Consider the following 72089-nt stretch of genomic DNA (forward strand, 5'->3'; position numbering starts at 1 on the left):
TGCCGCTTTCTTTTGTCTTTTGAGATCTCCAATTTCCCTGAGGATCCTTTCGTTAGTTTCATCCTGCCGTTGCATACGATCCTTCATCTGGAAAATCAAAGTAAATACATCACTAGTACTGGGAATATAAGAATTCATAGCAGAAGGAGGTGGAGTTTTAGAATTAGTAGGAGTTTGTCTCTTCTCAGCATTCTTCTGGGATCCTGCCGGTGGTGGAGGCAGAATGTTCTGGGACGAGGTGACTGCAGACATTGCCGTGGACATGTTTTTCAATGATGAAGCCATGTAATTCTATGAAATGATTTCGAAAAAAAAAAGGTTTTCTTATGAATGAAGCACCAATTGCCCCACGGTGGGCGCCAAACTGTTTTGGTCAAAAATCACACAAGGATAATGTAACCAAACTTTATGTAAACGGGGTATGATGCTTGGTTAATTATAAAAGTAAAGGATCACTTTTATGAGAAATATGCAAAGACACAATGATTTATACGAGGAAAAAGCCCTTGATCAATATATGATCTCCGGCATAAAAAACCTCGGGTGATGGCAACTACCGATCACCAAACTTCAATATAAGAACAAAATGGTTACAACTTCGGATGATAATGAGCTGAGTACAAGGATCACTATTGTTTCGAGTGTCTAAGTGTGTGAGAGTTGCGTTGTATGTCGTGTGTTCTTCCTAATGAGGAAGAGTGGTATTTATACAAGTGTAGGTGACCTATTTTAGGTAAAAAGACTAATAATCAGCTCATTACCCCTTTAGAAATAAAAGACAATCTAGCCTAAATTGCCGCCCTTAAATCAAGCTAAGTTTCCATATCCTTTGCAACGTCCATCTTTGATTAAGCTCATGCTATAATTGTGAAGACGCGTCCCTTGATTATGATGCTAAGAGCGTATCCTGCTAGATGTTCCTGCAAAATAACATTGTTTCAAACGAAGGTAACTGTTAGCATGAGGATCCTTTGATGGTCCATGATCCTGATCCTGAAGTCCTGCTGAGGATCACTGTCTACCAAAGAAACAAGGATCACTGGTTAGGATCACGTATAAGGATCACGTATGATAAAAATCCAGCCCTAACAGCAGGATAGGGAGTCCATCACACAGAAACGTTGTATGGAGTTGACCCCTTCAACATATACTGGTAACTTTATCTCCCCTACGGTATTCCTAGCTTCCCCACTGAAGCCAACGAGCACGGTGGATTTCGAAGTAATGTCCATCGGAGATACATTCATCCTCTTCAATGTTTCCAGCTAAATTATGTTGATAGACCTGCCATTATCCACTAATATCATGCGTACAAAATGGTTAGCAACATATAATGTTATTACGAGCGCATCATGGTGAGGATCCTGCATAGTATCCCTGTCATCACTGTCGAAAGTGATCACTTTATCAGTCGTAAGGGTAGTCATCCTGGCTGGTTTGTCTCCCCTTTCAATCTTAGCCTCCTTTGCATGTCTTTTGGCCGCAGAATACGAAGTCCCACAAATGTCGGATCCTCCTGAGATAAAGTTAATTATTTTGGCATCTGTTGGGGGTGATGCTGCTCGTTCAGGATCCTTCTCAGGATCCTGCCCTTTATTCGTCTTTCTCCCCAGCAAATCCTTCAGATGCCCCTTGCTCAATAGGTAGCTTATTTCTTTCCTTAGAGCAATGCAATCCTCGGTCACATGTCCGAAATCTTCATGGAAGGCACACCATTTGGATTTATCCTTCCAATCAGCTTTTTGTTGATTCTTTCGAGGCCACCTAGCTTTGTCTCCTAAACCCTGCATAGCATACATTAACTCAGGTATGTTAACAGAAAAGCAGTATTCAGATAATTCAGGATATTCTTCAGGATCCTCGTCTTCAACAGCATTCACTTTCTTGTTGTCATTTCTGCCATATGGCTTAGAGCGATATGGTTTATACGAGGATTCTGATTTCCTGTTGGTTGATTCATAGGTTGAGGTAGAATTCATTCTCTCTTCTTTTTGTCATCTTCCAAGCGAATATATCTCAAGGCCCTATTACGAGCTTCGTCGAGATTCCTGCAGGGATTCATTACAAGATCCTGATAGAACTGAGAATCTTTTTGTAATCCCATCTTAAAAGCCTGCACAGCTGTTGCAACATCAAGATGCGGGATATCCAAAGATTCCCGACTAAACTTGTTCACGTAATCCCTCATGGATTCCTGAGGTCCTTGAGTTATCCTGTAAAGATCACTGGTTAGTTTCTCAAAACTCCGGCTGCAAGAAAACTGACTATTAAATAAACTAACCAAATGAGCAAATGAAGTAATTGAGTGAGGAGGAACATTTAACAGCCATTTTAAGGCTGATCCTGTCAGGGTAGATCCGAAACCCTTGCACAAGCATGCTTCCTTGAGCTCCAGAGGGATAGGGTTAATCTCCATTCTTTCCCTATACTGGGCAATATGCTCTTCAGGATCCGTAGTCCCATCATACAGCTTCATGTTGGGGGTTTGAAATCTCTTTGGGATTTCAGCATCACAGATAGGATATGCAAAGCGGGATATCCTGTGGCTGTCTTGGGATACTTCCGGAATTGGCTGGACCACTCCAGGTACACTGGATATCATGTCCTTCAATTTCTGAAGCTCCCTAGTAAATGTTGACGTCATACCTGCATCCTGCAAAGATTATTGTTAGTAGCAAGAGTATTATTATTTGACATGTTACCAGTCTGAGGATTCCGGCCATATCCTGAAGCATATCCTGAGCTCCTCACAGTTGACATCCTGACCGAGGAGGGTATCTCAGGAGTATGATTCTGAGAATGGTTTGGCACGATATTCCCCCGGTTATCTTCAGTGTAAACTGCAGAACTGAAGTTCAAAGCTCTATGCTGCAAAGGAGTGACAGTTTCTTCAGCAGGTCTACTTGGGCCGGATTTCAAGAGTTGTATCTCTCTCATCAGCATCCGATTAGTTTCCTGCTGCTGCCTCATCTGTTCCTGTATACTACCAAACAAATTCAGAATTTCATCATTAGAAGCCAAAACAGGACCAGATCCCTGGGTACTGGGAGCAGGGATAACATCCCGAGCCACATGACTTTCACTTCCGTGCGAAGAAGTTTGCATTCGTGGAGGGGGAGGTGGAAGCACCGAACTAATTGTTGCAGAGGTTGTAGCAGACATGGTGGAAGAGCTCATGTTTGATCTCGAGGCCATTGAAAACAATGTAGCAAAAAGTTTTGACAATAGAAAACCGAATAATGATTTTACTAAAGTTTTTAGCAAAAATAGCACCACTTGCCCCACGGTGGGCGCCAAATTGTTTTGGTCAAAAATTACCGAAGCAATTAAGTGATCAAATTAGTTAAGTGAGGTAGTGTGCTAGAAATGAGTGTCGAAAAAATGTTAACCAAATTAATTGCAAAAACAGTTTCAGGATACGGCTCAGGATATAGAGCTGTATCTGTGATCAAACAATGAGCAAAAAAGTAAAGGTTGATACGTGATGTACGAGGAAAGCCCTTGATCAATCTAGATCGCCGGCACAAAACCTCGGGAGCTGTCAATCGCAGCTGCCTTGTTCTTCTATTACTTCAAATGTCAGGATACAGTGCAGGATGTGATGCGGATCAACTAGGTGTTACAATGTAATTCGAGTACAAGTGTTTGTGTGCAGTGTTTGCTAGAAGCTAGAGAGCTAAAGTGTGCGAAAGAGTGTGAGTGTAAAGTTGTGTGCCTTAATCTGATCCGCCCCATCTATTTATAGTAAAAGAAATGTAACAAACTATCCTATTAAACCGGGATCCGGCGGATATTCCCCACTTGAACGTTGTAGACCTGGTCTTTCGGGTCCAACGTCTCTCAAATAACTGATTTGCCTGAGTCTCTAGGAGAAGAAGTCCATCTGACCGTTAGTGACCTACAGCTTCTTACCTCCACGTGGATTATTTAGTTAACACCAGGATATCGCCCAGGATGTTACCAATATCCCGATCCAGTATCCTGATCACAAGCAAACAATCAAAAGCAAGACATTAGTCAGGATATATACGCTCAGAAAATGGCCCATATCACTAGTGGCATCTATTGTACAATTATTTGAGCTCAGTTGGTAGAGCTCCGCTATTGCAATTGGGTCGTTGCGACTACGGGTTGGATGTCTAATTGTCCAGGCGGTAATGATAGTATCTTGTACCTGAATCGGTGGCTCACTTTTTCTAAGTAATGGGGAAGAGGACCGAAACATGCCACTGAAAGACTCTACTGAGACAAAGATAGGCTGTCAAGAACGTCAAGAACGTAGAGGAGGTAGGATGGGCAGTTGGTCAGATCTGGTATAGATCGTACATGGACGGTAGTTGGAGTCGGCGGCTCTCCTAGGTTTCCCTTATCGGGGATCCCTAGGGAAGAGGATCAAGTTGGCCCTTGCGAACAGCCTGATGCACTATCTCCCTTCAACCCTTTGAGCGAAATACAGCAAAAGGAAGGAATCTCCAACCGGTAGGAACTACGAGATTACCCCAAGGAGACCTTCGGCATCCAGGGGTCACAAACCTACCATAGAACCCTGTTCAATAAGTGGAACACATTAGCTGTCCGCTCCCAGGTTGGGCAGTAAGGGTCGGAGAAGGGAAATCACTCATTCTTAAAACCGGCGTACTTTAGGCCAATGAGTCGGCGGAAAAGGGGGGGTGGGGAAAGCTCTTCGTTCCTGGTTCTCCTGTAGCTGGATCCTCCGAAACCACAAGAATCCTTAGTTAGAATTAGAATGCGATTCCAACTCAGCACATTTTAAGTGAGATTTTGAGAAGAGTTGCTCTTTGGAAAGCACAGTACGATGAAAGTTGTAAGCTGTGTTCGGGGGGGGGGAGTTATTATCTATCGTTGGCTTCTATGGTAGAATAAGTCAGGGAACCTGAGAGGCGGTGGTTTACCCTACGGCGGATGTCAGCGGTTCGAGTCCGCTTATCTCCAACTCATGAACTTAGCCGGTACAAAGCTATATGAGAGCACCCAATTTTTCCGATTCGGCGGTTCGATCTATGTTTATCATTCATGGATGTGGATAAGATCCATCCATTTAGCAGCACCTTAGGATGGCATAGCCTTAAAATTAAAGGGCGAGGTTCAAACGAGGAAAGGCTTACGGTGGATACCTAGGCACCTAGAGACGAGGAAGGGCGTAGTAAGCGACGAATGCTTCGGGGAGTTGAAAATAAGCATAGATCCGGAGATTCCCGATGTAACTGATTGGAAGTTTCAGCCACACCATTACGTTCCACCATACCATTTTCGCTAATAAACAAGTTACCAAAGTATGTTCGACCGTTTCTTTTTCAATTCCACATCTCGGGCAGGTTATATCATGGATCGGCACCCCACGTTTGCTTAGTTCAACCTTTACTACAATCTTATTCCTTACGTCCCTCCAACAAAAATAGTTAACCTTCGGCGAAACCCAATTATTCTAGTATGGCCACTCTGCGTCCTCCAACAAAAATACATAAGGTTTCGTTATGACATCTCTAATTTTCGCCACTGTTAGATTTTCTTCAATGTTAGTTTTCCATCTCCACACATCTTGAATATCTTTTAACTTGAAATTGTAAAGATCATTCATCAAAACAGAGAGTTGAGCCCATTCCTCATTTCCATTCGGTCGAGTACTCCACTCCCATCCCCAACGTGTATCTAACCCACTACCACTCACACAACTAGCCACTATTGCCACTTTGAATTTTGATTTTGCAAATAATGTGGGGAATCTATCCTTGAGAGGTTGATTTCCAAGCCATATATCATACCAAAAAAGAGTCTGCTCTTTGTTTCCAACCAATGGCACCAAGTTTGATTTTAGAGATAAATTCATGTCTCAAGACTCCTTCTCAATTCCCATTATATCCTTCCAAATTCCAGGGTATCTTTTATTACAAGGTAAAGATTGATGCATTCTTTTCTTCACATGTATAGCGTTTATAACTTTCACCCACGTCGACGACAGTGCTCTTTAATCTTCCACCACCACTTGGCTAGGAAAGCCAAGTTTGCACTTCGAATGTCTCCAATACCTACACCTCCATATTTCTTTGAGATCACTAATTTTTTCCACGCTATCCACCTCATTTTGCAACTTCCGCCCTTCTTACCCCACACGAAATCTCGCCTGATTGCTTTGAGGTCATGTATAACCTTTTTAGGAGCTTTAAATAATGAAAAATAATAATTAGCAAGGGCCCCCAACACCGCTTTTGCTAATGTTACTCTTCCGACAAACGAAAGCCATTTTGCCTTCCAACTTGATAGCTTTGTATTGAACTTATCCACAATTGGCTTCCAATGCTTTACTTTCTTCATATTCGCACCAATCGGCAAACCAACTTTGCATTTCATCCAAGTTGCCAAGTTTGACACCCTTTGTTCATCAACCCCTATTCCCATCAATTTACTTTTTACGAAATTAATCTTTAAGCCAGAGCACAAGTAAAAACATCTAAGAATCTGATGAAGATTCTTAATGTTTTTTTCAGACCACACGCCCATAAATATGACGTCATCGGCATAGCATAGATGCGGTATAACCGGACCCCGTTTGTGATCGTAATACCACCTATGATCCCATTTTTAATTGCTTTTTGCATGACCACATCCAACGCTTCTAGAGCAAGAATGAATAAAAAAGAGGAAAGTGGGTCACCTTGCCTCAACCCTCTCGACGGTTGAAATTCCTTAGTTGGTGATCCGTTTACCAATATGGAAGATCGACCGGACTTAATACTTGCACTCACCCATTTCCTCCAAAGCAAAGGAAAGTTTATTGCCTTTAAGTTTAACAATAAAAATTTCCAATTCACCGGATCGTATGTCTTTTCGAAATCTACTTTAAAAATAAACATTTCCTTTTCATTTGTTTTCGCCCAAGAAATTATTTCGCTAACATAACGGACCATCCAAAATGGATCTTCCGTTAATGAAAGCGGATTGTGAAGGTCCCAGTAGTACACGACCATTCTACACACACTAGACATCATTAATTCTATGGATTAGAGCCGACCAAATATATGGGTAGTACTACTTGAGGAGTCTCGCACACACGGTGGCTCGACTCAGACACAAAAACCACTCCACCGATGTCTACGGACCGTATGCGTTATGTATTTTGGACAAATACAAGACTTATGTAGCAGAGTATATGTAGAATTCATGACAATAAAGAGTATGGGTTCAGTAGAATACCTTGTCGACTTGTTATTTACAACATGCTACTGACATTTGAAGCTTAATTCACATATGATGGGATACATTTATTTCCGGGCCCAGTAAGCAAAACACATGGACACACCAACATTATTGTTGTCGCAAAATATTTTTAAGTGTGTGTTCAGGTAGCCACTTTTGGATTGTATTAGAATGAATTGGATGAGATTAGGGAAGAGAAACTTAGGTTTGTGCTTGTGGATTTTTAGAGATTTGGTAGAGATTTACTCCGACTCTTGGACTTTTCATTCAGAGAATGCTTCGACAAATGCCAGTATGCCACGACGAATGCCATGATTCATCCCTTCAATTTATGTTGTAGTTTTATTATTTGTTATTTATTCAGTTCTTTAATTTTTTAATTGTATTGTATTCAGATTGGTAAATGTGAAGACATCAATAATATTATTTGTTACTTCTATTGTGCAAGTTTGCTATCAATGGTAAAACGTTCAACCCTTGGTCGGGGTGTGACAGATATCCATGTGCATGCTGAAAATCTTGACCAACAAGATCAGTTGATGAATTGAGTGAAAAATGTTAGAAATAACCCGTTGATGTGGCCTTACGGATCATTTGGTAACATTACCAATATGACATAACTAGTCCCCGACAATTACTTGATGGTAGTAATTGTAAATATTGATTAGTTCAAGGGGCAATTATGATTTCCCTTTAGGTACCATTAATAGAGAATACATAGAGTTTTTATAAAGGATCACTATTCATGACCATTATTCATTGATCCATTATATATTGATGATAAGTGGTGATCAAAGACTCAAGTAGAACATTGGTACAAAAATTCTCTCTAAGGTGATCCATCAATCCAAGGTACCATAACGGGAATCATGACCTTATCTTCGTCTTCAAAGATGACCACTCCCACAAGTAAGTGTTTCTAACTGGGTATCTATATTTACGTTATGATATGATTGAATGAACATGATTAGGTTCTATATTTTGACCCATGTTTATAGATATAATCAACATGTGGTATCAGAGCAATGTAGATTATATCAATCTAATTATCAAACTTGATTTGAGGTTTCTAGAAATTGGATTTTAAATAATTGATGAAAATTACAAAAACACGATCGAGTTCCTGTTGATTTTTGAAGATTTGTATTTTGGTTTTGAACCGAATTATATATTGAAATCACAAAAAAAAAAAAATAGTTTTGATATTTGTTAATTCGGTGGATAAGAACTTAAGGGACTATGAATATTTTAGTGCCATTGAAATTAATGCCTGACTTTTACAATTCTTAAAATTGATGCTCCGAAATGGTTAATAGAATTTATATGGATATGGAACCCAATTTTGTTTATTACGTGTTGCAATCCATTTTCTAGAACTTCATTTTATGTATTTAGATTTTAATAAATTATACTTTTATGTGGATTATAATTCCCAAAATTTACTAAACTTATAATGGATGTAGAAAATTGATCATTCACCAGGATGTACGCAATCAATTTTTATGCATAATTTTGATTTCCATAACACTGTCATTATATATGGATTTAGACCTTCCATAAATCCACTTAATTATTGTTAGAGACTAATAATTTATCATCAGGTTTTTATATTAGAGACAAATATTTATGTTGATGTTCTGTCTTATTCATGGTCATGAATTATATGTTAAGCTTCCGTATGTGATATTTTGTATAAATTATTTCTGCATAAATTTTCGCATAACGTTTGTACGAATTCGCATGCCTTATGTTAACTTTTGAAAGCGTTATTTATTTGGTTTCGTATGACCATAACTTGCGAATGACCCAACTTTAATTTATGACATTTTATGTTGTTATTTGTATTGTTGGATAATGAACCCAACAACTAATTGTTTGATGATACACATAATAAATTATTAGTATAATGTACATAAATATTTCATTTCTGGCCCAAAGGTGTTATGTTATATTTATGTGTTTTACCTTATTATTTATGTATGTTCATCATGATACATGAATTTTGGTCAAAGCCAAAGCGAAGCCAAAGTTCATGTAGAACATTGAGACAGTCTATATTTATGTGTGTTCATTATATATGAATTTTGGTCAAAGCCATAGCGAAGCAAGAGTTCATGTAGAACACTAAAGACGGTCTATTATTTATATCGTTCATTATGCCTGAAATTTGGTCAAAGCCAAAGTTCAGGCAGAACATTAAGTTGGCTTTTATTTACGTATGTTCATAATACATGAATTTTGGTCAAAGCCAAAGCGAAACCAAAGTTTATGTAAAACAATAAGTCTGTCTGTTATGTATGTTCATAATGCATAAGCTTTGGTCAAAGCCAAAGCGAAGCCAAATTTATGTAGAACATCAAGAAAATCTGTTATTTATGTATATTTACAATGTGTCAGAATTTTGGTCAAAGCCAAAGCGAAGCTAAAATTCAGGTAGAATCTTAAGTTAGTCTGTTATTTTGGTGTTATAGTAGACTATATCTTCAATATAATAATTTGTGTCTGTCTTACTTGATTACCCCATAATGTAAATCACTCTAAGCTTCTTCTTAAGTTTGTATCTCATCTATTTCATCCACTCTAATTTCAAAACCTAATTAAAATGTTTTGCTTACTAAAGAGTTTCTACAAAATTTGCACTTATTGGATTGTTGATTATCTCTTAAGATATGACAACCCTACTGCTCTTTTCTGATAAAAGTATTACAGAAGAAAATTAGAGCATGACTAGTGGGATAAGTCAAACATTATATCTCTTATGATAATCAAGAACTCACTTAATTATTGCTATCATGTGAGCTATTCTAGATTCTAAATTTCCTAAGACTAATTTGTTTTCTTTGGAAGAATCAAAATAACTCCTAAGACGCATGCATTACTCTAGATTCTTACTATAAAGTTAGTGACATATGTGAATACATCATGATGTACAATACCATGACCCATAATTTAAAGGTTTACACATGAAAATCAGTACACTTTTCCGGTGTATTACATATAACATTTCCACTAATACCATAAGTTGCCTTAGGAATCAACTATAACACTCAAGAGTACCAAAGGAAAATGAGTGTGTTAATTAGCAGCATATGTACAGGAAAAGGAATGCATGAAACTGAAAAACTAGATGTTGTTCATCTCACCGCCACTAAACCTAAAAGGAGGATACTTTTAAGATTAAGAGATAGTGTAAAAGTACTACTTCCAGCTATAAGTTTCTTCAAAGGAAAATCTCACAGCAGGTTTATGCCATTAAACTAGGCATGAGCATCGAGACTATCCATAATTCAATGGAACAGCTGGCTAAGATAAGTAGTAAGATATTTATGATATTTAAGTCTGCTAATGGTAATATTCTAACCAACACATGACCGGTTGACTCTAGTTCTATGTGTTTCAGAAATCAACAAATAATTAATATGAGAGTTAGTGGCAAAATTTTATGTTAAAACTATAAGAACCATAATAAACTGTTTTATAATTGGGCTTTATGATACCCAGTGTTGTAAAAGTTGGATTCCAAGGCCGAGTACTCGGCGAGTACTCGGTCCTCGGAACCCCTCCGAGGCGACTTCCTCCTAGGAGAACTCAATTAGTCGGCCTCGGTCAAACTTGGCGCCTAGTCGGACGTAGTCGGAAAGAGTCGGCCTAGTCGGTCTAGGCGGTCAACGTGGTTTGTTGACTTTTAATTAGTCAAAATCGGCCTAATCGGACTACTCGGCCTTGTACTCGGACTTGTATTCAGAATATTTGAACTTTAAACATGTTTCATTTTAAATTATACTCAGTTGACATGAATTATGCTTATTTTAACATATGTATAATATATAACAATTAATTTTCTTTATAGTTACCATGTCCGCGTACTCCCCGACTACTCTCCGAGTACTCCGATTACTCCCAACTCCCCAGTCGGCCGACTAGAGACCGCCTAGCGACTTTTACAACACTGATGATACCTTATATATTCTGTAGATTATTCAGAATTTAGTATCAATATAAAAGCTACATTATGATAGTTGTGAGGTTTGCATGGTTAATACAAAGTCACTCTTACCTTAAACTCTCATATTATTTGTCATCTCAATCTGGATAAAAACCTTATAAGATAGAACTAGATGATGCTACACTTTTTCACAACCTTTTCTTATCATAAAAATGAAAAATTTAACAAAAGAAAAATGAGACTTACAAATTCCATCCATTAAGACCAAATTTCATGAGAAATCATGACTAGGTTAATGAAGGATGAAATATTATCAAATCTCATTCTTAGTGACTTATGAGAATGTGTTATAAGCCATAATATTTAAATGGCTAAGGGAATAAATTAAGTTTCATTAGAAGTTATATTTCATTGGAACTTATCCCAAAATGGAATATTCAGACATAATTCATTTATCATAATATTTACTTGTATTTAATATGTCTTATATGAATAAAGGTATTAAAGAAATTAATTCATATATACTATGATTCCTTCTAAATATGTCCCTCAAAATTTTATAACATCTGGACATTAAGGAAATCAAGTTTGACATATATGACAGGTTCCCACAGCATGTACATCATTGAAACTTATCTTGTAGTATTCCTAGAGAACTAAAATGTTAGTGGAAGCATTAAGTGTCTTAATCTTAACTTGCGAGAGTTGCAAGAGGTAGGGGGTGAAAACTTGTTGTTACCTCAATTTGTACCTCTTGTACAAGACATTGCTTCTTCACAACTTTTCTCTTTAAGAATCTACTGTTACTCTAACAAAAGTTTCATTGTTGCTTAAATGTGGGCACACTCAGATTTCTTACCAAAATTATAATCCTCAAACAGAGAAACTACAATGAGTTACATCATTAACTTGTTTCTCTATTAGAATCTATTGGCCTTCTAATGTTGACCATAAGCATGCTAATTTTTTTAATGATTTCTAAAATTAGTGGGAGTAGTAAAAGTCCTTATCATGACTTGCAAGAAGTACAAGAGGCGGGGGGAAGAGACTTATTAAATTTACTCCGATTACACCTCTTGTACACCATACTCCACCAACTCTTACACACTTAGAATCTTGAAAATGATAGCAACTTAATCAAGAGTTAATCCATAAAACTGAAACTCATAATACAACCCAATAATCAACTACGGAGGTCATCTAACTTTGATGATTATGTATCCTCCTTGATTGAAGTTGAAATGGATATTAGAAAGTTTACTGATCCTACCTCTTCTAATTAAGCCATTAGCATCAATCAATTTTCTAAATGGAATAAAAATTGTTATTAGAAAATTCAATTTTATGTGTCAAAATAATGTTTGGGATTTGGTTGAATTACCTAAATCCAAATGCAAACGTTAAGACACTAAAAGCAAGATTGATTGTTAATGGTTATGCTCAGAAGAGAATTATTTATCAAAGAATCATCTTACCTTTCTTACAAAAGGTTTCTTTGAGGATCATTGTTGTTCTAGTAGCTTATAATCTTTTGTAGCTACATTAAATGGATATTAAAACAACTTTCCCTAAACAAAGACTTACATGTTCAAAACAACCTGAAAGTTCTAAACTGAAAGGTCAAGAACATTTAGTTTCTAAGTCGATGAAATCCATATATGGGTTGAAGCAAACATCAAAATGTGATGAAATCTTAATGCAATTCTTTTCATCATGAATTAAGTGGATTTATGTGTACCAACCTCAGGATGAGTGGGAGCAACTAATGTAAACTTGTCCTTATATAGATGACACTCTTTTGATAAGTATATGTTACATAAGTCAAATAATTTCTCACGCATATTTTGATATAATGAATCTCGGAAATACCACTTACATGAGAGATATCAAAATATACCGAGATAGACCCATTGGGGCAATAGTTTTGTGCCATAAGCTTTACTCTAGAGTGGGTCCTTACATATGTAACAAACAATATTGCTCCCATTAAGAGGATAAAATGATAAATGAGATTACTTCCTTATGTTTCATTAATTAGTGTTGGTAATTTTAGTGTTATCAACGGATTTTAGGGTATTGGATTAACTTGTTGATCGAGGAAATAACATTGGAGATTGAACGAGTTAGGTGCCGCGGGAGTGCGGGCTCGATTCAATTCTAATGTTATTTGAGTATTTATATAAATATCCTTTTGGGCTTAATTGTTTTATAATGGCCATATTGTTAAGTTAATTAATGTGATTTACTTTAGTTTACTAAAGAATTAAGTAGATCTATATATGGGCCAACTTAATTTAATAAGGGCCAACGTAAATAATTTACTACAAGTATATTTTGGGCCTTGAATTAAAACAATGGATATGGCCATTGGCCAAGTAAAAAGAAGGCGATATGTTTTTTTTGAACTGTTCTCTCGATCAGGGTATACGCACAAATAGAACACACAGTACGGTTACAGTTTTGTGCTCTTCATCATCTTCATATCATATAAACATCAAATCCAATTTCAACAAGAGTGATCTCTGTCTAATCCGATAAATCATTGCGTGTAACCCGCAAATAGGTTTATCTGATAGTTCTCATACGATTCAGAGATTAATCCAGGTTTTAATCATAACTTTGCAATTTCAATTCGGGTTCCGGGTTTGTTAATTTCCTTAAAACTACTTGTTCTAGACCGATTATACAACAAAGATAAACCTATTTTAGGGTTCAATTTGATCATTGGTTGTGATTTCAAGTTTGAAAAATATTGTACAGTAAATATTTTTCAGTTCTGTAGTTTGTGAATTAACCCTAATTCACATGTTCTAGTGATTAATCTGGGTTTGTTTATCTTGATTTCACAAGTTTTTATTATAGAAATCTAGTTTCATAAATTTTATTTCTAGCAGTGAATTATTTTCTGGAATCTTTAGGGTTTATTTTGGTTGGTTGAAAATCGAATTTAAGTAGGGTGTCATATAATATTTTCATGGCATGAGATTTCAAAATTAATCTTATTTTACATGTACTTTGAATTTCGTGCATACTGCTTTTGACTATTGATACAAATTGCAAAATTCCTTCGTTTAAGTGGTGAATATATGATTTGAATTTTAATAGCAAAGTTTTACTTTAGTTCAGTTATATATGAAATTTCTTATCATCTGCTGCGACTAGATGATGGATTGATTTGATGAATTAACTAAAGGGTGGCTTGGAAATCATTTAATTAATTTAAAGTGGGTTTGTCAAATAATTTAGAAGGGTAGTGTACTTTATTTTATTTTCATCACTATCAAGTTTCAAATCAGTTGTTTTAAAATGGTTGAACGTGATGAGGCAAGTGGGAAGTTTAACAAGGGTAATGGTGATAAAAGAAAGTTTGATTGGGGTAATAATGATTCCAACAAGAAACCAAAAAGGGGTTGTTGGAGATGTGGCAAACCGGGTCATTTCAAGAAAGATTGCCGTGTGAAGCCTGCGGATGGAAACAAAACTAACATAGCGGGTCCAAGTGGGTCAAAAGATGCAAATGCTTCACAAGATACGCTTACTAATTCCACTCTAAGTTTGACAAAACCTATGAGTTTTGTAGTTGATTCAATTGGTCATTCGGGACATGTTAATTATTTACAAAACACAAAAATTGGATTTGATTTAAAGAAGCAAAATTTATTTTGTGATTTGGATAATAAACAAATAAAAGGTAATGTTTCTAAATCAAACAAATTTAATACAAAGGTGCAGCCCGTTGGCTGTGGTGGTACACACATGGAGCAATTGGGCCAAATTACTAGAAGTGTACAAGTCGGGAAAATCCCTCTGGGTGTGAAATAAATGAAACCCGGTCTTCGGGTTTGTTATCGGACTTAAAAAGTCCAATGGTTTATAAACATAATTCGGTTGAGAATTATGTATCATTTATTTCTGAATCCTTTTATGTATAAGATGACATGCTTGCATGGTGGGTTGACTCGGGTGCTACGAGTCATGTTTGCAAGGATCTCAAATGGTTTGAGGAATTTGAACCACTTGAGGATGGATCTGTACTAAGGATGGGAAATGTTGCAACCGAGCCCATCAAAGGAGTTGGAAAAGTTAGACTTGTATTCACGTCTGGAAAACACTTGTTGTTAGATAATGTGTTGTATGTACCGGGGATTCGAAAGAATCTCTTATCCGGAATTATATTAAACAATTGTGGTTATAAATAGGTCATTGAGTCGGATAAGTTTATCTTGTCTCGACATGGAACCTTTGTAGGATTTGGATATTTATGTAATGGCATGTTTATGCTTAATATTGATGTCCCGTTTGCTGGTGAATCTGTTTGTATGGCATCTTCATCCTTTAGTAATGTTAAGAATGATTCACGTATATGGCATGCTAGATTAGGTCATGTTAATTATTATAGGATGAAAGATATGTCTAAAATGAGCCTAATACTTGCCTTTGACATGCAAAACTCTAGTAAATGTCATACTTGTAAATTGACTAAAATTACTAGGACACCGTTTAAAGATGTTAAAAGGGATTCTAAGGTATTAGAATTAATTCATTCTGATTTATGTGACTTTCATAGTACGCCCTCACTTGGAAATAAAAAGTATGTGGTTACTTTTATTGATGATGCCTCTAGGTTTTGTTATGTCTATTTATTGCATTCGAAAGATGAAGCTCTTGATAAATTCAAAATTTATAAACAAGAGGTAGAGCGACATCAAAGTTGTTTGATAAAGAACCTTCGTACTGATAGAGGTGGAGAGTATTATGATCCAGTTTACTTTCAGTCTACTGGTATAATACATCAAACCACTGCTCCTTATACACCACAACAAAATGGTGTATCAGAGAGGAAGAATAGGACTTTGAAAGAAATGGTTAATTCCATGTTGTCCTATTCTGGATTAAGTGAAGGTTTCTGGGGTGAGGCTATGTTAACAGCCTGTTATTTGTTGAATAGAGTTCCTAATAAAAAGTCTAAAGTAACCCCATATGAACTCTGGTACAAAAAGGCACCAAACTTGAGTCATCTTAGAGTTTGGGGTTGTAGAGTTGTTGTAAAGCTTACTGAACCAAAATTGAGAAACATAGGTGAAAGAGGCATTGATTGCATCTTTATTGGGTATGGTGAGCATTCCCCTGTTCATAGGTTCTGTGTCACAGAACCAAATGACTATGTTTCTGTCCACACTGTGATTGAATCAAGAACTGCTGATTTTGGCAATGAGGATAGATTTTCTTCTGTGCCTAGACTAAAGGACATGCCTTATAGTTTGAAAACATCAGCTGTAACTGAGTTTGGTAATAACTATGTTGGTACCAAAGATGTACCATCTACTAGTACCGAACCTAGGAAGGGTACTAGGGTCAGGAAAGCCAAGTCTTTTGGCTCTGACTTTCATCTTTATTTGGTGGAAGGAACCAGGAATAGGGTTGAACATCAGTATCAATATTGTTTCAATATTGAGGAGGACCCTAAGACATACAGTCAGGCAATGGCATCTAGGGATGTTGCTTTTTGGAAAGAAGCCATCCAAGATGAGATGGATTCTATCATGCATAATAATACATGGAAATTGACTGATTTGCCTCCTGGTTGCAAACCTTTGGGTTGCAAATGGATTTTTAAAAGAAAGATGAAAGTTGATGGTAGCATAGATAAGTTTAAAGCCAGGTTGGTTATCCAAGGCTTTAGACAAAAGGAAGGAATAGATTTCTATGATACATATGCTCCTGTTGCAAGAATTTCCACCATAAGGCTTCTTTTAGCTCTTGCTTCAATTCATAACTTGGTAATTCACCAAATGGATGTCAAGACCGCGTTCTTGAATGGTGAATTGGATGAAGAGGTATACATGAAACAACCTGAGGGTTTTGTATTACCTGGACAAGAGCACAAGGTGTGTAAACTCATCAAATCATTATATGGTTTGAAACAAGCACCTAAGCAGTGGCATCAAAAATTTGATGAGGTGATCTTATCTCATGGTTTTCTTCTAAACCAAGCGGATAAGTGTGTCTACAGTAGATTTGAATCCTCTGGTAAAGGAGTGATTATTTGTCTATATGTAGATGATATGTTGATCTTTGGCACTGACCAAGATCAGGTTGATAAGACAAAGAAATTGTTGTCTTCGAACTTTGAAATGAAGGATATGGGGGAGGCGGATGTGATCCTTGGAATAAGGATTAAAAGGAGTAACAATGGTATAACCATGACCCAGTCTCATTACATTGAGAAAGTGTTGAAGAAATTCAATCATTGTAATTGTTCTCCTGTTAGCACTCCTCTAGATCCTAGCATCCGGTTAATGCCCAATTCTGGTGATTCAGTTTCACAATTAGAGTATGCTAAGGTCATTGGATGCTTGATGTATGCTATGATTAGCACAAGGCCTGACATAGCTTATGATGTGGGTAAGTTGAGCAGATTTACTAGTAATCCTAGTGCTCAACACTGGCAAGCAGTGAACAGACTGCTTAAGTACCTAAAAGGAACCATGCACTTTGGTTTATGCTATTCAGGTTTTCCTTCAGTTATAGAAGGGTACTCTAATGCAAGTTGGATAAATAATAAGGAAGATCATTCCTCCACAAGTGGATGGGTGTTCTTACTTGGTGGGGGTGCTATCTCCTGGGCTTCAAAGAAACAAACTTGCATCACTGACTCAACTATGGAATCTGAGTTTGTGGCTTTAGCTGCAGCTGGTAAAGAAGCGGAGTGGCTCAGAAATTTGATCTATGAGATTCCATTATGGTCGAAACCGATATCACCAATCTCTATCAGGTGTGATAGTGCAGCTACCTTGGCTAAGGCATGTAGTCAAGTGTACAATGGGAAGTCTAGACACTTAGGTGTTAGACATAGTATGATTGGAGAATTAATCATGAATGGTGTGATATCTGTTGAATTTGTTAGATCTGAGCTTAATTTAGCTGATCATCTAACCAAAGGGTTAGGAAGAGATCTCGTGAAGAAATCAACTAAAGGGATGGGTTTAAAGTCCATTTTAATTATCTTATGTCAAGACACCCAATTCCCATCAACGTTAGATGCAGAATTCAATGCGGAAAGCTTGTCATAACGATATTGGAACACATTAGCAAATCATCCCAAGGTATGTGTTCAGACTGCAAGATAAAGTAGGTTGAAGTTGAACTTCTTAATAGTTCATTGATAAATTGCAGTGCAGGTGCAAGAGTAATGAACTACCTATAAGAATATGAAGTTTAGCCGCTTCAAGAAGCTTTGGACTTGAGCTTTGATATACTCTTTGAAGGATTAGGACACAGGCTAGTAAAATATTGTGTCAAGTGGAATTTGGATTTGTAAACGCGTGTGTATGTTACCTACATGTATTTAAATGGATAACATGGGTTCAATCCATAGAGACGCCCAGTTATTCTAATATTTGTAACGTGTAATATACTAAGTGAAAATTCAATCCTCGGGACATTTTCATTATGCATGCGTTTGTGTTTATGTGAGGACACTTAAGTTAATCATGGATACCACTAAAATGGGGGAGGAATGTTGGTAATTTTAGTGTTATCAACGGATTTTAGGGTATTGGATTAACTTGTTGATCGAGGAAATAACATTGGAGATTGAACGAGTTAGGTGCCGCAGGAGTGCGGGCTCGATTCAATTCTAATGTTATTTGAGTATTTATATAAATATCCTTTTGGGCTTAATTGTTTTATAATGGCCATATTGTTAAGTTAATTAATGTGATTTACTTTAGTTTACTAAAGAATTAAGTAGATCTATATATGGGCCAACTTAATTTAATAAGGGCCAACGTAAATAATTTACTACAAGTATATTTTGGGCCTTGAATTAAAACAATGGATATGGCCATTGGCCAAGTAAAAAGGAGGCGATATGTTTTTTTTTTGAACTGTTCTCTCGATCAGGGTATATGCACAAATAGAACACACAGTACGGTTACAGTTTTGTGCTCTTCATCATCTTCATATCATATAAACATCAAATCCAATTTCAACAAGAGTGATCTCTGTCTAATCCGATAAATCATTGCGTGTAACCCGCAAATAGGTTTATCTGATAGTTCTCATACGATTCAGAGATTAATCCAGGTTTTAATCATAACTTTGCAATTTCAATTCGGGTTCCAGGTTTGTTAATTTCTTTGAAACTACTTGTTCTAGACCAATTATACAACAATTAGAAGCCTTATAAAGGTTCAAGTTTACACTCGTTTAGATATTGCTCACATTGATGAACATTAGATCACTCTAGATTATTGTGAAGCATCTTACAATATCTTTAAAAAACGAGAAAGACTATAAGAAGAGGTTGATTATTCTTACCTTGATTTTATGATGTTCAAAAGAAACTAAAAGTCAATTTGGGGTAATCCTTACGTTTGCAGACAAATCTATCTCATGGAGGAGTTATAAGAAACTGTTAACGACAACCTAAATTATAATGACATAATATGTTGTTAATTAACAACGCAATTATCACTAAATGTTGTTGAAATTTTATCAGTAGACTCATAAACCTATTAACTCCATATAAATACTATTTTGAAGACTTACTGTGAAAAGTCAGCTACCTTATTTCCTCGAACAGTAACAGTTCGAGAGGTGCTGCATTAAACTTCGATGCAAAATTATTGTTCGTTTATGAACAAGAAGAGGAACCTAAATACTTGTATCGAATACATTTACATTCATGATATGCTTGCGGATCCGCTAACTAAGGTCTACACCCGAAGTCTTTTTAAGAGCTCATAATAAAGACGGGTTTTACTAAAGGCTTTACATAATAGCATATCGTACATATGAATGATTAATTATTATTTTTTCCTCAATTACACAATTTGTTTGTCTATAAATACGTATGTGCACCTGATGACGTATAGACAATAATTATACAAATTAATTTCAAATGGATTACTTCAGTCATTTTGGTCTTACATTTACGTATGTTTGGATTTGGAGTTTTAACATGATTAATGGGGGTCTTAAGTTGACAGTAACTCAATGGCTGTATTTTTCTGTTGCAATTTCAATTTGAAACATTGATTAATGTTTTAACTTGGCCAAACTTACTTATACTTATCACAAATGATCACTCGGCTAAGTGGGAGAATGTTAGAAATAACCCGTTGATGTGGCCTTACGGATCATTTGGTAACACTACCAATATGACATAACTAGTCCCCGACAATTACTTGATGGTAGTAATTGTAAATATTGATTAGTTCAAGGGGCAATTATGATTTCCCTTTAGGTACCATTAATGGAGAATACATAGAGTTTTTATAACGGATCACTATTCATGACCATTATTCATTGATCCATTATATATTGATGATAAGTGGTGATCAAAGACTCAAGTAGAACACCAATACAAAAATTCTCTCTAAGGTGATCCATCAACCCAAGGTACCATAACGGGAATCATGACCTTATCTTCGTCTTCAAAGATGACCACTCCCACAAGTAAGTGTCTCTAACTTGGTATCTATATTTACGTTATGATTGAATAAACATGATTAGGTTCTATATTTTGACCCATGTTTATAGATATAATCAAAAAAAATTACCAAAGCAGTATTATTTCAGTTCAACTATTGCTAAAGAAGCTGATTGGAAGCAATGGTGACAAACATACAACTGCTTAGGCTAACTATTGTGAAGGAGATATTGTTCAGTAGCAAAATACACATCCGTAGCATAAATGGCCTCCAACTACAAAGCACAGTTGTGGCAAACTAATGATCAGTAGCAAACACTTGCCACTATGAATTTGAGTAGTAGCAAAATTAAAAGTCATCAGCACATGGAAATAAGATCCATGGGTATCTAAAATGGGTGTTACACAAATCAAATGGACAGAAGTTTCTGGCCCAATGTCAACCTATTGATAATTCTTCTTCTTCTTCTATTGCTACATTCTTATGATCCATCTATGATTATTTGTTCATTTCATACACAAACACCCATCTTTATACTCTGATGATCAATATAATGATTCAAACTGGTTATAGTGGTTGTTCTAACATTTTTAATCATCATTATTAGAAATAATACACTTTGGCAAGAATGCCCCAACTATTGTGTTAAAAAATGAAGACTATTATTCCTTGAGTCGTTGAGTTTATAAAAGCATTCACTTTCTCATTATTATAGTCCTAACTTATATCAACATTATATATATCCATACCCATATGGTTACTTTAAAACTCTTATGGACTTATAATTTTTCATCGGCTAAAATGACAAAATGTAGTTAACCAAATCCTCAAGTGATGAATATGATGAACCACCTTTCTTTAGACAAAAGTTTACTTTTCCTTTGATATTTACAATTTTGTTTCTAAATTCTAACCCTTCCTCATCTGCCATAACTTTCTTTATTGCACTTTGAATCTCTCCCCTTTCAAAACCATTTTCCAACTTCACACCAATCTTCCATACATCACTTACATATCTTGCATTTAGGAGTTGATCACCAAAAGATGGAGAACAAATCATTGGAACCCCTTCACAAATACTTTCAAGGGTCGAATTCCACCCGCTATGAGTCCAGAAACCACCTGTTGCAGGATGAGCTAATACGTCTTGCTGTGGAGCCCATTTAACAATATATCCTCTTCCTTCTACGATTCTCTCCAAAAACCCATCTGGTAAACATTCGAGCCACTCTGACCCTTCCACGGACCCTGGTCTGACCACCCATAAAAATGGTTGCTTGCTATTAGCCAAACCCCATGCAATTTCCAAAAACTGTGATTCCTCAACCCTAACTAGACTACCAAAACTAACATATAACACGGAGTTGGGTGGGTGTTTGTCTAACCATGAAAGAGATTCTTGGTCTTGTGTTAGGAGGCTACTTGATGATGCTGGAAAAAACTTGTGAAATGGTCCTATTAGGAAGTGTGGGTTTGGGAAATCTTGGCTAAGAGCTTCAAGTTCATGTTCTTCTAGTTCTTTGAATGTGTTCCATATTAGTGCTCGTGCTTGCTTGATTCCTTTAACCGTGAGTTCTAAGATCTTGTATTTACCTTCAGGATCATTAGGAAGGAACTTTGGCAAGTCTTTATCTTTGAGTGGTTCAAGCCTAGAAACTGATGCTTCTGACTTAACTTCTACAAATAGAATACATTTAAAATGTTATAACAAATCTCTAATATTGTTTTATTATTTAATACATTTTTAATTAGTGTAATGAAAACATCTATATATCATGTAATTGTGATTCTCACCTTCTAAAGGGATACATAGTTCGAAAAACTTAGGTAAATTGGTAAATCCAAAATGATTATCAAGCAAATGTTATAAATGTGATACTATGGGTATGTATTAAATTACTGGATTATGGGCACTCGTGTTAAAATTAAATTGTTGGATTATGAGCACTAGTATTATAACTGAGTTCTCGTTTTGTTAATAATCATATTTTATATCTATTTTGAGATTATACATTGTTTTGAAGTGTAAGTGTAACGACTATGTCCGGTGTTCGGGAAAGTAATGAACACAACAATTTGATGTCAACATCCAAAAGTTTTTGTATGTTTGTACTAATATAGTTTTTGGTTAAAAAAATAGTCACCTACAAATTATGCTTTTATACTCAGGTAATTTGGTACACAATAGTAAAACTGTTTTGTATTTGGTATATTTTTATTCAAAGTAAATCACAGGTTATTCTGGTTAGGGGTTTGCAAAAAACCGAATTAACCGAACCATAACCGAATTAACCGACAAAACTGAACCGAAAAAACCAAACCAAATAAAAAACCGGTGGGTCGGTTAATGATTCTTTTGAAAACCAAAAGTAGCGGGTCGGTTATGGTTATCATTTTTTCCATACCCACCATAACCGAAACGAACCGACATGTAATAAATCTTTGTAGGATTTTGGACTTTTCACCATATTTTTATTATTTGATGCTTTTAACTGAAGATTTTTAGTACTTGTCGGTTTTTCATATCATTTTGTGGTTTTGGTTGAATGTTTATTTGAATTTATGGAATGTATCATATCACTTTATTTGAATATTCGATAACAATTGGTATTAATATTATAGATTATATGTATTTTTTAATACTATGTAATTTTCTGATATATACAAATATGCAATAACAATTTATTCCATGTTAAAAAAAAATTAAGCTATTTTTAGCTAAGCTAAATACACGGTTAACCACCCATAACCGACCCGCTATAACCATCAAAACCGAATAACCATAACCACCATAACCGATCGGTTATGGTTATGGTTATCCAATAACCGACATCGCGGTTATGGTTATGGTTTTTGGTCAAAACCGACCCAAACCGACCCATGCACATCCCTAATTCTGGTTATTTGGTTCTGAATTTTCTTTATATAGTTTATAAAATTACGAATATACCCCCAACTATCTATTTTGCTTTCATAAATGGTCCCGGGTCAGGTAGCATTACTATTTTATCACTTTTAAAATTAAACTTTAGAGTATCTTATGACTTAAACACATTTTTAGAAAAGAAGTATAATGCAACTCAATACAATCCGTTTAGCTAAATGCATTTATAGTTCTAACTAAAACTAACCCATACCTGAAGATTAAACTCAAACCGAGACTGACCACAACCCTTTACACTTTAGGGTGAACGGGGCGTAAGAGTGGAGTGAAATCGGTGACCCCATTCACCTAAGGGGAACACCGCCGCCATCCCTTAGGTGAGTGGGTGAGGGGAGTGAAATGGGTGGAGGTTCACCGAAGAGAGGAGAGGAGAGAGGGAGAAGGAAGGTGGGGCCAATCTAATTTCCAACCAATCAAACCTTTTCTTTTCTTTTTTTTTTTTTTTGAATAAAAAAATAAGGGGAGTTAAGAGGGGAGTGCCGCCATCAATTTAGGGTGTTAGGGGAGTTTAAGAGGGGAGTTGACGTGGCACACGAGTATTGGTTGGGCGTAAGAGAGGGAACTCACCTATTAGGTGAGCACCCCCTTCACCCTTATACTAAAACAAAGCCCCTCAACTCCCGTGTTAGATTCCTTACATGTTTTCATGTCGCGTCAGAAATTATATTACCGCATCAGGGTTGATCTAAATGCAACCCCCACCCACCCAATTTTACTAGAACTATTCATAATACCTAATCAATAACATCCAAGATAAATAGGAAGTTAGACAAGTAACCAAACCTTCATCACATCCCCGGACAGAACCCTTGTCACGTAAGAGCACAGGAGCCACAAACGAACGAAAAGACGAAATATTACTAGTCCGGTGAACAATCCTCGGAAGTATCAAGTCATCAGCCACACTCTGTGTACCAAACCAATGAACATCTGTGATCAAGCATGCAACTCCATCCTCCTCCAACATCAACCGGTTCAAACATACTCGAATCGGGTCCACGAGATCAGCGTTGATGTAGTTCAACAAACGTAAGATGTTTTTCAGGTCGATGAGGGAGTGTAACTCATCACCGGTACCGGGAATGGGTAGAAACGTGAAGTGAGGGTAGTTGGTGGGATTAGGGGAGTTAAAAAGAGTATGGAGGATGGTGATTGAAAAGCCTTTGGAGTGAAGTATGTTTGCCAGTTGAAGCATAGGGCTTACGTGGCCTTGGTAGGGTAACGGTAAGAATACCAACCGGTGGCCGTTGCTAGGTTTTCCGGCGGTGGTGGTGTCCATTGGGTTATGAGGATGAGTTTGATGTGTGGGATTGGATTGGTTGCAAGTTGTTGTAGAATTAAAGTCAATAGTTGATATAATATTTGACATGATTAGTTTAATAATTGATGGACGGCAATGTTTGGAACTTGGAAGTGGTATTTTATTTCTCTAAGTTCAATAGTTATCCAGAAAAAAAAAAACATAATAGTTTATAGCATCCCAATAGGATGTTTTTGTTAAAAAGATTTGAAAATTAGAATGTGAGGGTGACTAGGATAGAGAATATATAAGAGATAAACATATTTTTTGAGAGGGATGGAAATAAAAAATTTTATTACATATTTCATTATAGCCTAGTGGTATTTTAGAGGTGAGATAAGTTTTAGAGACCATTTGGTTCTGAGTTCAATTCTCATATGATGTTCCTATATTTATTGGGTTTTCTCCTGAATATCGGTGTATAAGCATGATTGTTTAGTTAAGCTGAATATGATCAGATGGTTCTGCTAGTGGCACGATAATATTTCAGTGTCCATCAGTGATCCAAATTTGACGTTCAAAAAAAATACGTGAGTGGGCAGGAGAGAAGGTGTGTGGGGCAGCTGCTATTTCAAATAATTTATTTACCTCTCTATATAAAATCATCCATACCACACAACCAAACCACAAAAAATTTTACATTTTATATTTACATTCACCAACCATTTTCAATCTTTCACATTCACAATCCAATGGCAAACTCATGGACGGAAGAAGAGACATTGTGTTGACGTTGTTAACCTATGTAGTGGTCCAACACGAACCCATATCTCTTATGAGACGATCCACCTTTTGGAGTCAAGTGCATGGGCTATTTGCAACCTATGTGGGTGGCACGAACCGAACAACAAATCAATTAGATTCACGATTCACCCAGATCCTTTACCATATTTCTAGATTCCATGCCACATTCTTGAATGTGCCAAACCCCAACAACGAGCTCTCAGAGGACGAGTTTATTCAAGTTGCTTGTATGGACTACAAGCACCACTTCGAGGAGGATTTCACCCACGTAGCGGCGTGGCGTATTCTTGCTAACTATGTTTATATTATAAATTTTTAGGTTTTATGATTTTAATTTTATGTAATGTTTTAAATTTTAAGTTTTAATTATGTGTAATGTTATAAGTTTATGTAATGTTTTTAGTTTAAATTTTAATTATATGTAATGTTTTAAGTTATTTAATCTTAAATTTTAAGTTTTAAGATTTTAATTTTGAGAATACAATTGAAAAGAAAAAAATTGTGGCTAGGGTAGGCGCCGCCACCATTTACTAGTAAACAGGTACTTGGCGCACCTTTTGAGTTGGCGAATGGTGACTGGTCGAGGCTAGGGTAGTTATCCAAGGGTGCCCCTTCCTCCCTTATAATATGATCCTTAGCTTTAGGGAAACTGCATAAGTTGACTAGAAGTTGCAAATGTTCTTAGTTTGTTAAACAATAACTTGTTTTGAAATGGTGGAAAGCTTAAGGGTATGTTTGATATAAGGTATTGGAATGAACAAACAAATGAAATAGATTATTACAATTGTAATATATGAAAAAAAAATAATAATAATAAAAAGTATATAAAAAAAATCTTTTTAGGTGGTGTTAATTAAATATGTTAGAATATATATGCATGTTTTTTTTTTTGTTGTGGTTTGATTCCACGTAAATAAAAAAAAATGAAAAGGATAAAAGAAATCAAGTAACTCTATCAATCTCTTAATTTTCGCAACTGCCTTATACTTTTCATTATCATATCTTTGGAAACAAATCAAGCGAAGATTTGGGTGGCCATAATCATCACCATCGTTTCTATAAAACCTTTCAAACCCCACCATCGTTCGAAGATTGTTTCGTTAGTTCCGTCACGCCACCACCATTGCCGCACACCTTAGTTCCGTTCCGCACGACCGTCCGAAGCTCTCATTGTGTGTCTCCGGTTATCGGGTCCGTCGTTGTAATTCCCCGATCTCGATCAGGTATAAAGTAATCATCATCTTCGTCGTCTTGTTTTGTTGTTGTACTAATTAAACTCCGGCGACATTGACAGCCACCACACCTCTCACGTTCGATCGATCGCCACCGCTATCGTAGTTTCTTCTCGGCTCTCTGTGACGCAGCCACCATCGTCGCCACTTGAAACCGATCCGACACACCGAGGTTCTGCAGTCCTTGGTTTAGTTTGCGTGACCATCCGAAGAGCGAATCACGTGCTTTCGGTTAGCTCCGTTAGACTATTGAGGTACCTAGTTGAAGCCTTGTTAGTTTAGGATATAGATGCTTATTGTTTTTTTTGTTTACCGGCCGATGGACTAGATGATATAAATGGAGAAGAAGGTGATTTAAAAAAAATAAATATTTATTAATCATTCTTTTTGTCAAAGTACACCACAATCGGAATTAATATTATGTTATTATTTTCTATTACCAATATTCATCCACTGTTGATTTGTTTTATTCAATATCTTGTTTCTATATTATATTTTTTTAAATATATAAAGCACAGTTGAATTGTCTAATAAATCTGAGTTGGATTATTTTAGTTGTAGTTGTGTTTTATGCAGGTATATGGGAAATTAGTTAACCCGGTTAAATCGTCCAGTATAACCTGGTTCAACCGATGGAACCATTTATAAGCTTAATCCGGTACGGTTGAAATACCGGCTTTCTTTTCTTTTTTTTCTTTTTTTTTTTTAAACATTGGGTTGATTAATGACTACAAGTTTTTCTTCATTGGAACTAGTAAGCCCATGAATCGATACCAAATAACGGATTAAGTTGTAATCATGTTTCCACTAGAATAAAACTGATTTAGATTTTATCACAACTATAGGTGTTTGATTTTTGTGGACGACTTGATTTTTTCTGGGTTTTGCTTTGCTGACTAATAAGGTACGGATTCTGTTTTCTTTTAATCGTAGTATACTTTTATTTTTCATTACCCGTTGGTACGGATTCTTTGGTCTTCTCATCAGAGTATTTTTTTTTATCATTTCCGTTACTTTGCAGTACGGATTTTGTCTGTTTCCGTTAGTTGTTTCATTTCACATTTATTATTTGATAAGTTCGTAGTAGCATGCAATAGACTTTAGCAGTGGTAATCATTGTTGCATGTTCTCGTTAGCTTTAATTGTTGTACTCTGTCACCCGAGCATGTTTGGTTTGGCTTGGTTCGGTTCGGTTTGGTTTGGTTTGGTTCGGTTTGGGGAGATGGAACAATGGGTGCACGTCGTACTCACTGTCTCATAGGTGCATGGACTAGCTAGCTGTGTACCTGTTGTGACAACTCGAGTTTCCAAGATTCCAATTTCGCATTTATTGCACGTTCATTGTTTGTGTAGTTATTTATTTGCACAATTAGTTGCTATGGAATTGTATACGTTTTGATACAATGAAGGATATTGTGTGATTGTGCATGGTTATGTGTTAATTTTGAAAGATTTGACAAATAATTGGAAGTGGTGATGAAACTGTGAAATATACATCTTGTGCCTGTAATATCTAATAGATAATAATTGAGGGTGCATAGAGTGTTTAGTGAAACTTAAATCATACTTAACCCTAATTCCTTTTCACTAATCATTACACAAAGCAAAGCACGTACTTTCATTCTCTGATTCTCTGGCAATCATCATCATCTTCATCCTAGGCACAAGCTAATCATCACTCTTGATTTCCATACTCTAACTAGAATCAATTCAAGGTCGTGTGTAACGGACTTAGACATTTAATAAACCCTAGAAGCAATAACATACCGAGCAAACCAAGGTGAGTTCACACAGCCAAGGCATGGGATTCCCGGGTTGGGAATTGGGTTGGAAAGATTTGAATTGGATAATTACTCGTACTTACACTATTGCTAGACTATATACCATCGTCCTCAGGCTAGTCAGGACACTTACGTAAAACCTACGTAAACTAGTAACCACCACTGTCTCCCGGGTCGGGAGGACACTTACGTAAAACCTACGTAAACTCATGCCTATTACTGTCTTCCAGGTCTGAAGGACACTTACGTAAAACCTACGTAAACCCCACGCGTACCACTGTCCTCGGGGAAGGGCACTCACTTAAAACCTACGTGACCTTGTACGTATTCATGTTCTCAGATTAAGAAGAACACATGGTTACAATAGTCTAGTAAGGATAAACATGGGAAGCCCCCATCATTAATAAATATCATCACGGGAAACCCCCACTAATAGTGCATACATACGTGGGAAGCCCCCACCAAATGAACATACGTATTACTGCTACGAACTTACTTTCTGTGAACTCGCTCAACTAGTTGTTGATCCTCTGTTACATGCCTTGCAGGTCGTTAGATATATGGAGCTTGCATAGGGAGGAGCAGGTCGTTGTGGAGCATGGATCGTGGATGCCATGTTAAAACATTTAAACATTTGAACTTATGATATATATTGGGTTTTCATACTTATGCTTCCTCACGAATTTCATTACCGCTACCATACTTATACATGCTTATTCAACCCGTTTATTCTCATCAAAATACCTTCGACTTACATATCTACCCTCGTCTAACTAGATCAATACTTTATCTTAAAACTTCCATTATTTCATAACCTTACATAATTTTCTCCACATTCATAAACATAAAAACTCTATATGCATACTAAGAAGTGAGTAGAAAGTCACTTACCTTGTGCTCGCCATGTTTATGCTAGTTTCTTTGCCTCCTCTTTGACCCGTTTGCCTCCCATGATATGGTCCATCTTGACCTGGTTCTTATTCCTTCAAGCTATCATATTTACAACATTGTTAGCATATATGCTCATACGTAATAACATCCATTTCCAACACATGGGTCATATTGACTTTCTCTAGTCCATTATAACATACACAAGTCCTACTTTAATAATTATTTCATTCCAATTCCACATAATTTAACATATCATCAAATAACACATGGTGATCTATTAGGCATCACATTACCTTCCTAATCACACAATCATGTTGGATAAGCCTAGTCACAACATTTCTACATTCATTGACTTTCAAAAAGTCAACTATCAAGCAACCTAAACTCCAATCTAAACACACACATACATCAGATCGTGGCATGTTAGAACATAACCATTATACTATATACGCCTCCCGCTCATGTAGTAAGACACACACAACAACATTCACCTAGATTTCACACATGCACATAAACAACTTCCATTCATACTAGTATTTATGTAATCCTAAATGTAGCATCATAATCCATGATTCGCCAACCTAAATCATCATTCTAATATTTCTTCTTCCTTATACATTCACGTTTTTCACAATTAATTCATAGCCATATTTAGAAAGTCCAGCAACACATGGTGTCCATTGTATCATTTAAGCATAAGGTACCACTCCTAAAGCATACTACTACCACATGATACTAGCAATTCAAATCTTCTACATGAATCATATCTAAAGCACACTTCTTTTGTTAATTCACTATTCAACACACCATTATCACTTCCTATACACGTTCATTCATTGTTTACATCCAATCTCATCTAATAATTCCACCTATGCATTTCATCAAACACTTGGTGTGCATGCCATCATTTAAGCCTATAGTACAAGTATTTTATGCATACTCTTCCTAGTTCCTTACATAGATCATCAATTTCAACTAGAATCATATAACTTTTATACCATTATCTAACAATTACTCATTACATACAACATCAATATCAACATCACACAAGTATTGAACATGCATGATCATCCATATCATCATCTCTACTACTACAAGTGGGTTTCACCCCAAAACATCAAATTACTCAAAACCTTGCATAACACATATTCTATTTAATGATTCTAACACCATTCATGCTTAGTTTCATACAATTTCACGGATTTGCTCATAACCCATTTCTTAAAAGTTCACCAAATACCAATCTACAACTTACCACATGTTTGTTAATGTTGGGTGATGCTAATTCTTCATTCATGCATGATTTTCCATTCGATTTTTGCTCTGATTGGGCTGAATTTGTGTTGATGTTCTTGAGAGCTAGGGTTCATCCTTCTGCTCTTTCTCCTGATCGAAGTCACGCACACACACATCTTGTGTGTGTATGTGATATTTTATTTAATAAATTTAGTTTCCATTTTGGCACCCTAAGTCCCTCAAGATCCACCATGTTCCTATACTTGCCACAACTTCATTCTTTTAAATAAAACACTTTCCATTTATCCTTTTAACCCTTGAATTTGTTAATTGTTAGTCACAAAGATTCCATTCCTAATATTTATCTTATATCTATAACTAAGTTAACTAACTTAGTTACCATGTCACATCGAGTAAAACAAAACGTGCTCAAAATTAACATTCAGGTTTTAGGGTGTTACAAATCTACCCTCCTTAAAAGAGGTTTCGTCCCCAAAACCTTGCTCATTCTTACTCTTACCTTTTCTTTGTACCCATTCAGAGTGCATAATACATTATGAATACATTCAAAATCTTGGCCTAATTTCTATTCATAATTAATGTAATTGTACGCATTGTCCCTACCTACTTAAATTAAGCAAACCTTACCTTCACAAATACATGAAGGTCGGAAACTTATCCAGAGCTCTTATTAGTGTCATTTTCACTTTTTAAGATTTATTCCAATCTATTATTATATCGTACATATTATTTCATTATGTTCACCACGATCATACCCTAACACCCCGTTACTAACGTCCCTTCTACTTACTTTCACATTCATTGAAAGGTCGGCGTATCACTATACGCATACCATAAACATTCTATATACCAATTCTTACTTATAATCGCAAACTAAACGTTTTACTAACCTCGTTTCCATTGCATAATCCAATTGCCTGCGACCCGAATCGACCCAGTTCATTGTGAGTCATGCGATACTTGGGTTGATCGTACTTGTTCCTTGTTAAGCTTCCATTTAAATGCGTTCTTTCAATAATGTCTTGTTCAAATGAACATGGCCAACAAGCCTAGCATCAAGTTAGTATTTTCAACGATACTTACTGTTTTATATGTATTCTATCAGAATTTCCACAGTTACATTCAACTTTGTTCAAACATAATGTTTATTGCATTTCTTATTTTTATATTAATTCTTTCTCGACTTATTTCTCAAAACATTGGTACGCTCAACCTGTTTAAACAGGTCAATACATGACCACTACCTAACATTTTAATTTCTTTATTCTCCTTATTCATAACAGGTCGATACATATTCATTCCTTGGCATACTATTTCTACTCGGCCCTTCATGGTATTCAGTGTTGAATCACCTATGTCATTCCAAAATCCTTACTACTAGTATTTCACTTTACACATTGCGTCTCTTACGTAATACTTTTCAACTTTCATAAATAATTATTTACCGACATCTGCAATTTGACTCTTCAAGGTCAACTGCCACTCAGTACCTAGTGTTATACAAGTATCATAGTACGCGTTGTACTTACTTTCCGTTCGGACATTCTTACAAAAATTATTTCATTACTTTAACGTTTTCTTGCAAAAACCCTTCATCCTCGTCCATACCCGAGGCACTCACTTGGGTCATAACCGTCATTCATTCTGACTTCCAAAAGCCAATCTAATTACATGTCTAGCACTAACTCATTTCAAGCTTACCTCGTTCTACTAAGGTTTCTTGCTACCATAATAGCTTTCGTCGGTTTTTAGTTACTTAATGAATCAAATATTTCATACTATTAACTAATACTAGTTAAATAACTATCCATTTACTTTGTTTGACTTTCGGTAGTCCATTTATAATTACATTCTGACCTATGCTTACCAACTGTCCACTCCTGACACATCCTCCTCAAGTCGAGCTATAAGCTCCTATTAAAAACATAATCTTTACACATACCGATGCAAGTCGGTTCCATTAACTCGTTATCCATTCCTTGTGTTGGTTATTTCTTTCCAATTTGTGGTATTGGATGATCATGCATTATGCTTACCTACAAATGTAAGACTTGAACTATCAAAACATTAAATACCGGGTTCAAATGGTAACTCATTTGCCCTTCTAACCATCTTGCATACAACGCATTTACATAAATATATAGTAAAAAGTTTAAAACATAACTTAGTTAATATCTGCTAAAAAAATATTTACTTCTTCGGTCCGAATTTACTTACAAATTTGGACTTTTCATTCCACCTTTCATTCCTTTCTATGTTTTGAATCCGTCTCGCGGATTCAAACATATCATTATGCTTTCTTTCCTTTCATGCTTCGAATCCGTCTCACGGATTCTAGCACATCATTCATGCTTTCATTCCTTTCATGCTTCGAATCCGTCTCGCGGATTCTAACATATCATTCATACTTTCATTCCTGAAAGTCTTACATTCCTCTTCACCCCCACGTCCACCTACTACCTAGTTCTAGCGGACATACCTGTAACAATTATCACGGTCTCAAGAACGTCATATGTTTCTTGTGTACTGGCCAGGTACACAATCCGCATACTAGTTTCGTGTCTTCGTGTAATCGCCACCTTATGTCCGAAGAATTAAGTTTCGGCACGTGTAACATTTTCAAAACTTCATTGTCATTCCATTATTATATTTCACTTAAAATATTTCTTTTACTTGCTAGATTTTACCATTACATGTACTTACACATATTAAATATACATACCTGGAATCAATTGATCATACTACTTGCCGTGGTGTCGGTCCAAGACTGTACTCACGGATCATCCTCTCCAACAACTATGCTTACCCTTCACATAACATACTGTTAGTTTTTTTTTTATAACATACATGCTTAAATACACACTTACATTAGCTTCTACCTTTAAATATTGATCGAGTCTTGGATTGTACGGGTTCCTTGTCACAAGAGCACTCTGGTTTGAGTTCAAGTATTTACCTCCACATACTTGATTTCCCTCAAACCATGGCTCTGATACCAACTTGTAACGCCCTAACACGCTTTTACTGAAAAGACGCAGCGGAAATTGATACCATAAAATTTCTTTCGTTTAAAAAAACGTCTTAATTTACTCGAAGTCTATTTAAAAGTGACAATCTTACAATAATACATCAATAGATCTCATCTGCGAAATGGAAACATAAACTATGTTTGCTAATTACTTATTCGAGCAACCCGTACAATCTAACTAGTGACTCGATCCTTGATCTTCACTCCTCAGTGATACTCCGTGCCTCGTACAACCTACACTCACCATACCAATTCACACGTTAGTACACTTTATAAACGTATCAAGATTCATACTCTTTTACTTTCCATTCCGTCATTCCTCTATGTAAGGCGCTTCCGTCTGAGTATCCATTTCCATGGTGAGATTACAACATTGTACCTGCATTATACTTTATTCTCAAGGTACACTGTTAATAGCATCATTACTCAGTCGTATTGAAAACCCACGAACATACTTACATGCCTACTAGCATACATTTATACCTACATACATGCATCCACATATAAAATGAATCATAACTATACCCATGCATACCCTCACTAGTGAAAGCTATACATATATACACACATACGTACCCACGTACTTAATTCATAGCCTCGCATACTCATTCACGTATTCCGTTACTACTCACACATCAATAACACTTTTAAAATATCATTCGGGTATGCTTCAGATCTTTGGGAATGAGTTCCATTCGCACCCGTAACTTACCAAGCCCTTTGGTAGGGTTGAGGTGCATTATAAAAACTTATTAAGGCTTGGAATGGGTTCACGGGGCTCGAAATCGAAGGAAAAACGAATGATTACGAAATCTTATAAGTGCACCGGACCTCCACCGTAAGCTACGGTGGCCACCGTAGCTTACGATGGCCACAAACCCTTACGGTACATATCTACTGCCTTACGGCAGGAAGAAAGGCCCAGAACCTACCGTAGCTTACGGTGGCTACCGTAAGCTACGGTAGAGCCCAGTTCAGCCTACCATTTAAAAACTAAATGTAGGTCCCTCGGAGGTTGAGGTTAAACCTTATCCTTGTTATGTTTAACACACTAGCAAGTGCGGAATCCAAGCTAGAATGCAAACCGGTAGTTTATATGAGAACACAAGCTACAAAGAGAAAGGTAGACACACAAGATATCAAAGTTTTCTCTTGTATTTCAGTGGACACGGTTACAGCCCTTGACCAAACTGAAAATACGCTCTCTACAAGACTAAGTTCACTCACATACTAAAGTGAACACATTACATGAGTATATATACCCATTACAGATCGTCTGGTCGAAGGATCAGATAGACTGATCGAAAGATCATCTATCGATCTGAAACCTATCGAAGGATCCACATATACCTCGAAGGATGATATCCTTCGAGGTCCATCAACATCCATCGAAGGCTTATTCTTCGAGCTCATCGAAGGATCTAAACAATCCTTCGATGACTCATCCTTCGACACAAACAAATTACAACCATGTTCTAACTGTTTGGCCAAGTTAAACCAGGAGGATGGTTGACTTGGTCAAACTTACATCAAACATACATATTAACCAACATAAGACGTAAACAAGACTAACAAAAGACATTGTTTTATATCATGACAAAATACAGACAGAGTACAGACACAAGTGCACCAACAAACTCCCCCTTGGCTATAGCTTTGTCTCGATCTTCGTGTCTTCAAGTCTCTGACGTCCTTTCAACCATTAAGTGATGCGTTGACCATTCACTTCTCGCATTCACAAGTAGGTTGAAGCAATACAAAGCCATCTTCTGAAACTTCATTGCTTGTGCACGATCCCTAACCAAGTAGTTGATCTCGTGATCCATAAGAATAATAATATCCGACCTGGACATGTTAGTAATCCACATTGGATCTATCATTCGAAAGTTCTCTGGACTGTCTTGGAATAATATCACCGCTTCTCCAGTATCTGCATCATAAACCCAGCAACGAAAGTTACCCAGAAAATCTGTCCTCATCTTCAACAACGGTATTTTCTTCATCAACTTCGGAGGATCATAAACCAATCGATAACGAGCAGTATTTGTATCTGGATCAAGCGTGAACCTGATCTGCTCGTATCGAGGGAACTTCGGCCTGTATAGCGGATCCTTCCAACCAATTCTTTTTTCCAACCTGATCTTCTTGGCGAACAGATTCACCATCTTGTCTTCGACTCGATTAATAACCCTCAGCTGAGCCAAAACCGCAACATCATAATAAGGAAGTGAAAGAATGCTGAGAAGAGACCTGAAGTACTGAAGGCCGCATTCTCGCTTCACAACCATGCAGTGAAGCTCCTTGATGAACATCCAGCTGATAATACGACCCCGAGCCTGATTCCTTTCCAGATTCATGTAGTTGGCCTGATCCAACGGAGGGAGCGGAGGAGGATTCCTAGCTTGGAAATCCGCTCGCCATTCGTTCACGGTCTTCTCACGGTTTTCTTGAGCTGTAGGAGAATCTGAAGAAAGATTAGTAAATTCTGCTGTCTTTGCCGCCACAAACTCATCATCAAGCGCATTAAACTCCATATTATCTTGACCAACATAAACAGGACGTTCCGGATCCGAACCGATGAAGATTTCTTCAATCGTAAAGAAATCGGTTTCGTCCGGAACTAACGGAGTATCATCGATCGTCTTCAAATCAACTTCAGCCAATTCCTTCAGAGCTAATATACGTTCATCAGACATCTCTGTAACGTGTTCTCCCTCTTCTAATAGTTCACCCGTGACTGGATGATATTGTTGAACAATTGAGGATTCAGGGAGATCGGTAAACGCTTCCAGTTCAAGACTAACATGTTCAAACCCTGCCGAAGCTTCCAACATTTCAGTCTGCTCAGACGGACCAGTAGTAACTGTTGGAGGAGCAGTAGGAGCATCTTGAGACGTACCAGACCCACCTGCAGCACCGGATGCAGTTGCACCGGAACCTGAGGCAGCTGGTTGATCAGGATTTGCTGCATCATCGTCTTTGTCATCGCCACGCTTTGAGGGAACGATGCCTAATGCTTTGCACCTTTCATTCCAAAGCGTAACTACTTTGTGATCAATTTTCTTGAAGTTTGCTTGAACAGGCTTGAAGGCTTCTATTAATCGATCATCACGATTTTTATAGCGATCCGACAGCTCTTCATGCTTCTGCTTTAGCACTTTTGCCTCATGCTCTAACACAGTGCTATGCCCTTTCATTATCTCAACTTCCCTATCACGAGTCCTGTTTGCTTCTTTCAGCCTTTCAATCTCTAGAGCTTGTTCTTTTATCTTAAGATTCTGTGCACTAACAATTGAGACTAGCTTGTTGTGTGCCTCCACATCCTGTGTTCGCTGTACACGATACTCTTCAATCTTTCTAGTATGCCGACCGACTAAGTTACCCAATTCACTGACTTGTTCGACCAGGAAGTGAATTCTCTCAGCTTCAGACAAACCAGACAATGTTTCTGCTAGAGTCGGCCGTGAAGGCTCAGGTCCTGAGAAACCAGACTGACCAGATGGACCGGAAGTACCTGTTGGACCAGTAATAACAAGAGGAGGACGTGTGTGTGTACCTGAGACAGGAGTTGCAGGCGGCTGTTGATCAACAGTCGCCGTGCGTGTCCCAGAAGATGTCTGCGGAGAAGAGACCAGCGCCAGCATCTCTGATGTAGTTAATTGATCACTGACAGGTGGTAGTTGGTGCTCTGGAGGCATTGAATGCTGGATCGAATCAGGTATAGGGGCATCACCAGCAGTTTCACCCATTGACCCTGATCCGTCCTTTGATTTCTTTGAAGTACGAGTACCCTGTTTTCTTGCTTTCCTCTTCTTTCTAACCAAACCAGGAGCAGCAGGAATATAATCATCATCTTTGTCAGATTCTGCGGCACTAACCAGTTTCTCTATACGTTCAAGACCACGAAGATTCCCGCGCTGATCATAAACCTTTCGCATCCCTGGTGGAGGAGGATTATCATCCTCAGAAGACGAATCATCATTACCAGAACCTCCTTCATCATCAGAAGACGAACTGCTTTCATCCACCAACTTCCTCGGCTCGTCCACCTTACCTTTACCTTTGTCGGTTGCATCATCGCCTGACCGACTTGCAGGACCACCATCTCCACCTGCACTACCACGAACATCAGAATCGACGAACACTCCTTGAACTTCTTCCGCAACAACATTCACATCAATTTCAGCATGTGTTGCAGCACTGGAACTGCCAGCAGACTTCTTGCTCGATGCTTTAACTCCGTGCTTAGCCTCAAGTTGTGTGTTAGCCAACGCAATTAACCTGGGCTCTTCGTCATCAGAATCACTTCCATCTCGACGCCACTTATGGTTCTGTGGTGCCTCGTAGGCCAGATCATCGAGGTGGCCAATAAGCTTTCTGACTGGATTGGATTCCTTATACTTAGACATAGACTTGAAGATCAGCAATGTACGCTCGTTCATCGGATTAACTGGTAGAACATCTGCCTCAATCTTGGGAAGATTTGGAATCTGATCATCAATCATCATTTGCAAGAATCTTGGATATAACCAAAACTTGGTTGACGTCCGTTGATTTGCTGACGGAAGTGGCCTGCGAGCATTCTCTTTCAGATTGTCAAAGATGTAACGTGATATGTTGAACGGCTTGTTCAGAATTAAAGCCGTAAACAATCCCGTCAATTCAATAGGCGACAAATCGTATCCAGACCGTTTGTTGCTCAGACAGTGAATAAGAATATGCAATAAAAACTTGTATCGTAACGACATGAACCCTTTGTTTATCTGATTTGCTAGCACATTATCGCTGTAACGTAGCCTCATCAATAAACCACGCTGACACTGTAAATCAATAGAAGTCGAATCTTCTGGTTGATCTCCCAATTGCAAACGCGCTCTGATGGTGTTCTCGGTGATCACCACGGGTTTCTCGGTAACGAATCCTCTAATCACTTCTTGGTTATTCACTGTATCAACCACAGCAGAATTCCAGAATTCCGTGATCTGGGACTGGTAAGCGGTGTGTTGTGTAGTAATGGCATAGTTGATTCGTGCCCGGTGAAGATACTGCATTATCCCATCGTATTCCGGACTAACTTTGTCTACCGGTTGCAGATACGCGGCCATGTTGTGTCTAGGCTCGGACATAGATTCAACTTCAGACTTTTCTTTCTTAGTTGGTTTTGCCCGTTCCTTCTTCTCTTTCGGTGCCATTTCTGTTCATGAAAACAAGGACACGTAATGAGAAAACAGTCAAACAGTCAACAAGGATTTCACACTTAGAAAGATTTCAGTTTCTTGAAAAATTTCTAAGTGTTGTTTCCTCGAAGGATTCCATCGAAGGATTGACACTTGATCGAAAGATGTTATTTTCCTCGAAAGATGAAAGGCCTTATCGAAGGATCAACTTACGAAAGATCATTAATTTTGAAAGATATCTTGGTCAATCGAAAGATCTGATCAATCGAAGGATGAATCCTTCGAAAAGCTTAGTATCCTTCGAGTCTCATTTCGAAGGATATTTTGCAGTCCATCTTTCGAGGTTAAGAAACATCATCGAAGGATGTTTTCCGGTGGCACTGTTCATCGGTGTGTTTTCCGGTGATTGTTTGAAGTGTGTTTTAAGTGTGTTTCAAACCATTTAAAACATCAACATCAAACCATTTAGCAAACAACAACATCCTATTGTCAAATACATTACATCTGGTGTCCGATTTAAACCAAAATCCCCAAAACAGAACTATGGTTAACCCAAACCCAAAACCCTTGACATCAGGAACTACCATCCCATGTTTCATCCGAGTAAACCTGATGATCATCAAAACCTACCACTAACATATTTACAACACATTCACATTACATATATATCACATTTCATCCCATCTTTTTCATAAGTATGAGAACAAGAAAAAAAAATAAAATCACATGATCAGATGAAGTGTTCATGTTGTTGTTTGTTAAGTGTATTAGGATTATCCTACCGTGATTGTTGTTGTAATCCTGATAGCCTAACTTTTGTTTCGATTTTGGCAGAGTTTTGGTAGGATCAGAGGTTTTGAGATGAAATTTGAACTGTTAAGTTGAAATGAAGAAGAAGACCCACTTTTATACTCTGTCCTCGAAACGCGAACCGCCTCGAAGGATCATTAACCTTTCGAAAGATGAAAAGGTGCTTTGAAAGATGAAACTTTGGGTCGAAGGATCCAGATCTGGATCGAAAGATACCAGATATTTGTGGGAACCCTCAACAACCTCGAAAGACGATCCTCGAAGGATATCTTTCGACCTGATCCATCTTTCGAAAAGTCTGATCAGCTCGAAGGATCCAATTGGTCAAATCTTTCGTTGACCAATTCATCTTTCGAGCATCAAGATTGACTTTCATTGACCATCTGATCTTTCGAGGGCCATTGCTTCCTCGAAGGATCAGATTTTCACCAACACTTTGGATTTTGGGAATTTGCAATTCAAACCCTTCAAATTCTTAAAAGTTTTCAGAAACGACCGTTTTGAAAAATTGCCCGTTATGAAGTTCTGCAAAGGTCAGTTTTATGAAGTATCTTGGCTTGCCAGGTATCGGATCGAGCACCAACATCGGTTAATCAAAAATAAGATTAAATTGAAAATCTTTTTGGATTTTGATAAAATAAAAGACAACAATTTTAATATCCTTTGAATGTTATCAAACGACATCACCGCTAATGTCGTGCTGATATGCACCAAACGACAAAACTGTTTAAAAGACAATAAAAGTTAAGCAGTAAATAAATATGTACAAACACAACAATGTTTTTGCGAGTTTCTGGCGAAGAGAATCATATCAGTTTGCGGTCTTTTGTCAAAACACATTTCCTTTTAATATTCTTTTACAGATGTGGATAAGTATTCTACCACAATTACCGATATTGTTATCCACTTAAACTCAGCGATCAAGTGTAATCATAATACATTGAGATACATTTAAGGTATGATTTATACTTACCGACCGGTGTTCATCCACTCACGACACATTCCCGTATCAAGGTATGCACGAGAGTTCATCTTACTGGCGAGTATACCATTTATCATCCGTTTTTAACGTATATAAAATGTGAACAAGTCACTTATTTGAGTTTGAAAACCAAGCCCTATGTGATGAAATCACTTATTGATGAGGAACTTGATTTTCATATGCATGAGGGCACATGAGCAACTCCGTGAACAGGTCAGTACTTCCGTACAGCAGAGAGACGAACTTGACTCCCAGATAAATGTGATAATTTATCACTTATTTGTTTGGACATGTGATTGTTTATCACTTATTGAGGTCGAATGCAGTATGAGATATGTACACGTATGTATGGTATCATGGAAGAACTAGACTTTGTCTTTTATAGAAACAACCATGATACCCAGATGATAAACAACATAAACCCCGAATATCTCAGAACCTCGGCAATCTATCAAACGAAATTTCGGTACCAAGACCATATGCCAATGAGCGGTTCCCACGCGGTTTTCAGTTCGTTATGTTTATATCTCCTGCATACTTTAAAATGATCGTGAGTCTACCGGTACATCATTAGTAGAGCTACTTATCATTTTCTTTTCTTTTGATTTCTAGAAACATGTTTCGACCGACCTCTGATGTAATATCATTTTCTCTTATATTACCAAGAAACTCATTTTTGTTTTTCTATTGTTTTTGTGTTTTTCTGAATTTTCTCCCCCTTAAATGCAGAAAGTAAATAAAGTAAAGACATATTTGTATTTTTGTGGTTTTTCAATGTTTTTGTATTTTCCTTGAAACTTTCTCCCCCTAAAATTCAAAAATAAAATAAAGTAAAAACATATTTTTGGATTTTTGGTTTTAGAAAAATATTTACAAAAACGATTTTCCGATGTCGGTTACTCTTGCTTCACCTTTATGCCGTTTACCAAAAGTAAATAATCGAATCTTGATTTATCAAATGCTTTGGTAAAACGGTCGGCACGTTGGTGATCGGTATGAATGTGAACCACATCGATAAGTCTCTTTTCAAAGCAATCACGTATGAAGTGATATTTAATATCGATGTGCTTCGTTTTTGAGTGCTGTACAGGATTTCTAGTGATCTGTAAAGCAGCTTCATTATCAACATAAATAGGAGTAGTTAGGAATTCAAAACCGTAGTCCCGCATCTGTTGTTGGATCCATAGAACCTGGGAGCAGCAACTAGACGCAGCAATGTATTCCGCTTCACATGTAGACGTAGCCACACATGTCTGCTTCTTGCACTGCCAAGTGACTAGGCGATTGCCTAAGAACTGACATCCTGCTGTAATTGATTTGCCATCTTTCTTGCAGCCGCCGAAATCAGAATCACTGTAAGCCTTGAGATCGAAGTTATCATCCTTAGGGTACCATAAACCAGTGTCAGGGCAACCCTTCAGATAACGAAAAATCCTTTTGACAGCAGCATAGTGAGAGACCTTCGGATTCGCTTGGTATCTGGCGAGAAGGCACGTTGGATACATAATGTCGGGTCTTGATGCGGTGAGATACATTAAAGATCCAATCATAGCACGATAAAGTGAAGAGTCCACAGCTTCCCCTTTTTCATCCGGAGTAATCCCGTGATTCTGCGGAAGAGGAGTAGAAATTGGCTTCGAATCGGACATCTGGAACCGGCTCAAGATGTCTCCGACGTACTTGGTTTGATGGATAAAAATTCCAGATTCGGACTGATTAACTTGCAAACCCAAGAAGAACGTCATTTCACCCATCGCACTCATCTTGAATCGATCTTGCATCACCTTCTCAAATTCCTTGCATAACTTATCATCGGTAGAACCAAAGATAATGTCATCGACGTATACCTGTACCAACAGAAGATCTTCACCTTTTTCCTTGATGAAGAGGGTACAATCGATCAAACCTCGTCTAAACCCGTTGTTCAGCAGGTAGGTAGACAGTGTCTCATACCAGGCTCGGGGTGCTTGATGAAGACCATATAACGCCTTGTTAAGTAGTAAAACTCTGTCAGGATGTAATGGATCTTCAAACCCCAGTGGTTGCTCGACATATACTTCCTCTTCGACTACTCCGTGAAGAAATGCACTTTTAACATCCATTTGGTACACCTTGAATTTCTTGAAGGATGCGTAGGCTAGAAAGATTCTAATAGCCTCCAGACGTGCAACAGGTGCATACACTTCATTGTAGTCAATACCTTCTATCTGACTGAAGCCTTGAACAACTAACCTTGCTTTGTTTCGGACAACAATCCCACGGTCGTCCTTCTTGCACTTAAACACCCAACGAGTTCCGATCTTCTTGTAGTGGTCGGGCCTATCAACCAATTTCCATACGCCCAACTTCTCGAACTGCTGAAGTTCTTCTTGCATGGCTTCCACCCAGGAATCATCTTTCAATGCCTCCTTCCAAGATCTAGGCTCTTCTTGGCTAACATAGCAGGCGAAAGACCAATCATTTTGTTGTCCCAATTCTCGTATCTCAGCATACATGCCAGCATGTTCGTTATTTCTGATTTGATTCCTTGTCCTTACACCACTGAGAACATCACCTATAATATTCTACTGAGGATGAATGTTATGAATTCGGGTTTCAGGAACTAGAGGAATTTCAACATTGGTCCTCAAGTTATTGATATTTAAATTCCCGATATCATTCTGAAGCTGTTGAGTTGTAGAAGATGATGCATTTTCTTCTTGGACAATTGGCGCAGACACTGGATCCGTTGCTTCTGAAGTACCTTGAACTGGACGCGGTGCTTCACCATCATTTGCATCAACATACTCCTCATCTTCCGATGACAAATTGTAGTCGACAGCATCATTAAACACCTCATTTGAAACGAGATTGTTGACAGAAGAAGATGCTTGTGAGTCAACAATGATTGGGCGAACTAACTGAGAGCCAGTCGCATTCTCGCTTTCAGACAACATTTGAGCAATTGCATTGTCATCATCAAATGTCGGCAGATTGAATGAGTCGAAAAGACCATCATAATCGAACATCCATGGATCTCCAGAAGGCTTCGGTGGATTAGAATATCTTTGAACTTTTACTTCACCCCACTCTTCAATCTTCTTGGTAGTCAGATTCCATACTCGCAGATTAGGAGTAGCATACCCAAGGAAGTAACCTTCGATAGCTTTGGCACCAAACTTCCTGTTAGGCTCAATCATGGTACATGGTGCACCAAAAGGTTCTAGATATTCCAAGTCAGGAGTCTTCTTGTGTAGGAGTTCGAAGCACGTTTTGCCATGTCTTTTCACTGTGAGAACCCTGTTTAACGTGTAGCAAGCCGAGGCAACAGCTTCAGTCCAGAATCGAACTGGAAGCTGAGACTCAACCAACATGGTTCTTGCAGTCTCAATTAAGGTTCTGTTCTTTCTTTCAGCGACTCCATTTTGTTGTGGCGTGTACCGAGTGCTGTATTCATGAAGGATTCCTTTTGCAGTGCAAAATTCATCCATAACCCTGTTTTTTGAACTCGGTTCCGTTGTCGCTTCGAATTCGCCTCACCTTTAGATTATAAAGATTTTCCAACAAGGTGATCAAATTCTTTAGAATTTCTGGAGTCTCGCTCTTGTGGACCATGAAAGCAACCCATGAAAATCTTGAATAGTCATCAGTGACTACCAAGCAGAAAACTTCCCCGTGCACACTCTTGTGTTTGATTGGCCCGAAAAGGTCCATATGCAGACGTTCGAGTGGCATGTTTACAGTGTTAACCTTCTTCAATGGATGTGATTTCTTGATCTGCTTCCCTTTCTGACACTGCACACAGACATCTTGAAGTTGAAAATTCTTCACATTGACACCTCTCACCAGATTGTTTTTGACAAGGTGATTCATTTTTCTGAGGTGAATATGACCCATCCGTCTGTGCCAAGAGATCATCTCCTTTTCAGTGGCTTTTGAAATAAAGCAAGTAACTTGTTTGGACTTAGTTATTGCTTGGCTCATATCGAGGACATACAAATCATTAACTCTTGGTGCTGATAAGAGAATCCATTCTTCGGGAATCTTGAATCCTGGCTTCAGCACATAACAACCGGCATCATCAAAATGCACGGTGAACTTCTTGTCGCAGATCTGAGAAACACTCAGGAGATTGTGATCCAACTGTTGCACATAATTGATTTTGTCGAAACTCACAACTCCATTTGAGATCATTCCCTCGCCGGTGATATACCCTCCTTTGTCTCCAGCAAATGCAACATATCCTCCTCTTATACTTCGCACATCGAAAAGAAGACGATAGTCGCCCGTCATGTGCCTGGAAGCCCCACTATCAACAATCCAATGACTATTAATAGTTCCTCCTAGAGCCGCCTGCACATGCAACTAACTTATCAGTTTGAGAGGGGGACCCAAGCCTTTGTGGACTTGGGTCGTCCTTGATCATCAAGGAAAGTGATTTCAATCACTTGATGATTAGGAAAAAGAATCTGTGGTGCTCCCCCTGATTGAATTACCTGCTTTTGCTTCCAAGCTGTTTGCCCTTTACCAGCATTTGAATTTATTGTTTTAGCATTTACTGGTTTTACAGTTTCAGGTTTTGCTTGTACAGGTTTTTCTTCTTTGACCTCTGATTTTAAGGCCTTTTCAATTACCTTTTGATTCTTTTGCTTTAACTTCTTTTCCCTTTCTTTCAAGACACGTGGGTCTTGTTTCGGGGAAATTGATCGTTTTTGGTAATCGATTTCTTGGGGAGCACTCGTTTTTTACTTCAGCTTTTGCACGTGTGGGCAATATCTTACAATATGCCCAACTGTGCCACATTCAAAACATGTTCTCCGCTCTACAAACTTCGGAGAAACATGTTGATGACCAGACGGAGAACCAGACAATGAACTTTGTGATCTAGACGTGCTTGGACCTAAATCACATCCGTTGGTGTGTTGGGTGTAATTATTCTGATCATTTCGTTTTAAAATTCTAACTTGTTTTACAAAATCAACGTTAGATTTATCCTGAAATGTTTCAAGTTTGTCTGAACCCGTGGATCCAACAAAGTTCATTTTCGGTTCTCGTTTCTTAACAGGAGCTCTTTTGTTTTGCACCTTTTGTTGTTGAACCTTAGGTTGCTCAACCTTTGATTGTTGAATTTTAGGTTGTGCAGCCTTAGGTTGAGTAGCCTTAGACTGTTCAACTTTAGGTTGTTGAACCTTTGGTTGTTCAGTCTTAGGCTGCTGAACTTTAGGTGCTTGAACATTCTTGTTCTGAGCCTTCTTTCCCTGTACCTTACCCTTTCCGGAGTTGACTTGTTGTTTTCGCTCAATTGGTAGTTTTTGATTTCCGTATTGTTTTCTAATTTGTTCACACGGAATTGGATCACATTGAGTGACGGTAACTTTGCCACTTTTGTTCCCCAAAAACTTATCAGTGCATCCTTCAAAAATTTGCTCAATTAAATCTTGATTTACATTTTTAATTGGAAAATCTTTGTTAGAGTAGATTTTGCTATCTCCTTTGAGCGTGTACAACAAATTATTCCCTTCAAGGCTAGATACAAGGGACTCCATTGCTTTTGACATTTCAGTCTTACTCGGTTTCACTGGTGGATCACACAGGATGTGATTCTCGATTGGAATATCTGTTGTAACCGAGTTAGACTGTTGTTTCACAATTTCTTCAGATTCATCGTCCGAAGAATCAGCATCCTCAACAATGGGAGGACTCTGTTCCTTGTCACACGATGAATCTGTCACATTCTTATATTCTGATTGACCCGAGGATGATGTACCAGTTGTGAACCCGAGGCCTGCTGCAAAGTCATCTAGACCTAGTGGCACAGTAGGTTCAAAACGGGGCATATCCTCGTCATCAGGCAATTTGGAGTAATTGTGATTCATTGGGGGAGGACATGATTTGAATCCAATACATTTTACATCCCCCTTTTCCTTTTGAACGTTAATGATGTGATCCAATACATAGCGGGAATTGGAATAGCTTTCCAGTTTCTGCTTAATTGTCTCACATTCACATCGAGCTGTTGCTAACTCTACCATTTGCTTTTCAATTGTGTCAATAAGATTATTGTTAGCATGTTGTTTTCGCAAAACAGCCTTTTGTAATTCTGAAACATCATGTCTTAATGACGCAATTGTTGCTTTAAATTCCTTTTCATTTCTGGTTAAAAACAAGTTAGCTTCGGTTGCTTTAGAAAGATCTACAATCAATTCTTGATTGTGTTTGTGTGTGATTTCAAACTGACTTTCCTTTTCTGCATATTTTAAACACTTTGCACATTCAATAGGAACAGAAATAGAGTCAGAATTAGTATCACATACCTGAGAAGTCTGACCTTCTACGTGAGCCATAAAGGCTGTATGAAAAGAAAAAGATCCATCTTCAGAGAAGAACTGAGCAAGCTTCTCGGAAGTTCCAGCAGATTTCTGGCAGAGAATAGATCTCCTCTTGCATAATGCTTCAGCTTCAGCCAAAAGCTCATCAACCTCCAAATCTAAAGCATCACTTGATAAATCACCAGCATCAAGTGATTCCCCATCCATGCTCCCACTATAACCCGAACTATCTTCATCTTCTGAAGATTCACCAGCAGACACGGGTTCTACTACCTTCTCAATCACTTTAGCATAACATGCTGTTCCACCATTTCCTCCTTCTCCAAGCTGAAGGTTCCAGTTGCAGATTTCATCAGCTTGAACAACCAATCCTCTGTGGGGATTAGTGTTTGTGGATCCAGATGCATTTCCTCCAACGGGAACTATTGATCTGACAGAATTGTTGTTCAGTTGTTGTTGTGGCTGTCCTTGATTCCTGAAGGGATTCTGATTTCCTTGCTTAGGTGGCTTCTGACACTCCCGCTTGAAGTGACCCTTTTCACCACAATTGAAGCAAGTGACAGCATTCTTATCAAAACCATACTTGGTGTTGTTGTTGCTATCCAAGTTGGTTCTCCCCGTCCTTTCCATAAACTCCTTTTCTCTTCGAATTGCACTAGTAAGAGCCCATTTGATATCCATCATTTCAAACTCTTCTCTATCCACTTGCTGATAATCTTCATTGGTTAGATTGATATTCCCAATCTGACCTGCGACCAATCCACAATAAGCACTAACCAAGGTGTTCAACATCTCCATATGCTCCTTGGCTATTTCGACACTGACTTTGGAAAAGTTGGAAGTGTCTAATCTGACTGTGTTTGGATTGGAAGTGGCTTGAAAGTTTGAAGAGCTTCCATAAAACCCTTGCTGTTGCGGTTGTTGCTGCTGAGCTCTTCTTGGGTCTAAGAAAGGCGATGGTGTGAATTGCTGAGCTGTCGGTTGCACATACTGTTGTTGAGAAGAAGAATCTGGTCTTGAATACATCATCGTGTATGCTGAAGGATCAAACTGATTTGTTGTGGAAGGTCCGGTGTTTGAGATGAAAGCTGTTTGAAGCTTCGCGTGTTGAGAGGCTGGTTTTTCTCCACTGATACCTCCTGCAATCCCATAGTACATCTCTGGATTTTGAGGAGTTAGTGTTCTTTTTGCCTTAAGCTTTTCTTCTACATCCTTGTTCTCCAATTTTTGAATTAACTCATAAACGGTGATTGTGTCTAGAACACCATTCTGTTTGAGAATTTCAAGAAAACTGCTCCACTTTGCTGGTAAGCTATCAGCGAATCTCTGCACCATTTCTTGTGGAGTGGCAGTGACTCTAAAAGCAAACATCTCGCTCAACAAGTGATGGAACCTTGTAGATAACTCTGCCAAAGTCTCATTCTCCATACACGTGAATCCTTCAAACTCTTTCTTCAGTAATTCTTGCTTGATCTTTCTAGATTGAACATTTCCTTCACATCGTAACGTGAGCATATCCCACAAGCTTTTAGTAGTCGTGCAGTAAACAAACTGGTGGTAAATGTCTCTGTGAAGAGCTTGTGTGAGAATCATGAATGCTTTCTTTTCTAACTCAAATTTCTTCTTATCATCATCAGACATAGTGTTGTAAGTTTGTGGATTAGATCCTGCAACTTCCAAATCATTGTCAAATGCGGTGAAGAAGCACATCCATAGATCTTGACCTTGCCCCTGAACATAAGTTCTCAGCCTTTCTTTCCACCATCCCCAATCATTGATGTGATTTAGCTTTGGCGGTTTTGTGCTTGTACCAGTTTCACTGTCGTTCTGCATCATTGCTTGAATGCTGCTGCTTTGATTTGTGACCAAAGCCCATTGATTTGCAGTTATCATTGCAGCTTGAGGTGGGGCAATAGCCTGTATCCATGCAGTTTTGTCGAAATCTGACGCAGATTGCGTAGCTGATGATTGTGGAGTCAAAGTTGTTTGAGTCCACGCGGTTGGATCCCACTGACCGTTTGTTCCCATTTTATAAAAATTAATATATTAAGTGAAAATTGATTTAAAATTTAAAAAACAAGTTTTCCTTTTTTTTAAAAAAAATTTAATTTTCACAAACTATGTTAATATCTCGAATGAAAACAACTAGCCGAAGGATCCCTGATCGAAAGACCTGAAAAACACAAACTTGTTAAACTTAAACAGACTAGGATCGAAGGATCAATACTTGTTCGAAGGATCAACAGTGTTCGAAAGATCACTGTTGAATTTCGAACAATGATTTCGAAAGATTCTCCAATCGAAAGATCCTTATCTTTCGAATAAGAACTGTAGATCGAAAAATATATCCTTCGAAAAGATTCCTTGGATCGAAGGATAAGTCACAGACTTCGAAGGATGTTCGAAGGATGATTATCTATCGAACTTCCTTTAATTGAAAGATGATCTTTCGACTTCGAAAGATATCCTTCGATCTGTACTGACACAGTTGACAAAAAGTGACAGGTTGGTGAAAAGGTGATTGGTTGGTAGAAAGCTTTCGGCAGAAGGTATGTTCAGACCATTCTTTTTACCAAACCAGGATTTGACCAATAAAATATTACTTAAAAAGGAAGGTTCTTATCCAGAAAACCGGTCACCGGAGTAAGCCGGAATTTGGCCGAAATTACCAAACTTCTTAAAAACAAGTTTTTAAGTTACCCAACCCGTCCTTTAACACACCCGGTTAGTTTAGAACACGTTTTTACGTCTAGAAATGCGAGAAAAACACTAAAAACGGGTGCTAAACCATGTGAGTTTTTGTCCAAACACTCCAAAGTCTTGTATAAACTCGGTTTTTAACAAGGAAAAGAGCCACGGCTCTGATGCCACTTGTAGGTCCCTCGGAGGTTGAGGTTAAACCTTATCCTTGTTATGTTTAACACACTAGCAAGTGCGGAATCCAAGCTAGAATGCAAACCGGTAGTTTATATGAGAACACAAGCTACAAAGAGAAAGGTAGACACACAAGATATCAAAGTTTTCTCTTGTATTTCAGTGGACACGGTTACAGCCCTTGACCAAACTGAAAATACGCTCTCTACAAGACTAAGTTCACTCACATACTAAAGTGAACACATTACATGAGTATATATACCCATTACAGATCGTCTGGTCGAAGGATCAGATAGACTGATCGAAAGATCATCTATCGATCTGAAACCTATCGAAGGATCCACATATAACTCGAAGGATGATATCCTTCGAGGTCCATCAACATCCATCGAAGGCTTATTCTTCGAGCTCATCGAAGGATCTAAACAATCCTTCGATGACTCATCCTTCGACACAAACAAATTACAACCATGTTCTAACTGTTTGGCCAAGTTAAACCAGGAGGATGGTTGACTTGGTCAAACTTACATCAAACATACATATTAACCAACATAAGACGTAAACAAGACTAACAAAAGACATCGTTTTATATCATGACAAAATACAGACAAAGTACAGACACAAGTGCACCAACACTAAAACTCGCATAACTTGCTCGTCTTGCGTCCGTTTCACTTGAAACATATTTCTAATTGTCCGTAAAACATTTCCCTACATATTAGACTAAGAATCCTTGCCCCGGGTCCTTATTCCTCACGAATTTCATTACCGCTACCATACTTATACATGCTTTTTCAACCCGTTTATTCTCATCAAAATACCTTCGACTTACATATCTACCCTCGTCTAACTAGATCAATACTTTATCTTAAAACTTCCATTATTTCATAACCTTACATAATTTTCTCCACATTCATAAACATAAAATCTTTGTATGCATACTAAGAAGTGAGTAGAAAGTCACTTACCTTGTGCTCGCCATGTTTATGCTAGTTTCTTTGCCTCCTCTTTGACCCGTTTGCCTCCCATGATATGGTCCATCTTGACATGGTTCTTATTCCTTCAAGCTATCATATTTACAACATTGTTAGCATATATGCTCATACGTAATAACATCCATTTCCAACACATGGGTCATATTGACTTTCTCTAGTCCATTATAACATACACAAGTCCTACTTTAATAATTATTTAATTCCAATTCCACATAATTTAACATATCATCAAATAACACATGGTGATCTATTAGGCATCACATTACCTTCCTAATCACACAATCATGTTGGATAAGCCTAGTCACAACATTTCTACATTCATTGACTTTCAAAAAGTCAACTATTAAGCAACCTAAACTCCGATCTAAACACACATAAACATCAGATCGTGGCATGTTAGCACATAGCCATTATACTATATACGCCTCACGCTCATGTAGTAAGACACATACAACCACATTCACCTAGATTTCACACATGCACATAAACAACTTCCATTCATACTAGTATTTATGTAATCCTACATGTAGTATCATAATCCACGATTCGCCAACCTAAATCATCATTCTAATATTTCTTCTTCCTTATACATTCATGTTTTTCACAATTAATTCATAGCCATATTTAGAAAGTCCAGCAACACATGGTGTCCATTGTATCATTTAAGCATAAGGTACCACTCCTAAAGCATACTACTACCACATGATACTAGCAATTCAAATCTTCTACATGAATCATATCTAAAGCACACTTCTTTTGTTAATTCACTATTCAACACACCATTATCACTTCCTATACACGTTCATTCATTGTTTACATCCAATCTCATCTAATAATTCCACCTATGCATTTCATCAAACACTTGGTGTGCATGCCATCATTTAAGCCTATAGTACAAGTATTTTATGCATACTCTTCCTAGTTCCTTACATAGATCATCAATTTCAACTAGAATCATATAACTTTTATACCATTATCTAACAATTACTCATTACATACAACATCAATATCAACATCACACAAGTATTGAACATGCATGATCATCCATATCATCATCTCTACTACTACAAGTGGGTTTCACCCCAAAACATCAAATTACACAAAACCTTGCATAACACATATTCTATTTAATGATTCTAACACCCATTCATGCTTAGTTTCATACAATTTCACGGATTTGCTCATAACCCATTTCTTAAAAGTTCACCAAATACCAATCTACAACTTACCACATGTTTGTTAATGTTGGGTGATGCTAATTCTTCATTCATGCATGATTTTCCATTCGATTTTTGCTCTGATTGGGCTGAATTTGTGTTGATGTTCTTGAGAGCTAGGGTTCATCCTTCTGCTCTTTCTCCTGATCGAAGTCACGCACACACACATCTTGTGTGTGTATGTGATATTTTATTTAATAAATTTAGTTTCCATTTTGGCACCCTAAGTCCCTCAAGATCCACCATGTTCCCATACTTGCCACAACTTCATTCTTTTAAATAAAACACTTTCCATTTATCCTCTTTTTAACCCTTGAATTTGTTAATTGTTAGTCGCAAAGATTCCATTCCTAATATTTATCTTATATCTATAACTAAGTTAACTGTCACAACCCCCGATCCCTAGTCCCCGGGAACGGGCGGCCGTGAGCCAGTTTCGGTGGTATCACGTTTACTTATTTAATTTGGCAGCGGAATTTTTCATCAGGACCGTAGTTAGTAAATATGTTATCAGAGTAAACCACCACATTTTATAATATTAAACACATGGGTAAAACCCAAGTTTTCAGTACATATAATTTCATAGGGGTACACCCTATTTTCTTTAAGAAAAACATCTATTTCTTTTTAGGTAACTTTATTGCCACTTTTCCAAGCCTTCAGTGCTGTCCAGCTGGCTTCTATTTGGCTTTCACATTTTGTTACCTGAAACGCGTTTTAAAAACACTTTGTCAGTGGGAAATACTGGTGAGTGAATCCCAGTTTAATCAAGAAATATTAATTTAATTTAAACAGTATTGAGGGCGATTACAATGTTTATATCTACACAATTACTCATTCAGTAGTGTCAAGTCTGACTAGAGGGTCATATTACACATTGGCTAACTCTTTGTCCAATGGTAACGTTACTCACATTTTGTATACAAAACCCCAACATACTGGCGGTAATTGTAGAATTACAAAGACTCAATCACTGCTAAATTGCATTGTAAAAAGGTTAAGGTTTCGTAAAAACTGTTAACAAAAAGGAGATTACTCACATTGCTGTTTTAGGTTTTTCGTAAGGTTTCCTGGTGACAATCTATAATTTACACAAAAGCACGTGTGTTAATATAATAACCCATTTTAACATTAGTAATACCCTCCCCGAGACGGCATTCCAACGACTACGTCGGGCAGAACCACGACAGCCGTTACGGAACTCCAGATCAATCGGGCAGCGTATCTAATACGTCTCCAGGGGTTATAATACTTACATCGTAGCAGAATCTCGCTAATTAGGGGGTATAATGCCCGGGTATAGTGTATACTACGTAAAATTGAGAGAAAGAAAGAAAGTTTTGAACGTCGGAAAGTGAAATCCGATGCGTTCTATTTATAGGGCCTGATTCTGTCTCTCTCGCGGCCCGCGTAACATGAGCATAGGGCCTATGCGGCCCGCGTTGACCTCCGGTCAATGCGTAGCTTAGCTGGGTCACTATGTAGGCTTGCCGGGTGTTGGGCCAGGTGGCGGCCCAGGGCTGCGCCACATTCTAGGTCTCTCGCGGCCCGCATAAACTTAAACGGGATCATACGCGGCCCGCATGAACTAAAGAATTTAGCGGAGTCCGGTTACACCCTTACACGGCCCGCGTAAATGGTTGGGGTGGGTCTATGCGGCCCGCCTCAACTTAATATTTATTGTTTTTAATTTATTTTATATATTATAATCTACTTTGGGCTCGGTTTTCACATACGGGGTGCATATAAAGACATATTGAGACATTTTTAAGATATATTAGGGTGAAAAATTTATGAGGGTGTCGGTTTACGTTAGGGTTGTTATATCCTCCCCACCTTGTTTTAGAGCTCGTCCTCGAGATCTACTGGAACAAGTGTGGATATTTCTTTTGCATTTCTGATTCGAGCTCCCATGTGTACTCAGGTCCTCTTTTGGAATCCCACTTCACTTTGACCAGAACTAGTCTCTTGTGCTTGAGATTCTTAATTTTCCTATCTTCAATTTGCAGAGGCCTCTCTACAAACTTGAGTTGTTCATTTACCTTTATATCCTTGATAGATATTACGAGTGATTCGTCAGCTAGACATTTTTTGAGATTAGATACATGAAATACGTCATGTATTCCTGCCATTTCCTCTGGCAGTTGTAGCTGATAGGCTACAGGTCCTATTCTTCTAATAATCTTAAAAGGTCTAATATACCTGGGACTTAGCTTTCCTCTTTTGATGAATCTTACCACTCCTTTCCAAGGAGAGACTTTTAGTAACACTTTATCACCTACTTGGAATTCTAACGGCTTCCATCTGTGATCAGCGTAGCTCTTCTGTCGATCACGTGCGGTTTTCAGTCGTTCCTTGACTTGAATGATTTTGTCAGTTGTTTTGTTGTACTATCTCGGGTCCAGATAGTTGTTTTTCCCTAATTTCTGCCCAACAGACTGGGGTTCTGCACTTTCGTCCATAAAGTGCTTCGAATGGTGCAGCATTGATACTTGAGTGATAGTTGTTATTATAAGAAAATTCTATCAAAGGTAAGTGTTCGTCCCAATTACCTCCAAAATCAATTACACAAGCTCTAAGCATGTTTTCCATGGTCTGAATTGTCCTTTCACTTTGCCCGTCCGTTTGAGGATGATAAGCGGTGCTTAGATTTAGCTTGGTTCCCATTGCTTTTTGGAAACTTGACCAAAAATGAGAGGTAAAACGGCTATCCCTATCAAAAACAATTGATAAAGGTATTCCATGTAATGAAACAATTTCATTTACATACAATTTAGCTAATTGTTCCATGCTAAAGGTTTCCTTCATTGGTAAGAAATGAGCTGACTTGGTTAGCCTATCTATAATCACCCAGATTGTATTATTACCTTTTCTTGTTTTGGGTAATTTGGTAACAAAATCCATTGTTATCAATTCCCATTTCCAAACTGGCATTTCTAATTGTTGTAATAAACCTGAGGGTTTCTGATGTTTAGCTTTAACTTGTGAGCAAGTTAAACATTTAGAAACATAAGCTGTTATATCCTTTTTCATTCCTATCCACCCGAAATTTTTCCTTAAATCCTGGTACATTTTATCATTTCCTGGATGCATCGTATATTTAGATTTATGGGCTTCCTCTAATATACGGTGGCGTAAATTTCCTAATTTAGGTATCCAAATTTTCTTTTTAGGGAACCTCCAAATTCCATCTGTTCCTTGTTCTAATTCCTTAATCATTCCTTTTAATTTTTCAGTATCTTCCTTGATTACGGATTCTTGTGCTTCTCTAATCTGATCATTTAATTCTACTTGTAGATTTAATTTAAGAGAACGTACCCTTTTTGGCTTTTCGTGATATTTTCGACTTAAAGCATCAGCCACTACATTGGCTTTTCCTGCGTGATACTGGATATCACAATCGTAATCGCTAAGTAATTCCATCCAGCGTCTTTGTCTCATATTCAACTCTTTTTGCCTAAAAACATACCTTAAGCTCTTATGATCTGTGAATATGGTAAACTTACTACCATAAAGATAATGTCTCCATATCTTAAGGGCAAAAATTATGGCTCCTAATTCCAAATCATGGGTTGAATAATTTTCTTCATGACTCTTAAGCTGTCTAGAGGCGTAAGCTATAACCTTTTGGCGTTGCATCAATACACATCCATAACCTAACTTGGAAGCATCACAATAGACTATAAAGTCTTCAGTTCCTTCTGGTAATGCTAGTATGGGTGCATGGGTTAATCTTTGCTTAAGGATTCTAAAGGCTTTGTCTTGCTTTGGTCCCCATTCAAACTTAACAGATTTACAGGTTAACTTGGTTAAGGGAATGGCTATTCTAGAAAAATCTCGAATAAATCTCCTATAATAACCGGCCAATCCTAAGAAACTTCTAACCTTGGTTGGTGATTCAGGGGTTTTCCATCTGGTAATTGCCTCGATCTTTGTTGGATCCACATGAATTCCTTCATGGTTAACTAAATGTCCGAGAAATTGTACCTGTTCTAACCAAAACTTGCACTTTGAAAACTTAGCATAAAGCTTTTCCTTTCTTAATAAATTTAGAAGTAAGTGCAAGTGCTTTGCATGCTCCTCTTTACTTTTAGAGTAAATTAGAATATCATCTATGAATATAATTATGAATTTATCCAAATATGGCTTACATATTCGGTTCATCATGTCCATAAATGCGGCTGGGGCATTGGTTAAACCAAATGGCATGACAGTAAATTCATAATGACCATACCTTGTTCTGAATGCGGTTTTAGGAATGTCCTCTTCCTGTACCTTTAATTGATGATATCCTGATCTTAAATCGATTTTAGAGAAAAATCGAGCTCCTTGAAGTTGATCAAACAAATCATCGATCCTCGGTAATGGATACCGATTTTTAATCGTGACTTTGTTTAATTCACGGTAGTCAATGCACATACGCATTGATCCGTCCTTCTTTTTAACAAATAATATCGGTGCTCCCCATGGTGATGAGCTTGGCTGTATGAATCCTTTTTCTAACAATTTGTCTAATTGTTTCTTTAGTTCCTGCATTTCATCGGGTGCCAAACGGTAAGGTGCTTTGGCAATTGGTGCTGTTCCTGGTAGCAGATGGATTCTGAATTCAACTTCTCTGTCTGGCGGCAGTCCTGGCAATTCTTCTGGAAAGACATCTGAAAACTGAGACACTACTGGAATGTCTTTTAATTCTTTTCCTTTAGTGTTAGTGATTATAAAAATCAAATACACTATAGATCCTTTCCTCATATAACTTGCAGTTTTCATCACAGAGATGAATTTAGTGAATCTAGATGGTTTATCTCCTTTAATTGTGATCTTTTCACCTCTTGGTGATTTTATTTGAATTGACTTTTGTTCACATAAAATACTGGCTTTATTGGCTATTAACCAATCCATTCCTAACACAACATCGAATCCAGCCAGATTCATTGGGTAAAGGTTTGCAATAAATTTTTGATTAAAAGTTTCTATTCTTGCTTCCTGCAAGATTTCAAAAATCCTAACGGTTTCTCCATTTGCAGTCTCTACTAGACATTCTTGTGGTAGTTTAGTTAATGATTGATTTAGGAGTTTGCAAAATGAAGTATTAATAAAACTTTGGTTTGCACCAGAGTCAAATAATACTTTAGCAAAAATATCATTCACTAAAAACGTACCAGCAATGACGTCCGGAATCATCTTGGCTTCATCTGCAGTTAGAACAAATGCTCTAGCATTTTTAGTGTTCTTGTTGTTTGTAGCTGGAGCTAACTTCGGACAGTTGGTCTTGATGTGACCTTGTTCCCCACAGTTGAAGCACACCCTGCTATTGGCTTTCTTCCTACAGTCTTCTTCCTCGTGACCTGATATTTTGCAGAAATTGCAATAAATGGAGCATTTTCCAGAATGCTTCCTTTTGCAATACTTGCAATAAGGTGCAGATGTAGAACCTACATTCCTATGGATGAAATTTCCAGAACGGAATTCTTTAGTAAGCCTTTGGGATAGGTTTCTTCTCTGATTTTCTTCTCTAGTACGGATTAACTCATCTGTCAAGGTATTGGCTAGTTCTACAGCTTCTTCTATGGTTTGGGGTCTAGCTGCCTTGACTACATGCCTAATTTCTCCAATTAATCCCCAGATGTAACGGGAGATTAATACCGGTTCAGGTGATGCAAGGGTTGGTACTATCCTAGCATATTCAAAGAAAGTAGTAGTATAACCCTTATTATCTACCCCGGTCATTCTAAGATTTGGAAACTTATTTGTTATCTGTTCTGTTTCATTGGGAGGGCAGAATTTCCTTTCTACCATGTTTTTAAATTCTTCCCATTCCATGTTATAAATCCTATCACTTCCTCTTGACTGGAGGATGGTGTTCCACCATTCTAAGGCTGCATTTTTAAACAGATTCGAAGCAAACATTATTTTATCTTCTTCAGCACACTTGCTTATTTTCAGAACAGCCTCAGTTTTCTCTATCCAGCGTAGAGCTGCAATGGGTCCTTCATTGCCCGAGAATTCTATTGGTTTGCAGGACCAGAATTCTTTGTAAGAACAACCATATGGCATGGTTCTTCTTCTTTTGGGAATGGGCGCTTGAAGTACGAGTCCATTGTTCACGCTGTGTTCCGGTTCACTTGGTCGCTTACTACTATGCTTACTTTTATTATTCGCTTCTTGAACCGTTTGAATAATAAATGGCATTGCATCTATAATTCCTTGTGCCACTATGTGTTGAACGGCACTATTATCCATTTGGTTTCCATTGTTGTTCGGATTCTCATTAACCACGTTAATGTTACTCTGGTTATCGTTATTCAGATTATCTTGATTTCCCTCGTCGGCCATCTGAATTTTAAACATTTACCAAATATTAATATCACAAATAATATTTGAATATAGTCAATCACATGACACGCACTTTTAGCCAAAAGCGACGAGCATTGCGACTTTTACTCTATTCGTATATTATGCATCATTACACACCAGTACTGAATTTAAAATTACAATATCGACTGAAATGTAAAGCTACAATACTAGTAGTATGCATCCGTAGTTTTTTTTCTTTTTTCTAACACATACACACATATATTATTATATTATTATTATTACTACCGTCTCCACCATCGATTCAGGGATACGGATTCATCCAGAAATCCATATTGCGCTCATCGTATTTCCATACGAGACGCTCTCCCACCTGTCGCATTCTCTCACTGTTTTCTAAAATTTCCTCACCGAAAGTCCTAAGTTCTTGGACATTTTCTGCACTCATTGGGGGTGCAAGTTCTAGGACTGGGTTTGGAATCTGGGGTGCGGGTTCCTGGTATGGAGGGATAGGGGCCTAGTATGGGTATGGATTCTCTAAAATTTCCCTAACATATGCATCACTAATGTTGTAGGGATCTTGAGGATCTAACCCTGGGTAGGCTCCTAGGTTGAACATTGGCACATTTTCCTGTATTGGGTTTTGTTGCACATAATCCCTAATTTCATCCCACCAGGGGTCATAATTTGGGTCTAGGGGGTTTGGTGCAGGTACCCTAGGTATCTCCTCCGGGTTGAAATCATGCATTTCCACTTGATTTCCAGGGTTTTCTACTTCCATGGGTTGGTCAGGAGTTTGTGGTTGTGGTTGGGGTGCTAGCATTTGCTCCAGGTTTGGGTCAGCAGCAGTGGTTGCTAAAATATGGATATTAGCTATACCCCTATTGAGCATATCCTGGTTATAGGCATCAGTTTCTCTTTTTGCTGCGGCTAACACTCGCTGTTCCTGTAATTTTTTCATACGTTTCCTACGCTCGTGTGCTCCCCTACTGAACCATCCTCTCTTTTTCGGAGGAAATGGCTCTTCAGACTGAGCCTTAAACACAAAGATTCCTTCTTCCGTATCAGCAGAGTACCCTGAGATGGCAGGCTGAGAAGAGGAGGTGCCTTCGCTCCTAGGTGAACTAGACAATTGACGATACGCGTCAGATGGTCCTTGATCACTCATACTGTAAACTAACAAATAGTCAGATAACACATAACAAGAAAATACAATTATGCACGTATTCCCGTAATTTATTTCCTAACACTTTAAATTTTGATGTCAGCAGAACACTTTTGTGGCTGAATCAGTGGCATAGCTCTGATACCACCTTCTATCACAACCCCCGATCCCTAGTCCCCGGGAACGGGCGGCCGTGAGCCAGTTTCGGTGGTATCACGTTTACTTATTTAATTTGGCAGCGGAATTTTTCATCAGGATCGTAGTTAGGAAATATGTTATCAGAGTAAACCACCACATTTTATAATATTAAACACATGGGTAAAACCCAAGTTTTAAGTACATATAATTTCATAGGGGTACACCCTATTTTATTTAAGAAAAACATCTATTTCTTTTTAGGTAACTTTATTGCCACTTTTCCAAGCCTTCAGTGCTGTCCAGCTGGCTTCTATTTGGCTTTCACATTTTGTTACCTGAAACGCGTTTTAAAAACACTTTGTCAGTGGGAAATACTGGTGAGTGAATCCCAGTTTAATCAAGAAATAATAATTTAATTTAAACAGTATTGAGGGCGATTACAATGTTTATATCTACACAATTACTCATTCAGTAGTGTCAAGTCTGACTAGAGGGTCATATTACACATTGGCTAACTCTTTGTCCAATGGTAACGTTACTCACATTTTGTATACAAAACCCCAACATACCGGCAGTAATTGTAGAATTACAAAGACTCAATCACTGCTAAATTGCATTGTAAAAAGGTTAAGGTTTTGTAAAAACTGTTAACAAAAAGGAGATTACTCACATTGCTGTTTTAGGTTTTTCGTAAGGTTTCCTGGTGACAATCTATAATTTACACAAAAGCACGTGTGTTAGTATAATAACCCATTTTAACATTAGTAATACCCTCCCCGAGACGGCATTCCAACGACTACGTCGGGCAGAACCACGACAGCCGTTACGGAACCCTAGATCAATCGGGCAGCGTATCTAATACGTCTCCAGGGGTTATAATACTTACATCGTAGCAGAATCTCGCTATTTAGGGGGTATAACGCCCGGGTATAGTGTATATGTCACACCCCCAAAATCCACCTGCGGAGTATCACCGCTTGGGAGCGTGACTGACCAGGATCAAGCCATCAATCATATTGAACATAGCGTAAGTAATTAAAGTAATTCATAAAACCCAATTCAATACAATTGATGTTCCAACAAAACATAGTTTAAGTAGCGGAAGCATATAAGTAACCCAACATAGTTAATAGTTTTAAATGTCATAACAGTTCAACGTAGAAATCACGATCCTTGTCCACAACGACCGCGCCTCCAGTGCAAGCTCCAAAAGTACCTAAGGTCCTGCAAGGCATGCAGCAACGAATCAACAACTAGTTGAGCGAGTTCACAGAAAGTAAGTACGTAATGGTAATTCGTAAGTTCATTAATGGGGGCTTCCCATGTATGTATGTACTAATAGCGGGGGTTTCCCATGGTTATATTTGTTACTAATGGGGGCTTCCCATGTCTATCCTTACTAGACTATTGTAACCATGTGTGTTCTTCTTAATCCGAGAACAGGAATACGTACAGGGTCACGTAGGTTTTACGTGAGTGCCCTTCCCCGAGGACAGTGGTACGCGTGGTGTTTACGTAGGTTTTACGTAAGTGTCCTTCCGTCCCGGAAGACAGTAGTAGGTATGAGTTTACGTAGGTTTTACGTAAGTGTCCCCCGGCCCGGGAGACAGTGGTGGATACTAGTTTACGTAGGTTTTACGTAAGTGTCCTGACTAACCTGAGGACGATGGTATATAGTCTAGTAATAGCGTAAGTATGAGTAATTATCCAATTCAAATCTTCCAACCCAATTCCCAACCCGGGAATCCCATGCCTTGGCTGTGTGAACTCACCTTGGTTTGCTCGGTATGCTAAGCTATGTGCTCAAGGTAAATCAATCACGTCCGTGATAGTCGAATGAATGGCTCGGTTGGTCTCGAGCACTTCAAGTGTTCGCAGTTGCCGTCACACACACACACACACATGAAAGTTCTTAGGGTTTTCAGATTGCCCAGAGTGGCGAATGAACAGAACACCGAGTATATAAAGTCACGTAACGTGTTGGGCCACAATTGGGCTTCGGCGAAATGGTTTGGGCCGGCGAAACACTTGTTTCGTCAAGGTATGTGCGACGAAACACACATATGTTTCGTCGTGGTGAACTTGGCGAGATACATTTGTTTCGTCGAGTTGATTCGTGAAGGTTATACGAGACTTAGCTAGTTCGATTGTACTAACAGGTTCACATTACATCATTAACACATAAACATGCAATACTCGCAATATGTTTCCTTATAACATAACGTGCACAGTTACAAGTCAAACAAGTCAACTACTAAACAATTAAAGTCAACGTGCAATAAATGAGAAAGTGAAAGTCGAAAACTCGAGTTGTCACATTATCCCCAACTTAAAAGAAATTTCGTCCCGAAATTTGGTACGTACCCACTGAGGAAGCTCGTTACGTTGCATGGTTTTCCTGGGGTGTCACATCCTCCCCCCGTTGATCTGGAATTTCGTCCCGAAATTCCGTGGTGGCTTCAGCCTCAGCAGTGGTTGTACTGTTCGCGAACAACTGGGGATACTATTCTTTCATTCGGTCTTCGCGTTCCCAGGTGTACTCTGGGCCACGTCGGGAGTTCCAACGAACTCGAACAAGAGGGATTCTCTTGTGTTTGAGGACCTTCACATCCCGGTCCGTGATTTCAACAGGTTCCTCGACGAAGTGCAACTGCTCATCGATAGCGAGTTCCTTAAAGGGAATTATGAGGGTTTCATCTGACAGACATTTCTTCAGATTCGACACGTGAAAAACATTATGAACTGCCCCGAGTTCTGCTGGTAGGTTAGGCTTGTAGGCCACTTTGCCTATTTTCTCAATGATTTCGAACGGTCCGACGTACCGCGGATTTAGTTTGCCCCGTTTGCCAAAACGTACCACACCCTTCCAGGGTGAGACTTTAAGTAAAACCCGGTCCCCGACTTGAAATTCCAATGGCTTCCTACGCTTATCCGCGTAGCTTTTCTGACGGTCGCGAGTTGCCACCATACGTTGCCGTAGTTACGCAATCTTTTCCGTGGCGTCCACTACAATCTCTGGACCCGTGATCTGACTATCCCCCACCTCTGCCCAACAGAGAGGTGACCGGCATTTACGCCCGTACAATGCCTCGAATGGAGCGGCTTGAATGCTGGTATGATAGCTGTTATTATACGAAAACTCCACCAAAGGGAGATGCTTTTCCCAGCCGTTGCCGAAATCAATAACACATGCCCGAAGCATGTCTTCAAGAGTCTGGATCGTTCGCTCAGACTGCCCATCCGTCTGAGGATGATATGCTGTGCTCATGTCTAACCGTGAGCCAAAAGATTTGTGCATCGCTTGCCATAGCTCTGACATGAATCGTGCATCCCGATCCGAAATGATAGAGGTGGGCACCCCGTGCCTCGAAACAACTTCTTTAAGATAAACGTCTGCGAGAGTGGAGAACTTATCCGTTTCCTTAATAGCCAGGAAGTGTGCAGACTTGGTGAGTCGATCCACGATCACCCATATAGTATCATTCCCACGCTGGGATCTGGGTAGGCCTGTAACAAAATCCATGGAAATTTCTTCCCATTTCCATTGCGGTATCTTGGGTTGCTGAAGCAGGCCCGCTGGTTTCTGATACTCCACTTTGACTTTTGCACATGTCAAACACTTGCCAACGTAAGTCGCGATGTGGGCTTTCATGCCAGGCCACCAGTATGTTGTTTTGAGGTCGTGGTACATTTTATCCGACCCTGGATGTACCGAGTAGCGAGACTTGTGTGCTTCATCCATCACAAGCTCTCGTAAACCGCCATAAAGTGGGACCCAAATACGCCCCGTTACATAGTAGGCGCCGTCTTCCTTCAGCTCCATACGTTGCCTTGAGCCGCGTAAGGCTTCAGCCTTGACATTTTCGGGTTTCAATGCTTCTATCTGAGCAGTTCGTATCTGTGCAGGAAGACTGGACTGAATGGTGAGTTGCAAAGCTCGTACACGCCTAGGTGTAGTATCTTTCCGACTGAGGGCATCAGCCACAACATTGGCTTTGCCTGGATGGTACTTGATGGCGCATTCGTAATCGTTCAGAAGTTCGACCCACTTTGTTGACGCATGTTCAAATCCTTTTGCTTAAGGATATGCTCGAGACTCCTGTGATCGGTGTAAATTATGCACTTGGTACCGTACAGGTAGTGTCGCCATATCTTAAGCGCGAAAACAACAGCCCCCAGCTCTAGATCGTGCGTCGTGTAGTTCCGTTCATGAACCTTGAGTTGCCGCGAAGCGTAAGCAATAACTTTATCCCGTTGCATCAATACACACCCAAGACCCTGTATCGACGCGTCACAATAAACCACAAAGTCATCCGTGCCCTCTGGCAATGAGAGAATAGGCGCGCTGCAAAGCCTATCCTTCAGATACTAGAAAGCGGTTTCCTGCGTACTACCCCATCGGTAGGTGATACCCTTCTGTGTCAGTAATGTAAGCGGCTGAGCGATCTTTGAAAAGTCTTTGATGAACCGTCGATAATAACCCGCCAAACCCAAGAATTGGCGTATTTCTGTCGGTGTACGCGGTGCAGGCCAGTTTCTGATCGAATCTACCTTGGATGGATCAACATGGATTCCATCCTTGTTCACCACATGGCCTAAGAAGTGGACTTTACGAAGCCAGAAGTCACATTTTGAAAACTTGGCGTACAACTGTTCCTTTCGTAGCAGTTCCAAGATCAGTCGTAAATGCTGCTCGTGTTCCTCCTGACTCTTGGAGTAAATCAGAATGTCGTCGATGAAGACAATAACGAACTTGTCTAGATACGGCTTGCACACCCTGTTCATCAAATCCATAAATACGGCAGGCGCGTTCGTTAACCTGAATGGCATAACAAGAAACTCGTAGTGACCGTAGCGAGTTCTGAATGCGGTTTTGGAGACGTCCTCATCCCGGACTCTCAGCTGATGATACCCTGACCTCAATTCTATCTTGGAGTAGTAACTCGACCCTTGCAACTGGTCGAATAAGTCGTCTATGCGCGGAAGAGGATAACGGTTCTTTACCGTTACCTTGTTGAGTTCTCGGTAGTCTATGCACATCCTGAAGGTACCGTCCTTCTTTTTCACGAATAACACTGGAGCTCCCCAAGGCGAAGAGCTTGGACGAATAAAGCCCTTTTCCAAGAGCTCTTGCAGTTGCTTTGACAGTTCTTCCAGTTCAGTTGGTGCTAAACGATACGGTGCTCGAGCTATGGGTGCTGCTCCTGGAGCGAGCTCGATCTGAAATTCGACTTGGCGATGAGGCGGTAAACCGGGTAAATCTTCAGGGAACACCTGAGGAAAGTCGCGTACTACTGGAATATCCTCCAACTTCTTTTCTTTCGCTGATGCATCAGTAACAAGTGCCAAGATGGCAGTGTGCCCCTTTCGTAAACATTTCTGAGCCTTCAAGAAAGAGATGATGCCAACCACAGCACCACTCTTGTCGCCTTGAACTTCGAGAGGTTCCTTGCCAGAACGAGGAATGCGAACTATCTTTTCCTTGCACAAGATCTCTGCGTGATGTTGAGATAGCCAGTCCATACCAATGACGATGTCGAAACTACCCAAAACTATGGGAATGAGATCGATGGAGAAAGTCTGACCCGCGAGGATAAGATTACAACCCTGAATTATGTGCGTGGCCTCTAGACTCTTACCATTAGCTAATTCTACGACATGATTGGTGGGTAAAAGTGTTGGTGTACGTTTTAGCAGTTGTCTCACTTTCACAGACATATAACTTGTATCCGCACCCGAATTAAACAAAACAGTAACATATATATTGTCGAGAAGAAACTTACCCATAACCACATTGGGATCATTCATTGCGTCACCTCGGCCCAGCACAAAAGCACGACCCCTAGCTTCATTGCCGTTGTTGTTTCCCCCGTTGTTGTTGTTGTTGTTCCCGTTGCCCTGGTTGTTGTTGTTGCGATTCTGGTTCTGGTTTAACTGGGGGCAATCACGCTTGAAATGACCTTCAGCCCCACACTGAAAACATCCTCTGTTGCCCCGCTGTTGCTGCTGCTGCGGGTTTTTTGGAGCTGGTAATTGCAGTTGCTGGTTCTGATTCGCAGGCCGTGGACTCCTACAGTCTTTAGCCTCGTGACCCATCTTGAGGCACCTCTGAAAACGTCCCTTGTTGCACTGGCCGCTGTGATGCCTATTACAGTTGTGACACTTAGGGTGAAATCCTTGATACCTTTTCTGCCTATGACCACCAGAAGATTGCTGACTAGGACTCTGGTAGTGGTCAGTCTTCTGTTGCTGAGCCTGAGACTGAACTGTTGCTGAACCTTTGCTAGAATCCCCTTCCCACTTTCTTTTGTTGTCACTGGGGGTAGCAGGAGTAGCGGCTGATGTGGTAGCAGTAGTAGCGCTGATACGTTTCGGTAGCTTGTCCTGATCCACTGCCTGATCAGTGAGGCGATGAGCGAGTCGCTGAATATCCTGGATGTTGTCGAGATTAGCCGATGTCACGTGGCTCTGAATCTCTGGCGCTAGTCCCTTGAGATATAACTCAATGCGCTTGATCGGAGGGTCCACCATGGTTGGACACAAGATGGCCAGTTCGTTCGACCGTTTCATGTAAGCTTCGATTTCCGACCCCGTCATTTTCAAGTGATACAGTTCCACCTCCAACTTGTGGATGTCATCACGTGTGCAGTATTCCCTCTTGATAAGTTCCTTGAAATCATTCCAAGGGGTGGCGTTAGCAGCTGCCAACCCTAGGATCTGTACTTGCGCGTTCCACCAAGTTAGCGCGATTCCTTCCAAAGTACCAGTGGCGTACTTGACCCTGACGTGCTGTCGTAGGTACACGCAAATTTAATCCCAAAAACAACTATAGATAGTGGTAAAAGGGTATCGAACACAGGGAGTTTGTGGAATATGTGCTATCTCGATGTATGTCTAACTTCACTAAAGTAAACTAAATTGAAAGAAAAATAAATTTCAATGTTTGGGTTGATTGGTTTTAATTAACTAAATTAAACTAAATTAGATTACAAATCAAGGTTAAGTTTTGTAACAAGATAAGAGGATAGTGATCATCCCGAGTTTCAGGTTTTAAGGGACAACTAACGTTCATGTTCAACTGGAAAGAACCACATAGACATGGCTCATGTAAGATCAATTGTTTGTGATGAAAGGGAACTAAGTACTCGGATTCCTAGAACGCGAGGTTGTTACCCGATGACCAATCAACACATATCCAACCCTAATCCCTCCCATGATATCTCGATTGCCAACGACACCAAGAACGTATGGTTTAGAACTATGATCAAACATACATCAACAATTTACAAACAACCAATCAAACACCATAATAAACTAACAACACATGCACAGTCTAATATTCCAGAAATTAAAGAACAAACATAATTGTCACAAATAAAACCTTACATCCGAGACGATCACCAAGCAAACCTAGCCGCTCATAGTGTTATGAACCATCATCACAATCGAACCTTTGTCCATTGGAATCAAAAACAAAGTCTTCATGTTTAGATCACTCAAGAACACCTTAGAACACCCCAAATTCGCCCCTTAGGAGTTACAAAACGAATGGGAATGATTAGATGTAAAAGGGCATCATAAATCCGCATTAAAAGGTGGAAGTTACACATTTACGTAGGTCAGCGCCGTAAGCTACGGTGGCCACCGTAGCTTACGGTGGCTTGGAATGGCTTACGGTGGCTTTAAACTGTCATACGGTGACAAAAAGTGCCAGTCGGCGCCGTAAGCTACGGCCCTTGTCGTAGCTTACGGCAGGCTTCAGCATGAAAACTTGTTTTCAGCATAACTTTTTCGTTTCAACTCCGTTTTCTTCACCGTTTTCGCCTACGTTCTCGTAATTTCGCCCTCTATCATGCTATCCTCTTAATTCTTCAATTCCAAAAATTGATTTTTTTCATTGATGCTCCAAATCACTTCCCTTTTAAGCTCTATTTGCACCTGCACGTCCAAACAACTAGTAGTTACCAAGTTCAAACAATTAAACGTGTAAAGCATGGGATTTTAATCTTTTTAAGGAACTTAAGGGTTGTCCTACGGACCACCCGTCACATCCCCACACTTACCCGTTGCTTGTCCCAAGCAACTCATTCACTAACCAATTCAAAACCACAAGCGATCAACATGCAAACCAAGCTAAAATGTACCGTCCTTTTACTAACTTTTTATCATACCACAAGACACACCCCTCACAACAACTCTCGGTGACAAGTAATATTAGCAACATTATGCTAACACGCTCAATGCAAGTGTGTGATTATGCGACAATAAGCTTGTATACAAATCAAGTTTCCTCCTATCAAATACCTAGCATGCTTATGAATCAAAAGGACTTACGGGTTATAACGGGGCTATGTGTAAAGGTAGGAAAATGGTGGGATATATATGCAAGAGCTAATTGATTTGACCCGGTTTCTATTTCTACTACTAAACAAAGCAAGCATCAACTATATACACAACTTCTTCAACATTCTCAACTACTATTGCAACTAAATACTTCTTTTTTTTTTTTGTATTTTTCTCATATTTTTCTCTTTCTTTTTTTTTTCTTTTCTTTCTTCTTTTTTTTCATTTTCTTCATAACATATAAAACTCAACAATATATACAAGAACATCAACAATCACAAACTAAATTCCTAAACCGGGTCGTTTCAATAGGTAAAGTTTTTTTTTTTTTTTTTGTAAGAAGTAGGTTTGGGTCACAACCGAATAGTATAAGGCTCAAACATGGCTTTCTAAAGACCAAACCCTCACCCCTCACAATACCAAGCTCATATATGTAACGTATGAGGTCCAACCCCTAATTCCCACACTCTCACACATCTAGACGAGGCTACCTAAAAGTCCCCTATCATTTTCACAAGCATGCTAATCCTAGGCTTCAACAAGAATTCGTACACAAGTTCTATTAACACAATACACACACCGCCACTCAAAACAAGGAATATCTATAATAATCATATGTGGCTCAAATTCTCACCAAGAAAAGACTAGGAATGGGTATCGGTGTGTCAAGTGGAACAACATCAAGTTTTCAAATTTTGACAATTTTCGCTTGGCTTCACAAAATTTTTTAAAATTAATCAAAAATACCCCCCCATCCCCACACTTGGGATACATTGTCCCAATGTATGGTTTTGAGGGAAAGATCGCTTCTAACCAAAACATTAGCTTTTGCTAATACTCTCAAATCCCAAGTTTCTTTTTTTTATTTCTTTTTTTTTAATTATTTGAAACACCACCAATCCTTCACAACCCATAAACTAAACACATCAAAACACATTAAACACCACCCATCTGCCCAACCGTAAACTTAAACATGAATATATACAAAGGTGCACAAAATGAGAACAAGACACAACCTGATTAGTAAATCAGCAGTGTTGGTAGTGATGCAGCTGCGGTAATCGGACCGGTTCATAAACATCTCTTGGATTCGCCGATATCTCAATGGGGATGTTGCCAAACATCCCCACACTTGAATTATTGCATCCGCAAGGGTTGAAACGTAATAACCTACCAAAACACAAACACAACACCAAAACAAAACCAAACAAAGCAAAACAAAACAAAATACAAATACAACACTCTACATCCTCAGGCTGCCTCCCGAGAGCGCTAAGTTTAAAGGTCTTCAGCCAGACCATACCTGATATTCGTTATGGTGGTCTTAATGCACACTTACCCGCAACATTTCCAACAAATGCTCGGAAATTTACATGCCATCTCCATAGATTTGTCAGTATATTTGGCATGTTAAAGCTGCTCCTACGGGCTTTGCTAGTCCACTTCATGACATATACCTTAATGTCTGGTAGTTTCACCCTTCTCATCTTATTCCTCGAACCCTCTTCCCCACACTTGTTAATTTGAATCATTGATATGGGAAGAGGTTTGGTACACATATCCATCCCATCAGCCTGCTCTACCTCATAATCTGCACACATCATCTGATCTACATGTGACTCTTCATCAAACAAAGGACTCATTGGTGTGGTATTATCCTCCACAACCTCCTCCTTCATGTGAGAATAATCTCTAATATCGCCAGGTAATGGTGAGAGGCGTTCTTCTATCTCTATCTTCAATTTTAAAGTATGACACTTAGAAACTAAGCAGCTGATTCGGTCTTCATCGGACAGGTTGGGTGTTGCTAAATATTGCTCGAGTCTGGACAAAGTTACTTCCAATACAGCAAGCTCTTTCTCCTCCTCAGTCTCATAAATATAAACACCCTCGGGCTCAGAATATTCTTCGGGATGATATTGTCGATATCCCTGATACGGTCTATAGATGCGCACATCCATCATTTTTTTATTCCAATACTTCGGGTTTTCCGAATACACCGGGCACACATCATAATCATAAGTGTGATCGCGACCGCAACAAAAACATAGACCATCCATCCTTGCCTCATAATAAACTTCCTCATCCCGATCGTATCCATATGAATAATAGTCATCCTCCATTTCTGATTCATAATTGTCAACGTACGATGGAGGTAGAAGCTGTGAAACATAAGACACCGGCTTTCCATGTGCCCTCCTGTAGTGAGCCTCGTGGCAACCAATACATGGATGTCGTGGACCCCCGCACAATCTACACGTAAATAAGCTGAAATTTGTGTAATGCCCTGTCATCCTACACAACACAACTCAACTACCAAGTGTAAATCATGAACATAAAAGAAATCTTTTTGGTTTTTTTTTTTTCAAACTAAAACACAAGATAACACACGTTGCGCACTACTCCCCGGCAACGGTGCCAAAATTTGACGTGCTGTCGTAGGTACACGCAAATTTAATCCCAAAAACAACTATAGATAGTGGTAAAAGGGTATCGAACACAGGGAGTTTGTGGAATATGTGCTATCTCGATGTATGTCTAACTTCACTAAAGTAAACTAAATTGAAAGAAAAATAAATTTCAATGTTTGGGTTGATTGGTTTTAATTAACTAAATTAAACTAAATTAGATTACAAATCAAGGTTAAGTTTTGTAACAAGATAAGAGGATAGTGATCATCCCGAGTTTCAGGTTTTAAGGGACAACTAACGTTCATGTTCAACTGGAAAGAACCACATAGACATGGCTCATGTAAGATCAATTGTTTGTGATGAAAGGGAACTAAGTACTCGGATTCCTAGAACGCGAGGTTGTTACCCGATGACCAATCAACACATATCCAACCCTAATCCCTCCCATGATATCTCGATTGCCAACGGCACCAAGAACGTATGGTTTAGAACTATGATCAAACATACATCAACAATTTACAAACAACCAATCAAACACCATAATAAACTAACAACACATGCACAGTCTAATATTCCAGAAATTAAAGAACAAACATAATTGTCACAAATAAAACCTTACATCCGAGACGATCACCAAGCAAACCTAGCCGCTCATAGTGTTATGAACCATCATCACAATCGAACCTTTATCCATTGGAATCAAAAACAAAGTCTTCATGTTTAGATCACTCAAGAACACCTTAGAACACCCCAAATTCGCCCCTTAGGAGTTACAAAACGAATGGGAATGATTAGATGTAAAAGGGCATCATAAATCCGCATTAAAAGGTGGAAGTTACACATTTACGTAGGTCAGCGCCGTAAGCTACGATGGCCACCATAGCTTACGGTGGCTTGGAATGGCTTACGGTGGCTTTAAACTGTCATACGGTGACAAAAAGTGCCAGTCGGCGCCGTAAGCTACGGCCCTTGCCGTAGCTTACGGCAGGCTTCAGCATGAAAACTTGTTTTCAGCATAACTTTTTCGTTTCAAGTCCGTTTTCTTCACCGTTTTCGCCTACGTTCTCGTAATTTCGCCCTCTATCATGCTATCCTCTTAATTATTCAATTCCAAAAATTGATTTTTTTCATTGATGCTCCAAATCACTTCCCTTTTAAGCTCTATTTGCACTTGCACGTCCAAACAACTAGTAGTTACCAAGTTCAAACAATTAAACGTGTAAAGCATGGGATTTTAATCTTTTTAAGGAACTTAAGGGTTGTCCTACGGACCACCCGTCAGACCCTGCGAGCCTCAGGGCATTCACACATTTCAAATACTGACTCAAGCTTCTCAAACCAATGGAGGAGTCCCACTGCCCCCTCGGTGCCACTGAATGTGCTTGGACGGCAGTCCATGAAGTTCTTGAAAGTGCAGATGGGCTGCTGAGCGTGTTGACCTATCGTGTAAGAATAGGACAAGGTTAAACACAAGAGTTAATGTAGGATCTAAAGATCCTAGTGTGAGTCATATCCGCAGGGTATACTACCTGCTTGCGCAGCTGCAAGTGCCGCAACCACTTGTTCGTTGATAAGAGCCGTC

General features: G+C 38.6%; 1 protein-coding gene and 1 long non-coding RNA gene across 2 annotated transcripts; one reads left to right on the forward strand and one right to left on the reverse strand.

The window, feature by feature from the left end:
- Positions 1-21374: 21374 nt before the first annotated feature.
- LOC110912992 (UDP-glycosyltransferase 76B1) lies at positions 21375-24948 on the reverse strand. The gene is made up of 2 exons (XM_022157847.2): positions 24326-24948; positions 21375-22275 (listed from the first exon to the last, which is right to left on the reverse strand). The coding sequence occupies exons 1-2, from the start codon at positions 24909-24911 to the stop codon at positions 21395-21397; spliced, it is 1467 nt and encodes a 488-aa protein (XP_022013539.2). The 5' UTR covers positions 24912-24948; the 3' UTR covers positions 21375-21394.
- A 1655-nt stretch (positions 24949-26603) lies between these two features.
- Positions 26604-27724, forward strand: LOC110910939. Its single transcript, XR_002576595.2, has 4 exons — positions 26604-26809; positions 26881-27072; positions 27395-27476; positions 27664-27724. It is a non-coding gene; the product is annotated as an uncharacterized LOC110910939 (long non-coding RNA).
- The last annotated feature ends 44365 nt before the right edge of the window (positions 27725-72089 follow it).

The sequence above is a fragment of the Helianthus annuus genome, chromosome 15, assembly GCF_002127325.2.
Source record: "Helianthus annuus cultivar XRQ/B chromosome 15, HanXRQr2.0-SUNRISE, whole genome shotgun sequence".
NCBI lineage: Eukaryota > Viridiplantae > Streptophyta > Magnoliopsida > Asterales > Asteraceae > Helianthus > Helianthus annuus.

What these genes read in the sequence shown, in the direction of transcription:
- LOC110912992 (XM_022157847.2), bottom strand. Translation starts at nt 24,911, where the DNA reads ATGTCAAATATTATATCAACTATTGACTTTAATTCTACAACAACTTGC. An exon ending in TGTCCGGGGATGTGATGAAG is followed by an intron (nt 22,276 to 24,325) that starts GTTTGGTTACTT and finishes TTCTATTTGTAG; the next exon opens with AAGTTAAGTCAGAAGCATCA.